The sequence below is a fragment of the Haemaphysalis longicornis genome, unplaced genomic scaffold (genome assembly GCF_048455015.1).
Source record: "Haemaphysalis longicornis isolate Haplotype H1 unplaced genomic scaffold, Haemaphysalis longicornis Haplotype H1 scaffold_9, whole genome shotgun sequence".
NCBI lineage: Eukaryota > Metazoa > Arthropoda > Arachnida > Ixodida > Ixodidae > Haemaphysalis > Haemaphysalis longicornis.
Genome location: NW_027526460.1, coordinates 42,651,415 through 42,722,850, shown reverse-complemented (window position 1 = coordinate 42,722,850; position 71,436 = coordinate 42,651,415). Strand labels below are relative to the sequence as shown.

General features: G+C 48.4%; 1 protein-coding gene across 4 annotated transcripts; it reads left to right on the top strand.

Annotated features, from left to right (window-relative positions):
- The first annotated feature begins 41,888 nt into the window (after window positions 1-41,888).
- Window positions 41,889-61,186, top strand: How (protein held out wings). 4 transcript variants are annotated; one of them, XM_077683097.1, is made up of 10 exons: window positions 41,889-42,170; window positions 44,027-44,160; window positions 45,269-45,385; window positions 48,854-48,997; window positions 49,121-49,211; window positions 51,418-51,489; window positions 53,264-53,314; window positions 53,404-53,721; window positions 55,992-56,085; window positions 57,968-61,186. In XM_077683097.1, the coding sequence occupies exons 1-9, from the start codon at window positions 42,044-42,046 to the stop codon at window positions 56,060-56,062; spliced, it is 1,125 nt and encodes a 374-aa protein (XP_077539223.1). In that variant the 5' UTR covers window positions 41,889-42,043; the 3' UTR covers window positions 56,063-56,085; window positions 57,968-61,186. The 4 variants fall into 4 exon arrangements, with proteins under 4 accessions (XP_077539223.1, XP_077539222.1, XP_077539226.1 ...); XM_077683096.1 differs by lacking the exon at window positions 57,968-61,186 and having other exon boundaries at window positions 41,890-42,170; window positions 55,992-56,809; XM_077683099.1 differs by lacking the exons at window positions 51,418-51,489; window positions 57,968-61,186 and having other exon boundaries at window positions 41,898-42,170; window positions 55,992-56,809.
- The last annotated feature ends 10,250 nt before the right edge of the window (window positions 61,187-71,436 follow it).

Below are 71,436 nucleotides of genomic sequence, written 5' to 3'. Positions count from 1 at the left end.
AGCAGACGCGAGGGTGGTCTCTAATTGTCCGGAACTCGCCGCAGCCTTGCTCTGACTCCGCTTCTCTGTGCGCCTGTTCGCCCTCCGAGCGCTGCGGTGTTGTCGCTCGGGGGCGGAATCGGGTATATAGACGGCAGCAGCGTTACCAGATTGAAAAAAGGCTTCGACGCCAGCTTCCTGCCAAAATTTCACCAGATTTCACCAGCACTAAAAAAATTCCGTATATGACGTATTTCCGGCTACTTCAATTTTTTAATAGTCGGCAGCAAATCACGTCTTCTTACTGTTTTTTTTTATTTTCACAGCCCTCCTACAGGAGAAAAATAGGTGAATAAAGATGTGAAACAACGATGACATTTTTAAGCATGCAGTCGTAAAGAATAGCCATCAAGACAGTGTTTTCGTTTCTTATAACAGTGCCTGCTATTTCGGAGGAGGTATATTTTAATTCCCTTTTAAACTGCATTTGCGAAATAGATTTGAGAGAACTGAAATAAAATCACTTAATTATATTCGCCCAGTGCCTAGTTGTCAAAACACAGAATAATCAAATTACCACGTGGTCAAATTAACGCAGCAGTGACTGCTCCTCTTTTTATGATATACTTTCTGCGCGCTGCATGAGACACTAGTAGCCATAAACACTTAATAGACAGCGAGTCAAGGATACGGTGTTTTTTTATTTATTTGCTTCTGTTGTAAAGCGGCAGTGCAACCTCGAAAACAACATTTCGTTTGCTGGTACATTGAACTAGAATTAAGTGAACTAGAAATTTAAATAGTTTAGGGGACGCGCCATGTCACAAAATAATAATAAACAATAATAAAAAAATAATAATGTCACAAATAATAAAGCTACTTTCCGCCTTAACTGCCTATTTCTAAAAAAAAGCGGCGATTTTTGTTTTCCCTTTCGTTTTGGCAGCGTCAACCAGCACAGCATTCTTTACACGAGACATTGTTTGCACCAGTTCAAGTCCGTCTCCTTCAATATCGAAGAAATATTGGCGGAGGACATGGACTGCCGAGAGCACTTTATTAAGGGCACAGGGTAGGCCCTATACTTCCCATGCATTTTTGACCATTTTGAGGTACATTTTGCTCGGCATCTAATAAAGGTATCTACATAACGTATATATCATTTTCTTTCAAATTTTGTGCTCTTTTAACTGTACTAGAATTATGAACCTCCTTAAAAAATTCATTTTTGTAAAATTTTTTGTCCGTTAGTACCTAAATTTTGGCTATATTTTAGTACTAAAAGTTGTGTAACAAAAAAACTGTTGGGTGCATATTTTCAATTCTAGTACAGAAGGTGTGCCAAGTTATGTAGATGACAAGGGAAAAAAATCAGCTCGTTGCTGTGGAAGATGTAAAAAATAATGGTACCTATGTAATAAAACACATGGTTTTAAGATAATCGAGTTTAAAGTAAAAAAAGAGGTGAAAAACAATACTTTTTTGCCAAAAACACCACTAGAGGAATTTATTTAGAAAGCACCTGCTTCGTAATCACCGTCGAAGTCATTTTTTTGCTTTTCAGCCGGTCGTCTGTCCTTCCTTGACTATTATTGTGCACCATCGCACAGATCTGTTCACTAAGTATATCGCTTGTGGTCAACCTCTTTAAGCCAATTGATGGTGGTGTTGCACCCTGGTTTTGGTCTGAATGATTTCAAACGCTGGCTCATGCGTTGCTATCATCATTTAATGAAAGAACAGCAACCAATGTTGCAATCATGACAGTGTGAAGCCCAGAAAATATGTTTTTTCGTGCGCGGCTTCGAAGGGCAAATGTGTAAAAAACGTGCAACAGGGTCTTTGGATTGCCCTGGCTGAAAAATCAGCTATGCAATGGTTGCTAAGCAATTTTTTAATACAGCTGGTTCCACAAAAGCATTTTGATCTGGAACTGGAAGTTCTTTGATGAAAAAAAAATGACAATAAACACTGAGAACATTCTTAAAGAGGATGTGGGCACTTACTACTTGAATACGGGGAAACTGTTTTTTAGCGAGAAATATGACTTTTTAAAGGCAAGTATGAATATGGAAAATGTGAACAAGGAACTGAACTTTCCTAATTGCGAAGAAAAACAAAAAGTCATTTTTTCAAGATTTCGCCTTACCCTGTGCCCTTAAGCGTCTTACGGCTTTAACTCGCGACATCCTCTGCCTGTTCGGTGCTTTTTATCGGCATTACGACGGTGCTGCTGACGGTGTCCGCGTCCGAGGGGCTTACAGTTACGGCAACGTCGTCGTCGACACTCAGGAAATCTTCGAAGGACACTCCTTTCGGCACTGCATCGCGAAGGTTGGCGAGCTGCCGTCTCGGCCCGGACTCCTCGTTGACTGGGCAGGTTCCGTCGTGAGTTCCGCACGTCGGAAACAGTTACGGAAAGTGTCGGGCGTCATGCCGCTCCATACGAGGCGCAATGTCTCAGTCGCGGCCTTTGCTCAGTGGTCGCGGCCAATCAACATCTCAATCGCAGTTCCGAGGCAGTGCATTTTGGCGTCCATTCTAGGCACGCCGAGTCTCGATATATCAGATGTGAACTTCGTTATAAGGAATATGTTTCGCGCGTATTTCCATAACTGATTCATTTTTGTTCGATATATAACATACTTCGCTCTATCCGCGTTCGTAATAGTCGGGTTTGACTGTATACGTGCATGCTCATTGTTTACCGGCATGTTGACGCCTGCCGATTCCCTGTGGATGCTTGATGGCAGCCGAACAATACTTCTTCGGGAGTGAGGAAGGATGCGAGGGTTCGAGATGTCAACGTTTATAAGGCAGCAGGGAGGAATAACGTTAGAAAATCCGGGATTATTCGTAGATACTCGCTTATTAGACGCAGGAACTTATGATACAGTGTGCTGTTGAGTACTAGGTCACAGTTCGTATCTATTTTAACAGCGGAGCTGTTAACCTTGAGCTTGGTCCGGTGGCGTTAGCAAAAAAGTACCCGGAAAAAACTGTGCAGCCTGTAAGGGGTGCACCACCGCAGATAGTGTATTATAACTGTGAAGCCTTCGCGCCTGCTCTAGAGTGAGCACAAGGGGCATATACGCATGCGCGCCCCTTACTACATTAAAAGCAATAGTCTTTCTTGGACTACTAAAACGCGAAAGAAAAAAAATTGGCGCAGCTTCAACCAGTGGTGCAATGCTGGAAAAACAGCAGAGCTTGGGGTCGACCTAGTTCAATTCCTCTCCCCTGGGATCATCTTTCAGTGTGTGGTCCCCACCGGAACGGCCTGGTAAAACCCAGCTTAACTTGGCCTCACCTCTCAACACTCAGCCTATACCCTAGCAAGAACATCGCAAAACGTAACAAATCTCAGCAAAACCTAGCAAAACTTACCAAAACGGGAAGAAGCTATGGTCGACCCCAAGCTCCGCTGTTTCTCTAGCTAATTGTACTACTAGTGCAAGCTTCGCCAAATTTGTTTTACGATGGAGGCGGAACATAAAATGTGTACGTGTGTAGGACGTATCAACGCACGTCGAAGAACTCCCGCTGATCTGAATAGATGCGTTGCCACCCATTGAGGCCCAGGTGTTTTTTTCGACCTGTAAAGTCCCGTTCTGAACTTGTTGTCAGTGGATGGCGCACACAGCATGACATAGAAATACTGAAACAAAGAGGACCCCGGGTGGCGCTCTACCACTTCATTTTTCGTTCAGGAAGGATTGCACGTGCTTATCTACGCACATGAAACTTAAAGGAACCCTGCAACACTTTTTCAACCTTTTTTTTTTAAATCTTAAATGTTTGCAGAACGTAGTCACTCAACACACCTAGTACTTAAATTAAGGGGTCGCAAAGTACAACAGCCAAAAAATTACTGCTCTATGCGCGTCAGATAACTTGGAAACGCGCCCGAAAGAATTTTCTCTCTTTCCCGGTCTTGAAATTCTTCGACCGCTCTAATTACGTCATTAAGGCAGGCCATGTAACGGCTGTTGGCCGGTTTCCCTTCCGTTGCAGCAATGGACGCTTTTCGATAGCAATTTAAAAATAAAGCCATAACAACAAAGTATAAACAGAAGGCGTATCAGTTGCGACGAGCAAATCACGCAGTGCCTCTCCGTGCTGGCGATAACTATAGCTTTCGCAGTGCTTCCAGACGCGAAGGAAAGAGTGAAAGCGTTCATCAAAAGTGTTGCAGGGTCTCTTTAACGTCGCCGTGCTGCGCGATTACTTTACACGCAGCTTTCTGCATAGTCTGTGCATCTTTCAGAATTTGAGCTTCAGTTCTAAATTGCGTGTGCCGTAACGAGTTAATTCCGTTGTGTAACTCTTTCCTATCCCCTACTCGCAATGTTTGAAGCGCTGCAGAAGTACTAATGTAAAACACAAAACTGGCGGAAAGCGCTGTCGCGTGTAAGGTTATTTTTAACTGAAGCCAACTGACTCACTCCACAGCCTGGCGTGGTAAGGAATACGGGTCGCGAAAGAGGGGTGATCATTGCACCTGAGCGAGAAAGCAAGCAAAATGATGAACTGGGCGGGAAGAGTTTCAAGAGCAGAGGAGGAAACAGGAGCGGCGCTAACTCCCTGAAGAAGTCACCCAAAATATGCTAATTCATTGCTTGACGAACTGACAGCACCCCGCGCGCGCCGGCAGTGAAATAGCCAGACAGCATTCGAATTTGTCTTTGAAAAACCTGCTCTGCCGCGCTCCGCTCCCACTCTTCCTCCTCCCCATCTTCATCCACGCCCCTTTGACGCCGCTCTCCAGCGTTCTAGGTCCGGGTGCTATATAAAGCGTGGTCCCTCGCGCCGCCGTCTTACGTCAGGGCGGGATAAACCACAGTTGGCACACAGATTGTGGCGAGAGGAGCGAAGTTTAGCACGTGATCCATGTTTTCACCAACGCCCTCCGAATAAGAGGCCAAGCACCGTTGGCGGTTGCGTCACCGAGAGTGGCGGATAGAGAACTCACACTGAGCGCGCGACGAGCCCGCACAAATACTGGGTGGCATAGATCCAGCTCCTCCTTGATGTGGGTTACCAGGAGGAGGAACTGGTCACGGAGGGTGGTGGCCGTAGTCAGCCGCGTGGAACTCGGGGCGAAGCACTGCTTGCATTGCCTGTGGACCACTGAGACTAAGAGGCTTTGCATTTAACAGCTGTGGAAGAATAAATAGTCCGTGACTACCTGTGTAAAGGTTGTATACTTCAGCATTGGGCCCCAGATGAGCAGACGAGGTGGTGTCTCCTCCCACGACATCTTTAACCCTCATGTTAGCTTCAGCCGGCAGCTGATTTCAGTGCGATGAACGCTTGCTGGGGTTGCTGTGTCAATGGGGCCCGAACTAAGTCTTTCCAATTCACTGCATCAGCCAACATTTCGACGCTGATCGGTACGCCCTTCTAGAAATTTATAAACAGCAGGGCTAGCTGCTTCTTATCGGCAACAATAAGCCAGCCATCAAAAGTTTCCCCTTAACGGGATGCCATGGCAATGACGTTCAATAACGAAATATTGAAGTAGCTCCGCAAATGCACTGGTTTTGGGCCACCCAGACATCTGCTTGAGGTATCATATACGTATATGTACGCTGCGAATGGTCATGGCAGTACCCATAAATGAAACTTTTCCTTCAGTTCCTTGGTTTTCATTGCTGTTCATTTTACAGTGAAGAGATGTCACGGGGCAGAATTGGTTGCGCTTTTCGTAAGTTTTTCATCCTTTAAAACAACCTCGTCACTTTCGCTCAGCAGTGTACATGTCTATAGTGCGTCTGAGGCAGACGAATAAACCGGGCGTCAAGCGCGATCTTAAGTGAACGAAGTATTACAGTGTTGTAAAGTGGTTGTAATTGCAAAAGCACGTTTCTTTGAGCGCAGTGCATAGAGTATGCGGCCAAACTTGGTCCGGCGAGCACAAACCTGCCGAAGAGTTTTTTTCTTCGATTGAGCCTCTGTCGGAATGCCGCTGCTACTTCAGAACCAAAGGGTCCCTTAATGGAGACCGATCAGAAATGGTCTCGAAGCATTCTCCATTCGTTTGAGCATGGAAACGCTGCGAAACCCGGGCTGTCGACAGCCAAAGGCGGTATCGCATGCGATTGGTTTGACTCAGACATGTATATACAATTTTATCACTTTACAATTTGCAGTGGCTATCAAACCTTTTAATAGCCTTATGTGAAACTAGCTGCAAGACGGCTGAGGTGCAATTTAAGAAAATGACGCTTTCGGGGCCCCGAAGAGTAGAAAGGATTTAAGGAGAAAATGCAGCGAACTACAAAAAAAAATCATAATTTTGGTGTTCAACGCGCCGGAGCTATACAGCGATGAGGCGCGCCGTATAGGAGGGCTCCGGATTATTTTTGACCACCTGGGCATCTTTAACGTGCGCCTAAATCTTGACACACGGGCGCTTTCGTTTTGCGCCTCCATCTGAAAAGCAGTCACCGTCGCAGGGATCGAACCCACATCCTTGGGCTCAGCAGCGCAACGCCTCAAAACCACTGAGCCACTGCGGCGGGTGAGGCAGTGAACTACGTCCTGGGCGAGGGTTTAGGGGCCTGTTCGACGTGATGCTTCACCGGCGTGCGCAGAGACAAAATGGCGGCACCTTTTCTAGGGGAGGGTAAAAAATGCGATAAACAAGAACCGTGGGGCACCCGCACCTCTCTTTTTCGCGGTAAGGTGCGCGGAATGCCAGACGGCTCGAACAGCCGGCGAACTCGAGAACGACGCGACGAAAAGACTGACGAAGACTGATCCTCGTCAATGTTTTTTGGCTGCTGTCGCGGCGGCCAAGCACGTAAGCGCTCTTAGCAGTGCGGTGCCAGACATGCACACCTAACGCCCACACAGCAAGGTGGGGGACGCGCGGCCGGGAAAGGTGTGAGCGGGCCTCCTTAAAAATAACGGAGTGCTGAGTAAAGTTCCCGCCACGACGACACGCGCACGTGCGCCGTTGTGTAAACGAGGTCGCAGACGCGCTATAGATAAAACTCGTGGAACGGCAAGACAAAGAAGACGGAGGTAAGACAGCGGTGGGAAAGAGATGCATCTCAATATAGATATTGACTGCAGGGGGTGAAGAAGGGAGTAGAGATCCTCGTACGCCTTTGCGTAAGTGTGCACGTGTGACGTTATAGGCCGCTGCTTGGCCGCAGGGCCCTCCAAGTATACTGTATCAACCCACCGAAATTCCAACCGCGGAGACGCCAAGCTCGGAACTGTGTCAGATGCAAGTGCGATCAGCTGTTCGCGCACGCTCATAGGCGCCCTGGGAGAGGAACGTTCAAGGCTGCGAGGCCGTTCCACTTGCACGCCCACGATTTCCCCTCAAACCGTCTGGTCCGCGCCAAGCCGCCTGGTTTTGTAACAGAGCTGGACACGAAAACAGTAGCAGCAAAGGGTCGTTCGGCACTAGAATAAGCAGCCGCGTGCGCCTCGGCGTGACAGCCTCGTCGAGTGGCAGCAGAAGGCGACAGCTGCGTGGCAGCGCAAGACGAAATAATAAAGCGGCGAACGAGCCGCGGTGAACCACCGGGCGTCGCCGGATGCACTGTGCCCGGCCTTTAAGAATAGTCGCGGCGCGAGTTCTGTTCTGGGCCCGGCGTTCTTGGACCGCTTTCAGTAGAAGAAGACGGGGTTCAAGAAGAAGGAAAAAAGAGGCCAGCACAGGCTGCGGGGGCAGAAGGCCAGCGGTACTGTTACCCGTATTTCTGAAACCTTCGCCAGCGGAAGACGAAGCCCTGTGACGGGTGCAGCTCGAGACAAAGCAGCGCGGCTGTGTCATTCGTCGGCGACGTCGGTGGTGGTTGTGGTGGCGGTGGTGGTGGCACGGTGCCCTCGCCAGGAGACGACGAGGACCACGAAGGAGCGCGGCGGAGGGAACGTGCGCGGGGAGGGGACGGCTCTCGCAGGGCTGTTGCCGCGCTGTCAGCGATGGAATGCGGCGGCCTCTTGCTCCCAGCGGCCGTTCGGAGGCACCTTTCCAGGGGCCCGCACACGCACGCGCTGCTGCTGCTGCTGCTTGCCTCGGCTTTCTGGCTGTTTGGCCCATCTTAATTGGACCCGGTGCGCCGCCACGCCCGGCTCGTCTCTGACCCGGCAGCCAAAACTGCCCTGGAACACACGGAACCATTGTTCATCTGTGCCACTCTTTCCCAATCTTCCTCTCTCAGTCTGGGAACATGCACACTTGGTTCCACGTGCCCGGTGTTCCAGCAGCCGTCTTTCTTTCGAAACAGAGCGGGGATCTCTTTTTGGACTGGCGGGGCCCCCGACTTGCGTTACTAACAAGGTTTCATTTATTCGAGACTGAGTGGTTTGCCCGTTGGCTGCATTGGTGACGCCTAGCTCACGGCTTTGTTCTCGGCAGACGTTTCCGTCGCGCTCTTTGGAAACGCTGCAAATCGGGCAAAGATAGATGGCCCAACTCACTCGTTTTTCACCCTTCGCGTTCACAAAGAGCGGAAAGGGTGAGGGGGCTGGCGAGGGAAGCAACGGCGAAGGCCAGCCGCGGTGAACCCGTCTCGTTTTGAGCACTATACTATTACTAGCACGTCACTGGTCTCTTAAGTTCATGAATGCTGCTTTTACTTAGCGGCCAGTTAGCTTCAGAAGGTTGCTGTAGCGGGCCTGACGTCAAACCCTTCTTGTGAAACGCTCGCTGTAGCGTAGTAGACCGACGGAGAGAGTAGTGTGACAAAACACTCCACTCGTGTGGTGGCCGCCAAACGGACTGCTTTACATGACTGTTCATCATCGCTATGTGCGGCGTGTCCGACACGCCCCAGCCAATCGTTCCACACTGCTGCTGCTTGCACACGATGCGAATCGATGCGAATAAAGTGCTGGCGGCTAATCCTGCTTACGTGGGATGTAATACGATCTCAAATTTTAAGAAATTCCTATGAAGTAAATGTGACGAACTTTTGCCGCACTTGTAGGCGTGCAATGCAGCCTTGAGCGACTGCAAAAGTTAAGAAAATAATTTACCCGATTCCCATAAGCTTGAGATAAACGAGTTATAGTTGACATTTTAAGGTGAGTTTAGATGGTAGTTGCGCAATATTCTTGTCCAGAAAGTCGCTAAAACGTTAATATTCCTCTGTTATTACTTCATTTATTCAGTTTTCTATTTACGCGTCTCCGTCCCCCTTCTAGCTCGCTCCACGAAGGCCAAGGCATAGTTTAAGCCACCTATCCTGTACGGCAATCATTTAGCCCATATGTATGAATGTATGTATGTATGTATGTATGTATGTATGTATATATATATATATATATATATATATATATATATATATATATATTGTCGCGAAGCGGAGGTCTGATGATGTTTTCTAGTTGTTTTTAGTTCTGTGCCGCCGCCGGGGCTCTTCCTCCAAAGTGTTGTGTGTAAAAGCGCTTCGGACGCGGCTCGGCCACCGAGGCCCCGCTTTTCTAAGAAACGTGTTGCCGAGTGTGTCTGCCCGTCGGCCTACCGGGAGACGACGGCTGCTGGGGGAAGCGAACCCTCGCCTCGGCTTGTATTACCGCGGCCGCGGCGTTCCATTCCCCCTGTGGCGTGTGCACTGCTCGCCCTCGGGCTCCGTGTTCTTCAGACGACCTTCCCTTTTCCCCTGTCTACTTTAGTGCGTTTTGTCTAACTACTTGCTCTACGCCCGTAATTCTCCAAGCGCGCGTTTTCGAGTCGGAACCTTGTGTCTGTGTTTTTGGTCCTTTTCACTTTGGCGGGGACATGTCTGATTGGAGCTAAGAAGCGTCTTCCTGATTGGCTGCGGGTGTGCCTTAGCCTTTTCCCACCCGGTCCGCACACGCTAGGATGCGCTTTTTCCCCCAATGCGTCCCCCCAAAGCAAATATAACGCGGCCCCTCTGGCGAGCGAGAGGGGGAGCAACACCAGGAGAGCCGCACTCTGCCGCTCGTCGTCGTGCCCTCCCGCCGGGAGCCATTCGCCCGCCAACTATGTCCCGCTAAGTACTCTGAATCTTTGACTGTCTTTCTAATCTATGTAACAAGTGTATTCATTCTAATTCATATGTGCTAAATGTCACCAATGTCATCTGTAAAGTAAACAAGTTATCCTTTAAAACCTCTTCGACGTCTCGACTTTTTCCTTCCGATCTTCATGCTACAGTAGCGGCAGTATGTAACCAAAATACTACGTTACAAAAGTGGTGATAGGTGCGGGGTAGCGAACACCCCCTCTGCCATCATGGGCTCCCCCCTCTCCTCGTTCATCTTCCTGCTGCTCATCTTCGAGTTCTCCTTCTTGACCGGGCAAGAATCTTCAGTTTTCACATCATCCGTCCGCACTCCGCGGGCGGCAAGAAGCGACGACATGCGCGACAGTGGCAAAGACTTTCCTACTCCACGGCCATCGCCGCGCTACCAGCCCGGGGCAAGCTGGGCCCGCCATCGCCTCCGGCGAAGAGAAGCCTCCGGCCCAGGCGTCAACGGAACGTCGCCGCGCCGGCCACTCTCCATCGCGGCGGCAAGCTTCCCGCGCAAGCAGTAAGGTGAGGGATTTTTGCCTCTCGGCGCACCGCATGATTGTGGGCCTGTAGGCTTTTCTTCTCCGTGTGTCCGGGGCGCCCACTGACTGGTTGTCTTTGGTTCATTTCCTTTGCCAGCACCAGCCTGCTTATGTAACTAGCCGCTGTGGATGCTGAAGCAATAATTTATGTGCGTGCAGCCGTTTTTTCGTGGGGTATGTGGGCTCTTCGCGCGGGAGTTGGACAGCTTTGTAGTAAGAATCTTAACGGCACAAGCGTTCGGCTCTCCCGGCGAAGGAGCCCCGAAGAAGACCCCCACGCGCCTATGAAAAGGCTGATTTTTGCGCAGATCTCGCTATATTAGAGACTGCTGATATCCGTTTCCTCGGCTCCTTTCCACCGAAGTTAGGTTTTGTCTTGAAGCAAATACGGCAGCCACTTCGGGGTTGGGGGTCTGAGGGAAACGAGGAGTTGAGAGATGTTTCCGCTGCACGACGCTACTCGAACTACAAACAGACACCAGCAGGGGTGCCCGGGATGCCGCGGACGGGGAGAGCTCGCGGGCGTGCAGTTTTGCGAATGCGTCGGGTTGGCGGAAGTTTCTCACCACTGCTGAGATTTGACTCTTTTCTTTCTTTGTAAGCATGTACGATAGCGAATATGTAGTTTTGAAGTCTTCTTTGTTAATTTATCGTGTTTTACCTGTATCATTTCCGCTCGTGTTCATGAACAAGTATGAATGTTTTTTTGTCGATTTTATTGTTTGTATCTGAGTATTGAGCGGTTAGGAGCGTCTGAACTGTTCTGAAAGGCTTCGTCAGGCGCCAATGTTTATTTTGTATCACACTTCATATGCGCGACCGCCAAGTTTTGATTTTCGTAGCTTTTATGTTGAGATGGTCGGAAGTTTTTCTCGGAAGTCATTTTCTTAGTCGTTTTGTTGTGTTGGCGTCTAGTATTCTTGTAACCCGTTTTCGTAGCCGTTCCTTTCTGTTAGTTTCGAGTGTTGGAACGAATGTGCGGGTCTTCTTTAAGTACGTGAGACGAGTTGGGCTGTTTTTGAAAGAGTACAGTTGAATATAGAAATGTGTCGAGACTAATGCCCAAGAATTGCTGGTGTGCGTAGATTTCCACTTGCCGGTGAGATACAACATCGATACAGTGAGCCCTAGTATATAATTTTGTTTCTGCCTTGTAGTGCCTTCTTATGAACCGTTTGTAATCGTATCTGTAAGGCACTGAGTATTTCCTTGAGTGGGAGTTGCTGAGACTGCACTCATGTTTTGATTTGCAGATTATTTTGAGTTAGATAGGAGGTTACTTTATCTTGTGCGATGTGTTGTTCAAACACAGACTGTATTTCTTTCGCGTCTTACTGCTCGGTATAGCCTGAATAGTGGAGTTGTTTTTGCACTTTCTCCAAGATGAGACTTTTAGACCGCGCCTGCTATTCCGATGTTATTCACGGTGTTCTTGTTATTTTCTTGTTATGTGTAAATGAAATGTTTTCGTCTGTGCTGGACAAGAGACTGTGCGTGTGTGAACTGAAAGCGGAACTCCATTAAGTGCCCGCGTGTGCGTTGACTGATTCCGAGGAGATAGTTGTCGACTCCTGTGTTTGAGTCTGTGTTTCTTCTTATTGAGTTCGTATGCCATGTCATTTGAGTATCACCGTCAATTTGTGAAACTGTGTTTTTATGGTTTAGACTTTGTGCAAGAGTGAGGGCACTCTTTTTTCCGTCGGGGAAGGTGTCGCGAAGCGGAGGTCTGATGATGTTTTCTAGTTGTTTTTAGTTCTGTGCCGCCGCCGGGGCTCTTCCTCCAAAGTGTTGTGTGTAAAAGCGCTTCGGACGCGGCTCGGCCACCGAGGCCCCGCTTTTCTAAGAAACGTGTTGCCGAGTGTGTCTGCCCGTCGGCCTACCGGGAGACGACGGCTGCTGGGGGAAGCGAACCCTCGCCTCGGCTTGTATTACCGCGGCCGCGGCGTTCCATTCCCCCTGTGGCGTGTGCACTGCTCGCCTTCGGGCTCCGTGTTCTTCAGACGACCTTCCCTTTTCCCCTGTCTACTTTAGTGCGTTTTGTCTAACTACTTGCTCTACGCCCGTAATTCTCCAAGCGCGCGTTTTCGAGTCGGAACCTTGTGTCTGTGTTTTTGGTCCTTTTCACTTTGGCGGGGACATGTCTGATTGGAGCTAAGAAGCGTCTTCCTGATTGGCTGCGGGTGTGCCTTAGCCTTTTCCCACCCGGTCCGCACACGCTAGGATGCGCTTTTTCCCCCAATGCGTCCCCCCAAAGCAAATATAACGCGGCCCCTCTGGCGAGCGAGAGGGGGAGCAACACCAGGAGAGCCGCACTCTGCCGCTCGTCGTCGTGCCCTCCCGCCGGGAGCCATTCGCCCGCCAACTATGTCCCGCTAAGTACTCTGAATCTTTGACTGTCTTTCTAATCTATGTAACAAGTGTATTCATTCTAATTCATATGTGCTAAATGTCACCAATGTCATCTGTAAAGTAAACAAGTTAACCTTTAAAACCTCTTCGACGTCTCGACTTTTTCCTTCCGATCTTCATGCTACAGTAGCGGCAGTATGTGACCAAAATACTACGTTACAATATATATATATATATATATATATATATATATATATATATATATATATATATATATATATATATATATATATATATGTATATATATATATATGTATATATATATATATATATATATATATATATATATATATATATATATATATGTATATATATATATGTATATATATATATATATATATATATATATATATATATATATATATATATATATATATATATATATATATATATATATATATATATATATATATATATATTGTGAGCGCTTACTTGTGCACCTGTGAACTGCCCACACTGTGCCCGTCCACCGTCCATCGGTGTGGTCAACCTCTCGCCTGTCCATAACCATTACAATCATCATCTGTACATAATCATCATCACAAGTCTCTTGGTTGTGGAATCGCGATCTGGACATTAAAGGACGGAACCATTCGCTCTGCTTTCTCTCTGAGAGAAGCGTCCCAAGCTTCTTACAAGTGGTAGTGGTTGCGCTTGATCCCGACCTCTACCTAGTCCGGCTGCACCACTGGAGCTGCGTTCCGGCCGCCTTTTGTCGGCGCGAATCCCTCCGATGGAGCGAGAAAGCGCGCCGAATGCACCCGCTTCTGCCTCGTCACCATTCCTGGTGACCTGCCGCCAGGTCGACCCCCCGTCTTTCCGTGGCCTTCGTGGCGAAGATGTCGAGGACTGGCTGGAACAGTACAACAGGGTCAGTCAGTTTAACAGCTGCGACGACGGTTTCAAGCTTCAAAATGTCGGGTTCTACCCGTTTCAAGTAACCGAAACATGGTATTTAAATAACAAGGAAAGGCTGACTGATTGGGCTACCTTCACCGAAAAGCTTCGCAAGATTTTTGGCGTTTATTCCGCTCGCTCGGATGTAGCAAAGAAGAAACTTGAAACACGCATGCAGCATCCCGATGAGACGTAGGCGTCGTATATCGACGATGTCCTCGCTCTTTGCCGTCGGGTTAGCCCGGGTATGCCAGAAGCGGACAAAGTCAAGCATGTCCTCAAGGGAATCACCGAGTTTGCCTTCACTGCCCTAGCGCTGCGAAATCCATCCAGCGTCGATGACATAAGGGCCACATGTCAGCGCTTTGACCAGCTTCACGCGATTCGCCTACAGCCAAGTACGGGACTCGCTCGTCTTCCGCCAGAACCAGAGTTGCGAACTTTAATACTTTGCATCATCCGCGAGGAGCTCCAGCAGCAAGGCTACCTAAGCTCCTGCGCTCAAGATGACCGCTGCTCCCAGCCAGCAACTGACTTGCGAGAAGTCATAAAAGAAGAGTTGGCGTCAATGACTGGCAGTCCTCGCAACGGTCACCCAGTTGCTCGCATCGGCTCTTCTTATGCGGACGCACCGCAACGACCACCAGTTGCGCCGGTTTAACTTTCGTCACCGCCGCCCATGCTCGGCCAGTTAGCAGCCGTCTCGCCCCGACGTCCCGTTCAGACTGCGTATCCGAACTGGCGGCCACGTCTCGACGTTCGTTCCAACGAAGGCCCTGTCGGCTTCTACTGCGGCATAAGAGGCCACATCACGCGCTTCTGCCGACGCCACCTGCAAGATGAACGACGAGGTTACGCTCCTTACGAACGTGATGTCCGCTTTAACTACGCGCCTCGAGGACCTTCCCACTCTCCTGGACAACGTTATTTGTCTCCTCAGGACTCATTCGACCATTCGCGCAGTGGCCGTGACTCGAGGCGTCGTTCCCCCTCGCCTTACCGTCGTATCGTGTCACTCATTCACCCCGTCTCTCGTGACCCCGACCTCCAACCGGAAAACTAGGCGCTGCAGTTTGTGGAGGGGAAACTGCATCGTTCGGACTGATTGAAACTCCTCCAGAGCGCCCTTCAAATGTATTATCTGTTGAAGTGGAAGGTATTAGCGTGCAAGCTTTAGTTGACACCGGAGCCAGCCTTTCTGTTATGGATTCTAATCATCATCGGCTTGCTTCAAGGCGGCACCGATACCGTTGCTGGACGCATCACAGTAGAGCACACAAGGTCTGGAGGCATCTTAAATCGCGAGGATCGGCTCTTCTGTTACACATTTTTTAAGCTTTGTGAAGGCCAGCTCGCAGTGAGGGTCCCATTTCCAACTGGCATCATTGCTGAGAAGGCGTGTCAATGGGTGAGCAATTTCACTGAACTGGGCGATGTACCGACGGTAGACATTGACGGTGCCAAGAAAACGCTGTAGCTCTTTTGAGCGTGAGGGCCTGGGAAACCGCAGAATCGCCTCCACGTTGCTCTCTTTTTGGGCTGACTGTGCCATTTGAGACCCTGTGTCCCAGACTCCCAGGTACTCAATGGATGTCTGGGCGAACTGACATTTCTTCAGCTTCAGCCTAACGCATTCGCTTTTGAAAGCGTTGAGGATAGCGTCGAGATGCTTCAGATGGTCAGAAAACGTATCCGAATACACCACAATATCATCGAAATAGTTCGTCACGTGCGTTAATCGATGTTTTGCCAAGATGGACTTGACAGCCCGCTCGAAAGTAGCTGGAGCGTTCCGCAGACCAAAAGGCATTACAAGCCATTCGTGTGTGACAAAGGCTGTTTTAAGGATGTCTTCTGGGTGCATCTTGACGTGCCAGTAACCCGAAGTTATGTCTAACGTTGAGAAGAACGTCGATTTCCCTAGAAAGTCAAGAACGTCCTCAATGCGATGGATAGGATGGTAGTCGGGCACCGTCACGGCGTTAAGCTTGCGGTAGTCTATGCAAAAACGTGTTCGCCCTTTTCCTTTCTTTTCGGCCAGAGGTACCGGACCAGCGTACGAAGACGTAGACAGCCATATTACGCCTTGCGCGAGAAGGTCGTTGACTTGTCTGTCCATTTCGACGGTATCGGCTTCTGAGCATCGATAGGGGGCCCTGCGGATGGGGACGTTGTTGGTAACAGGAATGTGATGCATTTCAGTAGCGATACATCCAATGTCAGTGCGATTTTGAAAAAATGTCCTCGTACTTGTGGAGAAGCTACTTAAGTGCAGACCTCTGAGTTTCATTTAGGTGGCCCAAATCGGCAGCTTGAACTTCCTGTAAACAAGCGTTTTTGTCAGCCGCGTAGCGGACTTGTGGGTGTTGAGAGTGGAAGACATAATTTCCTTGGCGTAGGGTCAGGGTGTCGAGATCTCGAAACAAGTTGAAGAGACAGGTGCTGTCCAAGCCAAGAAGTACATTGCTCTTCATTCCTTGCAGAGCGTGCGCTTCTATTTCCTTTGTGATTTTTCCGATTTGTATTTTTAGATTGACGCGACCCAAAGTTTTCGTAGATGATGTTACTTGTTCTACAGTGATGCATGAATCTCTCATTATTTGCAGGCAAAGGGTTGTCAGCAATGCTTCGCTGATGCAGGGAATTGTGGTTCTCTTATCAAGAGTAGCGCTTACTGGACTCCCGTATAATGAGTGCATCAAAGTGAATTAACATAGCTTTGGGTCGCCCTCCTCGTTTCCCTGGTTGGTAGCGAGGGCGGAAATGCTTGCGCGTCGTGGGCATTCATTGTGCCAGTGCATCTGTCGTGGCAAGCCAGCCATGGCGCAATGCCTGCATTCGGACATGGGTGCTCGAACCGGCGTATTAGGCGGACGCTGATGGGAATTGCCGCTCGGTGCATTGATCTGTGCGTGTCGACCTGGTGTAACGCGCTGCGACTTAGCTCGGTGCATAGCAGCCTCTGCTCTAAGCGCAGCTGAAAGCCACGCTGCTAGGGTGGATGAAGCAAGCCCAGAAAGAGCTATTTCCATTTCAGCAGGGAGACCGTCCATGAGCCCTGATATAAGGTGAGCATCTTTTAGGTCACCAAGGCGTCCCAGACACAATTTTTCGTCGTAATGCTCTTTGAGGGTCCGGCCCGATTTCAGACGGCAATGAATGAGCTGACGGAATGGATCCGCGATGGCCCTTGCGAACCGTTCGGTCATGCATGCAACGAGGTCCTCCCAAGCTGTGCCAATGTAAAACACCTCGGTAAGGTACCAGCGGAAGACCTCACCTTCGAGGTAATCGGAGAAATGGCACAGCTTGTCTCGCTCGGTCCATGCAGCGGCCGCGGTCTTCATCTCGAAGAGTCGGAGCCACTTGTCAATGGGAACATCGTCGCTTGCTCCCGAGTACTTGCGGATGATTATGGCTTTCTTAGATGCTGTCATGATGCAGGGTTGCACGGTAAATCCTGTCGGCTAGTGCAACGCAGGAGACAAGGCGTTCGTCGAACAAACACCTTTATTGGCAACTTCTTCTTCTTTTTCGTCCATCACTTTTGCACCGCACCGTCTCTTGGTGGCTAATCTCTCAGTCCGGCCGACTCCATCCACTGCACCTTCCATCTGCGGGACGTCATATATATATATATATATATATATATATATATATATATATATATATATATATATATATATATATATATATATATATATATATATATAAGCAGTAAAAGAAAACTTCTCGAGGAGCCAGAAAAAAATACTTGAGAAAATGGTAGACACACGATTAAAAACAAAAACAGTGGTTTACTGACGTTTCGACTGCGGGACCAGTCTACCATTTTCTCAAGTATATATATATATATATATATATATATATATATATATATGTGTGTGTGTGTGTGTGTGTGTGTGTGTGTGTGTGTGTGTGTGTGTGTGTGTGTGTGTGTGTGTGTGTGTGTGTGTGTGTGTGTGTATAGTAAGTTCATTCAAACAATTTACGATCACAGGGCAAGCAAGTGTATTTGCCAAAATTTGGCAAGCCCACTTTGGTGGAAACTCCTGCATTAAATATAATGTCCGGCTTTCGATCTTGTTACCGAATCGTGTAGCTTCATCGACTTTCTTTTTGGTAGATAGAATAAGACTTCTTGAAACTTAACGAGTTATTAAGCATGTTATGCGAAGTGCCTGCTGCTCGCTTCAAAATGTTCGCTCGTTTCGTTATGCGTTACCACGTACCCTCCAGCCCCCGACCTTCTGAGTTCATGCTCAGCAGTGCGTAGATATTACGTCCACCGCCCCATGATGTCGTCGCCTCTTCCCATAATCAGCCGGCACACACAAACGCACAGTAGCGTGGGAAGCGTCCAATAGGGGCTGCAGTGCCTCTGGGGACACGTCTTAGACCCCACACCTGCAGGCTTGGGATCATGCGACCCGCCCCCAGGCGCCCACTTCAACTCTCACAGGTCCCTACATGGGAAGACCGGGCCGAAGAAGATGAAAGCGCCGTGTCGCACGTCCACGCACGACTCGGGCGGCCATGACGGCACGCGCGCGCTCGTGGGTCGAGCCGCGTTTCTTCGGTGCGGGCGGACCGCATCGCACGGACGCGGAGGAGGGATCTCTCTTTGTTCTTACTCGCCCCCGTCTACGGTGGCATCGCGCTTTCGTCGCACGTGGGAGCTCACCGTCGTGAGCGTAGAAGCTTTACAAGAGCCCGGGCTACGCCATGTGTGGGGCTGCGCCTGGCTCGTACCGCCTCGAGGAATTACACCAGACGCACACGCACATGTACGGAGTTTTCATCCGGGAGAAATGGGCACCTGTTTCGCGGGTTCCGTGATCGCGGTGGCTGCCGCCCCACTGGCGACGTCCTGCATGCGGGCGGGATTCATTAGTCAACCGGGCGCTGCAGAACGCGTCGGCTGCCTGTGGGTGACGGGTTCTAATGAGGATGTATTGAGCAAGTCGTCTGGGCCGGCTGAGCTAATCGGGTGGCGGTTGTATACGAGGGTCAGTCTCACCTGACGATCGGACATGCACTACAGTCGTCCACAGGTTTAGCTGGTACATCAGATTTGAATTTAGCGTGGAATATGTCCGAAGTTCCTAAGAAAAGCTGTTCAAATGAATGTGGAGGACTTACGTGCCCCTTAAACTTAAAAGAAATGCAACGGTTGAAACCAAATTAAGTTGCACCAAGCAGGACGAGACGATAAGTGGGTAAATTGTTGCTCCAGTCAAGACAGTGGACGACTGTGCAATAACACGTGGCTCTGATGAAACGCTGTGAAAGACTAAACGAAGAATCCACAAAGGGCGCGTTTTTCCGCGGTAAGAGCTTACCCGATGCGTGATAGAGAAACCTGTCACTTTTTTATGGTTAGGCGATCTGCACTGATACTGATGCAACAACGAAAACTCCTAGCTAGTTTCTCCTAGTCTCGTGTCTCCTAGTGTCTCCTAGAAAACTCCTAGTTTCGCTAGGCGGTTTTCTGTCTCGTGTGGACGAGAATATACCTCATATGAGCGAAGACACGTTGACGAATTGTTTCACGCCAAGTGAGACTGATGCGAGCTGGAAGTAACGCATGCAAAACGAGCCACAACGGTGTAGGAGTTAGCAGGCAAGTTTCACAGAGCCACTTGAACGCCAGCGAAGAGCGGCGCAATCAATGCGGTTTCATACGCGAGGCGTAAAAATGACCGCTAAGCGGCCCATATATCTTGCGGTTCGGGCACTGCAAGCGGCTCCTCAGATCACGTGTGCGTGATGTGTGAACGAGCGGAACGCGCTCCGAGCACCGCACGCGGTGCGGAATTTCACGAGCGTTCCGGTGGCAATCTTTTTTTTATTTTCCTGCCGACGCCTTGAACGCCAGCCGACACGTTTGGCGCCCAACGCGGAGGTGGCGAGAGGAGCCCAGTGGCTGGCCGCGGCCATTCTGGTGCTCAAAGGCGAGCGTGTATGCGAGCAACGGCCACATAATAATAGAGCAGCAGGGCGCTTATCGATGGCTTATCGGCGCGGCTCCCGCCGTGTCATTACGGATGCGAGGACGCGCAGCTTCAGACGTGCCGGCGCGCGCGCACGCGCGAACACGTTCGATGCGCCCCGGCCTCTCTCGGGTTCTCAGATGTTACCAATGCTCGTCTCATTGATTCCATGCACTACAAGTCCGAGCTTACTGTGGGATATCCGGTGGGCCATCTCTGAAGCCAAATAGTCTATCGCTACACCTCCCTTAACCTGTCGTTTGGTCGAGTGGCTTGTTGCTGTGTGCGAGGTTCTGGGTTCGAATCCGGAGTTGGTGATGGGTGTATTGGTTATGCTAAGGCATAGTTTTCTCCTAGGCCGGGCGTTCCTTCGGGGTTTAAAACTCCGACTTGGTTTTGAATTTTCGAATTCACTGGCATACGGGACGTGCACCCTCAGCGGCCAGCAAAAGAACCGGTGTACTCGGGATTGTAGCAGCACAGCGCCTTCCAAGACGTTCGAGGGTTAATACTAATGGGAGAGGCCTTTCCCTGCAGTGGGCGTAGATAGGCTGGTGATGATGATGATGATGATGACGACGATGATGAAGACGACTACGATGATGATGAAATGTAAGGCGCTGAGCCTGAAGGACATTAAGTCATATTTTCCTCATTTTTCGAGCCTCCCTACGGCCTCACAATCTCGCAGCTTTGTTCGATTTCTGAAAAGTTCAACGAAAGGCTCGCTTCCAGTTTTTTAGCTGGCGTTAATTGTTTTAGAATAGAAAATAAGTCACAAACAGGCGCCACTGTTGGTTACTGTTACTGAACTTGAATCAATACTTCTGTCATGCCTTAGGAAAACATCTGATCCAGTCGTGGCGTTAACGAAATAGCAGAGCTGAGAGAAGAGCAGGCTCAGCACTTGTCGCACACCCGAGTCCCCACTCAAAAATCCCGCCTTTTGTTGACTGGAGGAATCAAGGCCACGTCATTCGCTGCGCGCTGCACACAACTTGTGAAGCGCGGCCAAGTGTGAAGCGGCGCAGCCCTTTTCTCGTATACTTCTTACGGGCGTCCTCACCAGAGCGACTTCACTTCTTTCGACGAGCCCGCGATTAAGTCGATTGGTGCTGACGGCCCGCTGCTGCACGCCGGCATTCCACGCCTCATACGCTGCGGTGCGTAGATGGCGTGCGATTAGAAACACGTGTGGTCCAATCGCATTTGGGCACGCTCGGAAGAACTACGCTGTGCCGATAACGTCGGCGTTTTGCGGCCGCGGAAGGGGCCATTTCCACGACTCCCCACTCCAGGCTCGCGGCTACTTCTTGATTCTGTTTTATTTCTTATTATGTGTTCGTTCCTTTTTTTCTGTCGTTGCGTTTGATCGCCCGTTTGCGGAGATCGACATACCGGACGTAGCACAGGGCACCGCGTATACGCTAATTTCCGAAGCACAGCACGTGGCGACGGCGAACGCATTGCGCAGACCGAAGCCTGCGGCGAGGAAGTAGCGATTCAGGCATGACTGCAGCGGGCACGTATATACAACGCGTAATCGAGTTAAACCCGCGTTTCGCGGCTTAGCTCTGTCATTACGCTGGAAGGGTGTTCCATTATCGAGTCTTTAACGTGCCACATTTAGAGGCGCCACAAAATTTCGCTTGAGCGCATGCTCATGAGTTTGGGAACGTTGCGAGATCGACGCCAATCTCAACTCTTGCCGGGTGCTCTGAGGTTGCGTTCAGACCAGCGGCCTGTGAGTGACTGCAGTCGAATGCTTTCGACTTAATCTTATGTTAGTTGGGTTTGGCTGAGGGGAATCGAGGATACATTAAGGTAGAGGGGAGAACAGCTAAGGTTAAAGCGTGGTTAAAGATGAGTACGGCTTACTCTGCCTTTTGGACACTTTTCACCCTTGTCCTGTACAGGAAAGTAAAATGTACTACATCTTTTAAGAGGGCAGATGGGTCTTTGGGGCCGGAAAACGGTAAAAAAAGCTGCGGTTGATTCCTCTATCATAGGAATAGGTAAAACACGAAAGTGAAATGTGCAGAAAATCTGCAGCTGGGCATGATGTGCGGATCGGCAGCTGTCTTGTGGCTCTGCTTGCCGAGCGACGTCGGTCGTTTCGGCAAAGGTGCACTGGCGTCATTTTTGTGGCGGATATGACGTCAGTAAAATCTTGGTGTGTCGCGGCACAAAACAATTTCGTGTTAAAATACAAAACCAGAAAACGAACAACCCAAATTATAACGTACTCTTTAGTACTAGAGGCTGCTTCCCCGCAAGAAGACCCTGTGTGCAGGGGTGCACCCTTTACAGGCTGCCTGCTGCGTTCTACTGTACTGGCGTCAATTCCTTTACGGATATGACGTCAGGGAAATCTTCGTGTATCCATGAATAAAACACTTTCGCGTTGAAATCGTTTGCTGGAAAATGGAATTTGCGGCGTCCACGGCCATTTTTCTATCAGCCTGCAAATTTCCTCATCATAAGGCACCATACTTTATTGCAGATAGCATTTTAAAGTGCACTCTGCAGCTCAGTTCGCGCAGGGTTCGATGGTGAAACGGCACTTTTCTTGCAACGCTAAGCTGGCATTTCGCCTTCGGATATCTCAGCACCCAAATCAGGTGCAACTGTATTTCTTTTTGCTTTTAATGCCTAAATATGTGGAGAATACCATGTTGGAAACATATTTTTCAAAAGTAGGCTTTGGAAAATTATTATTGTGTTCAATTGATACCACCCATGAGCCATTTGTTCAATGTGTTGTAAAATGACCCAAAATAGCTAAATGAAAAAAAAATTCTTTTAACGTTGTATTCTTTAGTCATTTGTCTGCCTAGCCACGGGGGAATCACCATTCTGTGGGGAGTGGTTATTTTGTAATTATGACCCAAAATAATGGCAATTAATCATTAATTACCTAAAAATAATCAGCTTGCAAAAATCTAACTGCAGATTTGAAATCAGCACAAAAAACTCCATAATTCTGTGCAGCTTTATTAAAATTGGTTCGTAAATAAAAAAAAGCATTAAGACCAGTCTGCCCCCCAAACACCCTTTAGAAGAAGGTTTGCAATAAAAATCTTTCGAATGAACTGAACTCGTATTTTCTTTTCGTGGTCACGTTGATGAAACTCATTACCAAAAATCACACAAAAAAAACACGTTTCTTTGTGTTATCATACGTAGCCAACCCTGTGCCTTCTTCGGTGTTCTGTTACCTCCTTCGTGGTGTCTTTCAGTACCGCTACTGGTTGAGTGCGCTCCGTGTTTGCGTTACCCTTGTGCAGTACAACCGCAGCGGGAACGAAAATCGTGAACCAACGAGCGTGTTTCAGGCCCGCTTGTCAAACGCCCCGTTAGTAACTCCCTATTTGCGCCTGCACAGCTGACACAGTACTCAGTGGGGGTAAAAAAGAACAGATAAAGGTAAAGAGGGCGCTAAAAACAAGAACACTCGCGCACGCATCTCAATACGACTTAGGTCGTTGCATGGCTCGAAGGCAAAATGTACATATCTCTTAGGTTTCGGGTCGCTGCCGTGAGCTGTGTGGACTCTTGAAGCACTACCTGCAAATCGAGCCTCGCGCGGTGTATACGACAGAAATGGTATATACGCCGCCCCTTTCCTAGCTTCTTCCAGATCCTGAACCTTCCATCAAGTCATACTTCTCGCGTTACGCTATTCGGGTTGACCCGCGCGCAAGCTGCTGCAGTGTCGCCGTACGGGATTTTTCTTTCTCTTTTGCTCTTCGGCGTATATGCGCGCGGCGGGGCCTGCGAGCAGCGCACATAATTCCACAATTCCACGGTCCGTTTGCGAGCGCCCGACGGAGGAAATAGAAGGAAGATGTGCAGCGTATATACGCGTTGGTGGGGCGTGAACCCGATTCCGGAAGAATCCGCCGGCGAACTGCGCGCCCCACTCAGCGTGCCGCACTGTCAAAGGAGGGACGTACGAGGCGCATCGGCGCGCTTCACTGGAAGAGCTAACCTCGAACGCACGTAAGCGAAGCAGGCGCATACGACACCACTCAAACGAGCGAACGAAGAGAACGAAAAAGAAGAAGGGGTGGTGTAAGGAGACGACAAGCGGCGTATACGGTAAATATCCCGATCCCGGTCACGCCTTTCGTGCGCGCAAAGTGGCCGCGAGGTTGCTTGCAATCCGGGTGAACACGCTATAACCTCGTAGGTGCCTCGCTTCCATTCTCAATCCCTCTATTTCCGCCTACATTTCTGTAGCAAAATAGAGGGCGAAGGCTGACGCGCAAAGGAGCCGCAGAAAGACCATGAACGAGCGCAGAATGTACGCCGGCGGCGCCGAAGCATCGGAAAATGTACGCGGCATCCGGTCCGGCTCTTCCGTAACGCCCGTTATACACTCAAAAGATGCGAGTCGGCTGTGAGGAGGAGACTGGGATTTTTAGTTATTTATGAACACTCTTGGGGGGAAGGGAGGGGGGAAACGCGAAGATGCATAAAACACGGAAAAAAGAAAGAGAATCTCTCACGAGAGCCATTCACGGGCGGCGGCAGCCCCCAAAGCCCACATCTCCGCACACGCGCGGGGCTGTGCCGTAATGATGCTCGGACCTCCCTTATTTCTTCTTTTGTTGCTGCCCTGCGTGTCCGCGGCGCAGACTCATACGGCACGAACGTGTTGCTCAGTAATGGAGCGTCTCGAAAGTGTACGGGAGCGTGTTGAGACGGCCGGTGGTGGCGCGGAGCCGCGAGCCACGAGTCCGCGAGGCCGGCTTCCCCGTGAAGCCACTCCCCGTGTTCCCTGATTTGCGAGTCCGCAACAAACAAACAAGACGGAGAACCTTCAAGGTGCACCCCCGTGCGGTCTTCGCATCGAGCATTGCCCCCTGGCGCAGGGGGCGAACTTGAGAACCTTCGCGTCTTCTGCATCCTTGGAGGTGATCTAGGAGGTGGCGACGTACGTAAGCTGCGCTTCTCCAGTTCAACGGCCGCCCGTTTTAGAAACACATGGAACGGCGGCCAAAGCTTGTGTGTAGTACACTACTACACATGGACGCCATTCTCTCGAGGAGGGAGCTCCGGCGTCCGCCATTCTCTCCGGTCTTGTTCATTTTTTTTACCTTAGCTGCTTGCTTCGCGCGCCACTGCTCGTGTCCTTTGTCTTCTGCAAATGTTGCTTTAACGTCGTTTTCCGCCTGTCGCGCACAACGCCGGATTTCTGTACGTGTAGCGTATGCGCGCGACAGTGTGACGCATGCAGTGTAGAGTGTCACAGTGTGTTCAGGGGCGTTGCTTTCGACGCCGCGGCACTCGCCTCGCAAAAATGTACGGCCCCACGGGGCCGTATACACTTCGCACGAAGAAAATTCATGGACATTTCCACTTCTCACATTAACTATTTCCCTTTCCCGTAAGCTGCATTTGCTGTTCTTGGTGAAAGGCTGTAACCCGCCGCGGTGGCTCAGTGGCTAAGGCGTTGGGCTGCTGAGCACGAGGTCGCGGGTTCGACTCCCGGCCGCGGCGGCCGCTTTTCTGGTGGAGGCGAAAAGCGAAAACGCCCGTGTGTACGAGATTTCGGCGCACGTTAAAGATCCCCGGGTGGTCAAAATTCATCCGGAGCCCTCCACTACGGCGCGCCTCATCGCCTGCGTTGCGTCGGCGCGTTAAACCCTACAATCAATCAGGTAAAAGGCTGTACTTTTCCGGGATACCCAAATTCATTTCAACGCGCAATTCTTACGCACAACCACAACCGCGCTGCCAGCGCAGACCCAAAGCACCAAACGCAATTATGACGCTGGCGAACGGCTAGGGCAACACGTCGATTCCCGGACTAAAGTTCCACTTCCACTATCGAGCTCATTAAGACGTTTTTTTCTCTCTCTCTCGCCTGTCAATTTCCCTTTTCTTGTGATAAAGCCTTCTTGTAGACCTGTTTTTGAATGGCGCATTGAGCGAAAGTGTCGGCGTCAGGTGGCGTCCGGCGCTTGCGTCACGGAGCCGATGACATGGCCTTGCTACTCTAGACCGGAGTGGTTGTAGTTAGTAATCTCAAGAGGAGAGGAGGAGTAACCATCTCAGGTTCAGTCTCGGTTGATGTGCTCGATGTAGGTGGCATGTTCAGGGCACGTGCATTCTTGCCTCGGGATCTTGAGAGTTATTTAGGATCATACTATTCTCACAGGAGATCATGCAGTTGAAAGTCACGAGAAAAAAAAATTCCTAACATTTTTTGCCCCTATAGAGGAGAAAGGCGTGATTTCAATCCAATTATCGTATAATCTTGATTGTGTAAAACACGTTTCAAAGGGGACAGAAATGTCATTAAAAAACACCTTACCAGTGTATTCGCATTTTACACCACGTGCTACGCCCATCCACACACAAAGTTTCAAGATGGGTTTGGTACCGCTAAGGCATTTTATGTCTAAGATATGCCCCGTAGCAAAGCAAATAAGAGGATGAAGGCGACGAAGAGGAGGAAGAAGAAAGAGAATTAGACAAAAAATGCCGACTTCGACGCCTAATTTGAATCCTTATCCATACCACGCACGCATAGCGCCGTCAGCCATGTGCGGCGTCTGTCAAGAGGAGGAAACAATTGAACATTTCCTGTTGACTTCCCGGCGGTTCTCCTCCCTCCGAAATTGTTATCTGGAGGTTCCCCTCGGGCGCCTGGGTCTCACCTTGTCGGTGCCTAATTTATTGTCATTTGGGGAAGTCGGGCTTGGCTGGTGCAACGGGGATGTTTGTCGCGCTCTTCACTCTTTTATTGACGAATCAGGTCGCTTGCCTTGTTAGTCAATCGCATCAACCAATTTTTAAACGTTTATTAAAATACCTGTTGTTACAGCAGTATTGAATTTCTTGTTTTTTTTATTCTCAAATTGTTAGCATCACTTTACCCACTATTATCCCACTTCTATTTTTCTTTATAGTTTGAATTCGTTAGCTTCTTCAACAATGAAACCACAATCCGACTTGGCCAATCCCCCAGAGTGGGTACGCGCCATTCTTGTTATGGCTCCGACCAACCAACCAACCAACGTCGGTTGGTCATCAAACGTCCTCAATCGGCATTCCTTCGTGCGCGGTCATGTCCTTCAATGGGCCGATAGAAACGGTACACGCAGTTGCCTCCGGAATGATCGGTATGGGCACGGTCGACGGCAATTGAAGCCGCGCGCAAGCTTTACATACAGGGCGCGTAGGACACACCGGCTACTGCTCTGAGATAGATCACATGCAAATCCGCTAGAGCGGTTGCAGAGAGAGATATATAAAAGGAGGGGGGAGAGAACTTGAGAGGGAGGGGGAAAGAAAAAAAGACTACCTGTTGGCCGGGAGCTGCGCGACCAAACGGTGCCGCGCATCTGGACAAACTCCCTAGAAAGAGGTCCTGCTTTCAACCTCCGTTCTGCTTCGACACGTTTCCTTTTGTTGGTAGTTGGTCGTTTTAGTTTCCCGAAGATAATCCTACCGGTTGCGTTTGGAGAGCACTCGTTGTCCGAGCGGGTTTACTTTGTAGCCAGCGCTATACGTGCTGCACGTGCTAAGTTAGCTCTGGGGGTAGTACTCCTGTCGACCATTTTCCTTGGGAGTGGTTACTCAGGCGTTAAGCTCTGAACTTCAAGCGCATTGGCGGCGGCGGCTGGTCCGATTGAGCCTTTTGGGACGTAATCGGCTCTTCGTTTTGCTCGGCGGGCACGCGTGCGCTACTCGCGGCAGAGATAACGCGTCCGGCTTTGCGTGCCTCAAAGCACCGTGCTGTTTTTAGGCAGATTTACACATAACAAAGGGTCTCTTGGAATGATTTTGAGACAAAGAATAAACTCCTCCTTCAAGTCTGTGCTTGCAAAAAGACGTATACGCGGAAGTTCAGATGCTGCAGATACTTTATATTAGCAACGTGATACAGGTGTGCTTAAAAGAGCATGCGGTTCTGAGCAACTTTTTTTTTTTGATAATGCGCTCCTTGATTTTACCTGTAAGAGGATATATACTCGGACGGATCTCTCTCTGCCCGCATTTTTTCTCTGTCTGTCTGTCTGTCTGTCTGTCTGTCTGTCTGTCTGTCTGTCTGTCTGTCTGTCTGTCTGTCTGTCTGTCTGTCTGTCTGTCTGTCTGTCTGTTGGTCCGTCCGTCCATTCGTCCATCTGTCCGTTCGTCCATCTGTCCGTCTGTCCTTCCCTCCATCTGTCTGTCTGTCTGTCTGTCTGTCTGTCTGTCTGTCTGTCTGTCTGTCTGTCTGTCTGTCTGTCTGTCTGTCTGTCTGTCTGCCTGTCTGTCTGAAACTTGGTTGAAAGCGCTGAACCAATACTCTGGCTGCAAAAGGGTCGATGTATTCCTAAGCCCGGAGCTGTGGGCTTTGTAGGCCACATCCTATAAAGTGATCCACAGTGGAAGTATACTACTACTGGTTTTTCGCGTCGTGCCCGGGGCTACGAAACGAGATGCCTGCGGGAGAGGGCGTGATAAAGATGAGGAGCAGGAGAAGGAAGGAAGCCTGAACGATGAGGGATTCCTCGAGGACACACACAAGCCCACACGCGGCGCGCAATTCCGGGTCCTGACGTCAGTGACAAAGCAGCCGCAATGCAGCGGAGGTCCTTGCTGCGCTCTCCGGCTGTCCAAGGAGCTTCGCAAGACCCAGCGACGTCATGAATATGCAAGCCACGCGGCGGCAGCGGCGGCGTCTCTGTGCGCGTATGCTATGTACACCAGTGAGTGATACAGACACGCTCGCACATTCAAGCGCCACCCGCGAGAAGCTTTAAAAATACCTCGCGCACTCGCCGCGCGTCCTCTCTCTTGCCAGCGTGGTTCCTCTCCAGATTACGCGTTTGGACGCTTGGCGCAATTTTTAGTCCGGGCCTTCGTTGGCTTCATCTTGGGAGACGTCTGTTTAGCTCGACGCGGAATCCTTACTTCGGCCTAGTCCCTCCTGCTGAGTTGTGCCCTCAGAAACTCAAATGCCCTTTTGAGAACTACTTGAATTTTAAATGCAGAGCATTTAAGTAACTCACGATGTCACCCGCGTTGGCGTCCGTAGTCCGCACGCTCACTGCGCATGCGCGTCGAGTCGAGGCGAAAGCGAACACTCTCTCGCGAGGGGCATTGGATTGGATTCGAACACTCTCTCGCGAGGGCATTAGATTGAATTCGATTGGATTGGATTGGCTTGGATTGGCTTGGATTGGCTTGGCTTGGATTGGATTTGGATTGGATTGGATTGGATTAAAGTGGATTGTGTTGGATTGTGTTGCGTCATAGCCGCGGCACGTTGCGTCATAGCCGCGGCAGACGAGCTGGGGCCGGCGCATGTGCAGTACTCTCTCTTCCGCGGTTTCCTCTCCTTCGGGCGCGCTGCGCATATAACCGGTGTGCCGTTCTCCGGCGAAGCAACATCCGCGCTTGGCTCAAACACCTAGGGTCCTCGCCGCTTTACAAGTACGCCAACGTCGTCGACTGGGACCGGCTTACGGAGTCCCTTCAACGTATATAAGCGGCTGAGCGCCCGTTCGGAATTCAGTCAAGGGCGTCTTTGCTTGGCTTTCGCTTGACGGGATGCTTTGCTTGCCTCGAGTAGATGCGACGCATTTACTCGAGTTCCCCCCGTGGGAAGATGCGGGCGGCTTTTGTTTTGTTGTTGTTTAAGTTCTAACGCTTGGAAAATAAATTCGTCGACCTGTCCCCTTGATGGGTTGCGATTGCACTGGAGTACAACGTACCTTTGTATGGTTATACACGTGTGAGTAGCTGAGCGCAAAAACACATCGATGGCTTATTTGCGACGGTTTTCGATAATGGATGCGCGGGCATTCATACTGCTGTGCGGGTATTGAATGTAGCACATTTACATGGCGTCGAGGGATTTGTAGCAATATATATCTACAGTCGATATGTGGTTATAAAGAAGGGATCGATGGATAGTGTTCGACAGGATAATCGAGTGCTGAAATATAGATATACACAATCGCTGCAGTCAACTTCATCAAACCTCACTATATGTACGGATTAATCGAACATGCACTAACCAAAACGTAAGTGTATGTTTGCCTGACTCGCCTACGTCAGAAGTACCGCCGTCGCAGCGCAGAAGCCTCAGGTTCAGCAGCAAGACGCCTCACCCAGTGAGCAGCCCTATCGTCACAAATTTTATGATTAATACGGGCTGTACTGGTTGTACGGCTGTATTGGTTATACGGGCTGATGTCAAATCGAGACCGTCAGTTACTCATTTGTTATATTCTATATGTTACTCCCCCCCATGTAATACCCTCCTGCAAGAAGGCCTTTAGAGGTATTCTGAATAAATAAAAAAAAAAATATCTTCCACAATCACAGGCAAGTTATGAACCATTGTAATTTTCGTTCTTTTTGAGGGTTTATCATATTTATGGAAAGTTCATCATCAGCATCCTCGTCATCGTCGTGTGTTAGAGGGTTTAGTGTAGATGCCTTATGAACATCCTCCTCAACAGCGCAGTAAGGGCGACATTGAGGTCGGAAGGAGGTGGTGGGGTAAGAAATGCCTCTTCATAGACTAAGGAAGAGGCCAGAGGACAGCACAGCCAGTGGTGGTTCGCCTTCCAACACCACAGCTGTGACTCGCGACCGGCACACGAGCGATGACTTGCCGGCACTGCAGCAGCGCAACGACCAGCGGGCAAATGCAGCCATCGTGAGCTATTGGATTCTAACCTACAGTCAATGTGCACACGAAGCTGGCTTCTTCCCTACGCCGCCGCTGTTTTGATACTGGAATTGTCATGGGGCTCGGCGTAGCTGGTGTTACGGAGGACTACGTCGACCGAGTGTGGGTCTGCACATGTGGCGTTCGGGATGGCGATGCTCGTTTACGCATCAAATTGCTTTCTTTTGGGGTTAGACTTCGCCTGCAGAGCTGCCGTTGCCTTGAGAGCCTTATAGTCTAGCGCACTGCCCCGAGTCGACCTGGCGTGAACGTGGACTGAAGCAGTTTTCTTATCACCGATGATCCACTCATCGCTCGTCGTGGTAATCTTGTTGCTAGTAGCCAGGATAGCTAATGTACCGAGAAGCAAACTTGTGCTGGCAGAAAAGGTCATGCTTATGCTGCCACAAACCTGAACCACTACCCTTTGTCGCACGCGGCCTGCACCAGTACGCATGGCAGAGACCGCCAAGAACGACGAGCTTCTTTGGGGCAGCTGTATACAGACGTATAACCGACTCTTATTCCAATGTATGGTGATTGCTCGCGTCACTGCTGGGTTACTTAATTCGTCTCGTTGCCCCCCGCCTACACCATGATTTGCTCTCTTTTACCTCGGACCCTTCTCTCGTTCAATATATCTAGGGTTGTTCGTTTTCGGGTAAAACCCGATTTTACCCTATTCGGGTTAAACCCGATTTCTCTCCGAATGAACATTTTCAAAGTAGCAATCTGCACAATCGTGCGCTGACGACTTGCTGGAAGCAAGCGCCACAAACACAGCTTTTTGGCACGACTTTACCACTCGCTACCTCAGACTTGCAAACGCTGCGCTGACATTGTTAGGCCTGTCCAATGGAAGCTGTGTTGTCGAAAGAACTTTCTCTCAGTTGAGATACGTGCAGCGATCATACAGGTCTCGAATGAAGGCAGGCATATTGCGCGAGCAGATGATAATGTATGCAGAGAAGGATTAGTTAAAAATCGATGACGAGCTTTTTGTGAATAAAATGTTTCATTTCTTGGGAATTATCAATGCTCTTTACTGTCATCATTATTGAATCATTTACAAACAAATGACGTATTTCGGAGAGCATTTTCTAGAAAACTCTGATGACCCCCCGATTACTAGCTTGAAATAAACACCAATTTTAACGCTTAATAGTTAAGAAGCTCGTGATACTGTCTAAAAAAACTGACTGTATTACTTAGTGCGTCCGTAGGTTTAATCCGAAAAAAACCCAAAAACGAACAACCTTAAGTATATCTCGTCGACCACAACAAACATCACATCACCACGTAGGTAACCTTCAGCTAAGGTGTCTGCAAGCCTGCCGGTCCAGCTCCGGCTAGTGGAGCGGGCTGTAGAAGCTGCCAAGGCATAAGGGCTCCTGGACTGAAGACTCCACCCCCGCAGAAGACTCCGCTGAAACTTTGCGAAAATAAACATGTTTATCCTCCTCCTCCTCTTACGCTGCGCTGGTCTGGCATTGGAGTGTATACGCTAGAGTCGCAGTTGGTGCGACCGTGCCGCCCGTATTCGAGGCGTTGGTCATGCTGGCAGGAGCGTTGTTCATTGTGGTACCCTGCTGTGCTAGCGGAGTACCACAATGGTATTTGGCACAGCAGGGTACCACTGTAGTACCCTGCTGTGCAGGAGCCTAACGCCCAGCTGGGCATTAGATTTCGGCTGTGTCAGTGCCAGTTTGTCCTCCATCTTGTTTTGGCCCCAGCAGCCGGCCTAGATGACTCCTAATTCTCAATTGCCGGATCCCTGCGGTTCGCGGATCTTTTAGAGCGCGCGACGTAGACGGAGCGTGCCAAGATCACAGAGAGAAGAGGCCCCAATTTCAAACAAAGAAAGCTTGGTACACACGAATAAGACATTGATGCACGAGCCCGGTATATAAGCTCAAGGAAAGCTCTGAGCGCGGGAAGTCTACAAGCGCCAACTTCCGACCGGTGACTATCGCAGCACACGTGACTGATGTGTGTCTCTCCTGTCGGTCGATTCTCCAGACAAGGACAACCACGTCAGGACTCTTGAAGCTCGTTTGGCTTACAGCTGAACGTCGCTCGAAGTGTTTTTGCAAACAGGTGTAAAGCAGACGTCTAATAGAGGTTTTCGAATTGATAGAACAGCTAACCAAGCGGATTAAAAACATCATCCAGGTAACTATAACTTCAATTGGCGCTGAAATTCTGAACACCTCAGTGTACTCGGAGGACAGCATACTCAGACGGGGGAGTGGCTAAGCTTGACGAAAAAACAGGCAGTGAAGTAAAAGTTCACTTCATTTATATTTATAGCTTTGTGTTAATCTGCGAAGTAAACCCTCGTAAACGAACTTAAACGAAGTCCTCGGTGTACAGGAATCTGACTTGGTTATAAGCAGCTCTTCGTTAAAACCGTTGATGATTAGCTTTCCTGCACTGATGGTGGGAGCGTGAAAAACTTCGAGTAAAGCGATTTCGTTTTAAAAACAATAATTTCAAAAGTTTCAACGTTTATTTCAATAATACGGTGATATGCGATTACATAATGCAGGTATACAAGAGGAGGTCCCAAGGTGAGAAACCACCGGGGGAACGAGGTATACTGTAGTTTCCGAATTTCAGCCAGTTCGGAGTCGTCTTAGAAATTATTCGTGCCGAGAAACGGAAGCATAAAGCCTACATCGGCAGCCAGCGGAGAGGACGACCCCGAAGCATGTGACGCCACCACTACTACACCTGCGGCAAGCGCAGAAAAGGATTGTGTGCACGTAAATAAGCGCCAACTGTCATCCTGAGGAGCCCCGAGCAGTCCCGAGCCCCCTAGGCCCCGAGGAGTGTATGGGGTTCAAACTGCCGATTCGGTGACGTTGTGCATGAAATTTGGGCCATGAAGTCGACCTACGCCCGTGCACCGTGACGGAAAGGTTTCTCAGGCGCTCTCTGTTGCATCCTGAGATTGTGCAACCAGTGTAGTCAAGTTTCACAGCAAAGTTGTCTATGGATGGGATCCAGCAGATCGTCTCCGGCCACCCAGCGATGTAGACAAGAATCGCACGCGAGCGTAGCGCCACGTTGCGACGCCCACTCAAATCTCCAGGATTCTGGGTGGTGGTGGTGGTGGTGATTAAGAAATCAGGGAAGAGAAAAGGACTGGGGATATTGTTGAACCTTCAGCGTATGAAAATAAAAAGAGTCTTAGGGCCTTCATGTTTAAGACAGCTTAGATTTCCCCTGAAAAAGTTTTTTTTTTTTCTCAGCAATGCATTCCTGTTTAGAGGTGAAGCAGGATTTAGGGAGGCTGTTGTAAGCTTGGTCTTTATAAGATGGCTTTCCCACATTGATTGTTGCGCAGTGAAGCACGTCCATTTTTGGAGGGAGTATCATTACAGAAAGTTGCTCTAACTCTTGTTTTATTGAAACTATGTCGAAAAAAAGTACGGCAATTAACCAGTAAGGCGACACTAACATTACGCCGAGTTTTATTTGCTTTTCAAGAAACAGTCCACAGTGAAGTTGTCAATATCGCGAAATTGTCGTCTGCTGTCAATACATAGGCTTCCACGGGAAAGAAACGGACAGCCCCATGTTTGTGCACCAGAATAAAACTCTAGTTCTTCAAAGTTTCGCTCAGGTAATTAACCAGGAAGCATGATCATTCGCAATTTACAAATAAACGTATTTTGCTTCATGCACCCCTTGAACTACAACCCGGTCAAATCATATTGTCCCTCACGTTGAGGCTCGGTACCGCAGCTTTGCATCCTTCTTCGCAGAGTGGGAGGGCCCTGCATTTTTTCCCAGTAATTGAAAATTTTTAAATTTCCCAAAACGTAGTCACCCCCAATTTCATCCTAATATGAGCCGCGACGCTAACCCCAACTGTCCTCGTAACAGCCATCGCCTGGCCGTCACACGTCGTCATCAAGACCAGTAAGGTCATCCATCCTTCCCCCTCTTGAAGCATTCGTTGCCAGTCGCCGGCCGCTAAGCCTATTCGTCGAGGCTTCGCTCGGGCGACCGCCATCTCCGCGTGCTGTGTAAACGGCAGCGAGCGACCATGCATCGAAATCGCGGCGGCGGAGGCGCTCTCCCCTCGTTTGCGCGGCTCACTCCCATCTGCGGGCCTCCCTTCAAGCGTGGCCCACGGTCTTGCGCGTGCGAAGATTGTTTTTCAGCTTTGCTTGGGGGCCTGCCTTCGCCTGTGCGTGCGTCTCGAAGCCAGGCCCTCCCGCGTTGCTTTGCGCTTTCCGTCCGCGTGAGTTTGCCTATACAAGCGCGCGCGCACAGGCGTTGGTTAAGGCTGCCCGCGGAAGCATTTATTTTCCACTGCGCGCCGGGCTCGAAGTGCTGCTGCTCACATGTACTATCGCTGAGCCAGTGTTTTTCGTCACAGTCCGGCGTTTTTTCGCTGAGCCTTCGCGCGCCACTTATGACGGTGTTGCCGCTTTCGTCACCGAGGAAAACCCTAACGAAGGACTCGTTAGTTGGTCCTGCTGTTGCGTCGAACTCTTTTTCCCTGACAGCTGCCCCGACTCCACGCTCCGCCGCTTGCCGCAGCAACGTGGAAAGAGTCCACGAGGAAGGGAGCAGCTTTATTCGCTGCGCTGAAGTAAGGTTGCCTGATTGCGCGCTGCATCGTAGAAAGAACGGAACGAAAAGATACGGTGGATGGACTGTTGGAGCGAAAGAGGGGTTGGTTGACCTTCGATCAATTTGAGTATCAATTAAGGCCCTGCGATAAGCCATGACACTGCCCAAGGTGTTCCTCTTTGCGTCACCAAATATTTTCGGTTCCTTCTCTCTCACTTTCTGCATCTGTATTTTATTAATCGTGAGGTCCATGTTTTTGGGCTTTCTTGCAACCGTGACCACATGGGGATAAAAAGTGTCGGATTCGTAAAGTCTCAAGGAAACATCTTGTGTTCTGACTGATTATCATCGCCATCATCATCAAAAACAATTTATTTGTGTCCCCTACAGAACCTGTGTGTTCTGACTACAGGTTATACGTACTGGGTGTTACATCGATAGATGAAACACTTTAAAAGTTTTTTCTGGGTGAACCGCTGTTCCATTTGCGCTTGAACTTCAGGCGAAGGTCGCATTTTGTGGTTCATTGGTGTTTGACACCGGGAACAACGACGGTACTAGTTGCTTTGTGATCTAGCGCATGATCTAGCTCATGACGCCATGTCACAAGCTCAGACACGCACGCACAGTATAATAAAAGTAAAACGAGAACAAGGCAACAAATGAGAACAAAGAATCGAGAGCCTTATTTCGGAAAGCGGGGTAACCTGGCACAGCAGACGACAGGCGATCTGAAACTTAGATGACTTGTATTGACAGCGATCGGAACCGCGAGAATACTTTACTGTGATACGTATGAGCTCTTATGTAAGTATTCGTGGCCATCATAAACTATCGGCCAAAGGAGTTTTCGTGTGTGTTGCATATACGTTAATGTTGACCTTCTCTCCTATCCCTTTATTCCTATGTACTCTTTCCTCCGTATCCCACCTCCCCTACACGAGCAGGCGTTCCTGTGTCCGCCCCTAGGCGAGACAATTTACGCCTGCTGGTGGATCTTCCCATTCCGTTTGTCAATACATACATACATACATACATACATACATACATACATACATACATACATACATACATACATACATACATACATACATACATACATACATACATACATACATACATACATACATACATTGTCTGCTAGCTCATATGACTCCTTCTTACCGTGAATCGCCATCTCGCGTTTCGTTTGGCATATCCCAGGTGGCGCCGCCGTTCCAAGATCAACTTGCACGCCCAAATTGGCCGCAATTTTCCCACAGGCGAAAATCGTGTTTGTTTATTTTCAGAATAAACAGGCAAGTACCGTCGTTGTTCCCGGTGTCAAACAAAATAGACCACAAAATGAAACCTTTGCGTGAAGTTTGAGCGCGAACGAAGCCGTGGTTCGCTCATAAAAAGATTTTTAGGTGTTTTATTTATCGATGCAACACCCTGTATATTCCGAAAATGTTTACTTCAAGAGCGAGACAGAGGGGATAGTCTTTTTTAAGGAAAAAAAAAACACATTTCGAGGCAAAAAAAAATTCTCTCCCCAACATAAAAAACGTCGCTGCGCGACCCCTACCTCTTTTTCTCCTCTGTCGATTTCTTTTTATTGTTTTTTTTTGTCTATAGAAAGTCGGCAGTGTAGCAGTGTGTGGCAGGATGTATCAGAATGCAACACGCTTCTCGTATACAGGATACAGGGGAGCACGGCACCGCCCGGCTCCCTCTATTGGGCTTCCGGCACATCCCATTCGTCTCGACGCAGCTTGGCTTCCTTCCTCTGAGAACATCGTCACGATGTGCGCGCCGAATTTGCACCTTGACTTGGTCGAAGCCCTCGAAGCGGGCAGTTCTCGCAGCCGAACCTAATTTATAACTTTCATCACGGAATGGGGCGTAGCTCTGGTTCCAAGCAAGCCTTTGTCAGGACTCAAAGCGTACACACACGCACGCACATTAATGTTCGCAGCCTGGGAGCAGATTGTATTTTCTGCTCTTGAACACGGTTACACGGATGCACTTGCACTTTGGCAGCTGCAAATCTTCTGTGAAATGATGCGTGAACATCGGTGAAAGAATTAGCGGGTGTGTTTACAACGCTACAAATGAGCCCAGTACAACGAGTTGAAGGGGTTCTGCAACGCTTCCGATAAACGCTTTAGCACTTCCTTCGCGTCTGGAAGCACTGCGAAAGTTGTAGTTATGGCCGGCGCAGGGCGGCACTGCGTGATTTGCTCGTCGCACCAGACGCGTCTTCCGTTCCTGCTTTGATTTTGATTGATTGTAGGGTTTAACGCACCGACGCAACGCAGGCGATGAGGCGCGCCGTAGTGGAGGGCTCCGGATTAATTTTGACCACCTGGGTATCTTTAACGTGCGCCGAAATCTCGTACACACGGGCGTTTTTGCTTTTCGCCTCCATCAGAAAAGCGGCCGCCGCGGCCGGGAATCGAACCCGCGACCTCGTGCTCAGCAGCGCAACGCCTTAGCCACTGAGCCACCGCGGCGGGTTTCCGTTCCTGCTTTGCTTTTGTGGCTTCATTCTAAAGTGGCTATCGAATGCGTTCGTTGCTGCAACTGAAGGACAACCGGCCAATAGCCGCTACACCGCTGTAATGACGTAATTCCAGCAGTCTAAGAACGCCAAGACCGAGAAAGAGAGAAAATATTTTGAGCAACTTTCAAAGTTATCTGATGGGCATAAAGCAGTAATTTTTGGTTGAGGCACTTTGCGACCCCTAATCTGAGTACTAGACGTGTTGGTTTACTACGATCTGCAAGCATTTAGGATTTTGAAAAAAAGTTGGAAAAAAAGTGTTGCAGGGTCCTTTTAACAGCTTCGTAGGAGCTTCTCCTCTCCCTCACCGCCTTTCTTCGTTCGTGCGGGCACGCAATCTTACCTTTAGTCCATAGCCGCTGAGTCTAACGAAACACAAGGATATGCGAGCACGCCTAGTATATCAGCCAGCAATCTTTTTACGGCCGAACAGACCTTCCGTCCAGCTCAAACTTTACAATTCCACTCGTAGCACAATGTAGCAGCCTTCGGCAGGCCGTAAAGCTGAGAGAAAAATGTGTGGATATTTCTGACTTACGAGCCTCCGAACGGCGAGGGAAAGAAAATAAAGACAGGAGGAGTCCTAGCCGAGAAGAGACGCAAACGGGGGCGCATGCCGCACACGTGTAGGTTACGTCACATCTTCGAACGGTTGAAGCAAGGTTGCGGGAGGGTCGGGGGTGGAGTTGAGGAGGAGACGTGCTTTAAGGCCTTTCTGAGTTCTAGTTCGCCTCTTGCTGTAATCCGCGGCGCATGTCGGAGTCTGGCAACCGGTTCGGCCTCGAAAGGTCATGTTTGATCGTTTGCCTAACATTTTTCTTGCTCGCTTCTCTGCTCTTCGGTCCGTTCTTCTTTTCCTCGCGAGAACGCCGGGCATGCTTCCGCGACACATTCCTCCCAGAGCGCGGGAGAGGAGGTGTGGTTTAGTACCCCTGGCAGGGTCACGGAGGTTAAACCACCCGACCAGAACGCAAACCGACACCCCCACCCCTCGCGTACTTGAAAGCAAAAAAAAAAAGAAAACGTGGTTTTACGTGCCGTATATGCCCGTCACTGACGATGTGCTCGGTATGATCCCGGTTTATCGCAGAAAAGGGCGTTCTTGGTCAGGCATCTGTCTAACCAGCAATATAATAAGCGGCGAAGCGCCTTGGTTATGCATTGTACCGTCACTGGGCGGGGTTTTTCTTCTTTGGTATGGTATTGCGGAGAACCATACTCAGTGCACGCGTCTGTGCCAGATAACGCGCCGTATCTTACCCATGGTTGAACATCGTCACGCCATGGCTCTGTACCAGCGTTGTTCAGAACTTAACTTCAGATACAAGCACCAGTTGCATACCATGTACTTCACTGGCACGATTCTATATTACGCATGCTAGCCCCCTCTTTTTCTACCGTCCTAAAAAAGGGCCGCGGCTTACTTTACTTGATGCCTGAGCGAGAGGCTTAGATAGCGTTCTCTGGGTGTGTAAATTTTTGTTTACGTGCGAAGCCTATCTCTTCGTACTCTGAGAGGGTTATCAGGATCTATCGTTATTTTATTTTTATTTTTTTGCTTCTTTGTCACTTTTATAAGAAAAGCATGTCCTGGCGAACCCGGGCTAATTCCTTGACGTCGATTTGTTGGTGTAACAATGGTTTTGCTGCTGTCTTATTTAAAGATTTGGCTTGTGGGGATTCCATCTCTGGAAAGGAATACTCCTGCTCAAAGTGTCCTGCAACAAGCACTTTAGCACGAAGGAAAAACTGTTGGCACCACCACCACCACCACCGTCATCATCATCATCATCATCATCACCGCCATCATCATCATCATCATCATCATCATTCTTAAGCCCACTGCATGGCACAGGTCTAATCGGTCTAATACACGTGATGTAGGTTGTAGTCCTTAATTTATGGGGCGCCCATCTTAGGTGGTTCTAAGAAGCAACACTAACGAGATCGAGACTCAGTAAAGCGCGATCAGTGGAACACGGGAAAATTTAATTTACTTGAGCAAACGTCCACCGTGTTGACCCTGGTAATGAATTTGTTATCAATGCGCACCTAAAGCGCCGATTAATGGCGAAGCCAACCTGTGTGGCAGAGTATGTGAAGAAGTACGAAGTGAAAACATGGTTCGACGCACTCGGTGAGAGTACTTTATACCGACACCGCAGCATTGCTTTCAACGGGTCTGAATTCGATACCATCCCTGAAGACGGCCCATCAGTGTCGTTTCGCTTCACTGTACATTTGGTTCGTACATTTGGTCATCGATTTTTATGACGGAGGTGGTACGGAAAAGGCCAGTGTGCGGAGATTCCGGCTCACGTGAAAGACTAACCTAAATTAATCCGTAGCCCTCTCCTGCGGTGCGGTGACGCTTCGCTGTGTGAATGAGTAAAAGTTGGTTTTTTTTTTTTTTTTTCATTTCGAATACGGGAGGCGACATCAGTCGCTGAGCAAAGAGATGTAAGAAACTGTGCTGTCCTACCCGTGAAGCATACAGGGCCCTCCGTTCACTGCCTGCGCTTCACGTTTTGTCAGTAGTCGTCTTTAGCTAATGTATACGCACATTCTCCAATGCTACATGCCATACGCATTTTCGCCCATGCAGGACTATTTTGTGTCGTATGCGCCTGAGTATGGTGCCTTCAGTGTGCTGTCATGTGCGCAGAGGGTTTTCAGTTGTTTTTGGGGACAAGTTGTTCCACCGCCGAGCCACACCGCCTCAAAGCGCGCTGCCTTCGCTGAACGAGTACACCGCTTATCAGACTTTTTGTGGAGCACAAACCGAATTACCTCCGCAAGTGGTAATGACAATGCTACATTTATCAAAGAACAGATAAGCCACCTTCTGGAAGCGTATACATATTACAAATGAAGTATAATTGCACATAGCAAAGAAAAATATATGTGCATCCCATAACTCGCATTCTACCCACTCATCCATCAAGTTTCGTTCTCCTTCAACCACTGTGCGCTTAGGAACCAAGCCCATCTCATACGAGTATACAAGGGAGTAAAAAATATACATGCGCTATGTTAAGTTTTCAAAAGTGAAAACCAGTGGTAAGAGAGGCTGCACAAAGAGAATAAGCACACTGTTACAGCTGTTTATTAAAGCAAAACTTCCTAACTAAATACAGTTTTCTTCAGCGGCGCTAGCGCAGATGCAGCCCCACACTTTCGCCTACACAAAAGCATTGCAAAGCACAAACCAACCTCGTAAGAAAGCTACCACGGGGGTTCCCTAACGCATTTTTGACAGTGTTTAACGCATAAGTGTCTATGTTAACAACCAAACACTACGTTCATGGCCATTGACGGGCGTTTGCAGAGCTGTTGAGAGAAAAAACACGTGCCCCCCATTCTTCGCGGTAGAATCTGTGAAGAGCTTACTTTCACCATTACTAACATCGTTACGGTGCGAAGGCTAATTGAATACTTGTCTCAAATATCTGCAAAGTCTTGCTTATTCATACACAATTCATTGCCTGTTTTTACTTGTTCAATGTTTCAAAGGCAATAATTAGCTTTCCGGTGTCTTAGTACCCGCAACGGTCTGCCACCCCTTGGCAAGATTTGTGGCCGCCCTGCATATACAATGCGAAATTTATTTTGCTCCAGTACGAGTACTTTTCAGTATTTAAATCATCGATAAGGGTAGTATCAGAGGAAAAGCATTGACGGACTGTGGTAGTATCTACGAGAAGGACGAGTGTGCCTACGGCTTGCCAAGACCTACGACCCTTGCCGCGCGCTACAATTGTTCGCAAAGAACGTAACAGCGTTGCGCGAAAGCGCGTTGGACGAGCACCAAGTAGCTGCGCCAACGTATGCGTGCTGGCCGAGGCGCTAGAAGGTTCGCTTTCATTCTCCGGTGTCTTCCTTTCTCGCCGGCTCGCCCCCGTGAATGAAAAGTCGTCATCACCAACACGATTGCGCGGCTGCGGGGACTTCTCCGCAAGCCACGACAACCTGCCACTTCGGGGCCCCGACGCAGTACCGCAGTTAACCTCTGTCAACTTTTCCAATCACTCCGGAACTTATTACTGGTTAACGGAAGATGTGGCCCCTGCCGCGTGCTCAAGTCGCATGACGCAGCCGCTGGCGGGCGTTATTTTCGAGCCATGTGCCGCATGGGCCAAGGAAGAAGGGCGCTGCCGCGAGACACGACGAGTCATGCGTGCCGCCGGCAGCGCTGCCAGGGCCGAAAAGGGCGAGGAGGAAGGGGGCGTCTCTCCTCCTCGGATGGGGGCCTCCCCCCGCGCGCGGAATGGACCTTCCCCCGCGCGCCTGCGCGTTGGGTTCCTTGGAAGGTCAATCGACGAGTTTGGCTAGTAGATTAAGCGCAGGGCAGAAAGGCTGGAGGCTCGTCGGCGCAGCACCCTTCTTTCGCAGTCCTCGGCCAGCCACACAGCGCCATGGGTGAAAACTCCAACAACAACACGCAGAGCATAGCCGACTACCTCGCACAGCTGCTCAAGGACAAGAAGCAACTTGCAGCGTTCCCCAACGTTTTCATCCACTTGGAGAGGCTTTTGGACGAAGGTGAGTTTGACCCGCTGCACCGACCATGGTCCCGTGGTGTGCGGCCGGCCTTAGGCTTAGGCGACGAGTACGGCTCGAGCGTCGCAGTCCGTGCCCATTCGTTCACGTCCGCTGCTGCACCCAGAAGAAGCCGTCGAGTGAAGATTTCTGGAAGTCGTGTGGAGATTGTTCGGCTAGGTGTGTGAAGGAATGCCGTTCCGCCCCTTGTCAGTTCGGACTCAATGCCGCTGGTCTGCTATGCGCTGGTGCTCCCCTGTGGTTTCGGTGGCGGCGACTGGTAGCCGCGGCCTTGTGTGGTTAGTTCCCTGCTTCGCGAGGCTGGTGCTCGTCGTACCGACACAGAAATGAAGCGCATTCCGACGCCTGTAAGCCTACTGACAAGTGACGCCATGTTGGATTTCTCTGCTGCACCGTAGTCTGCCCGCCGGGCGCATCCCGGAATGTGTCGGATGCCTTGTGGATTTCCCGGTTTTGTTGGACTCGTAGGTAAGAGAGAACTCCAGATACGACGCGAACGACGTCTCTCTGTTCTGTGGCTCTTGCAGTAGCGTAGAAAGCATCTCGTGCTGCACCGAGCGGGTATGTGATTGTCAATGCACCTGTTGCGGAGAAGCCCGTTTCACGGGCTTTGGTTGTGCTGTGAAGCGCCGAGAACAGGTTGCGTCGCCGTCAGTTTGCCTTGAGGGTCTCGTGTTTCTGTACCGTGGAGGATTGAAACTAGGGAAATCGGCTTATCAGCAAGTTCTCTGCTCCGTTCGAGTAGCTTGGTGTAAGCTTTCACGCCTATCGCGACGTCGGAGCCGGCTAAAATTAGCCGCCGGCCCAGCATCCAAAGACAGTATTTCCGTCGATGATACGAACGGCTTGCAGGTTTTGTGGATTCTTTTCATTATTCCGACTTCACCGTTTTATCTTCTACTGACAGATCGAGCGGAAGCTAGGGTCCATTTCCGCGTCTGACGGCGCGCCGATGGTGCGGACAGTCAGGTACTCCGCTGACAGGTGCGCGTGCTTGTCTTTTCAAGCGTGACCGTCCAGGCGCAGGCTTGCAGCAGATGCAGCCGGGGTTCGCCCGACGCAAAACCCCGTGGGACGCGGCGCATATGAACGTCTGAATGAATGAAAGCGTTTTTCCTTCTACGCGTACTGTTTAGAGCCGCCTTTTTTGGTCGTGTGGTTTGGATGGAAGCTATCGGCGTAGCTGGCTGCTTACTTTTCGTTAGTTGCTCGATCGAATCTGCCGAGCTTGAGATACTAACCTGCGTCGGCGCTTTCTCACTTTAGTTTGTGCTGAAAATTGTCCACAAGTTTGAGTTTCCTTCATTATGTTAGCAGATTTGCGCGGGACTTAGCGTTAGCGCTTTGATAACCGCTGTTCAAACGCAATTACAAAATGGACCCCCTTGGAATAGTATTAGCACTACACTACCTTAATTAAGCAACGTCACAGGGCTTGCATGAACGACGGACACGTCAAGTCTGGATTGAAGCTGGAAGTCGTGAACAGTTATTCCATCGTAGCGACCGTCGTTTTTTCTTTACTTCTGATCATCTTCAGCGTTTTGGCTAGCTACCCGCAAATTTTACCTCCAGTCTGTCATGGCTGGAACTTCACTACTGCGATCTACTTTGCGTTGCGCGTTTCTTTTATTCCCAAGCTGGCCATTTATGCTTGCATGAACTTGCTTCCGATTCTGATCAGGCAATAAAAACTTGCAGCCACACACATTGCGAGAGAATGGCCATATTTCCTGTTATTAGCGTCAGTACAGCCCACTGTAATAAGCAGCTTATGTTAAACAGCTTTTCGTTTTGAAAAAAGCAGTTGCAAGCCGATTGCTTTGTATTCAATGCAGAGATCAGCAAGGTCCGGTCATCGCTGTTCCAAATAAATGGCATGAAAAAAGAGCCCTTGGTGCTTCCCGATGGCATAGGACCGCCTGTAAGCCGGTCTGAAAAAGTCTACGTGCCTGTAAAGGAACACCCAGATGTGAGTGGCCTTCCCTCCTCATGATTTTTCACACTTCGATGTGCTGTGGTCCTTGTGCCAGTGTTCTTCCTGCAATACAGTGATTGTAATGCTAACCTCCTTGACATTTCCTGTCAATTTAGGTATACAAAACAAACCCAATGTACTCCGTACAGCAGTAGTTTTGTTGTGGTAAACTTCACCCACTAAACATCTGTTTGAGCCAAATTTGCTTACAATAGGAATCTTGTTAGCTTGTTCACCTGCTTTCAGATAGATACCCTTGGTAGAAAGCAAAACCAGGTGTCCCAGAGTGTATACATAAGACCTGATAAGATAATATGAAGTGCTTTCTGAAGTGGCTTGTCAAGAGTACATAAGAGGGAGTGATTCTGTGGTGCCAAGGTCATTGTCAAGGATTGAGCCTTTGGTTTACCAGCATTTTTTTCTCCCACACCTTAAATTGGGCACTTTCCTCACTCTTCGAAACATCATAGTCTGAAGCTATTTGCCATGTCTGCTTGCATAATTCTGAGGAACTGAAGCCCTAGCCTGGCTTGCATTTCTGGCAGTATTGTGGTATCTGCATACGAGCTGCTGTCAAATGGAATTTAAGCCGATAGATGGCTTGCACTGACGTTACCATAGCTACCACGTTTGTGTACCACAAACACGGTGAAAGGCTGCTCGGTTATCTCGTGCTTTTATCTCTGGGAAGTTTAAAAAAAGCTGGAAGTGGGTCACAAGAAAGGGCTGTAGTGTCATGTGCAAGCTATGTATAATACTCACCTGTAGAACGGAGTATAGTGGATCTGTTCATTTGTACTGGTAGTTTCACTGGTAACGCAGATTTGAACAGAGGCTTACTGTAGTTGTCCAGTTCAACCCATACATATCAAACTTGTTGGGCTAGGAACGTAGGTTGATATGATTGATAGGCTATGTACGAAATACACAATGTATGGAAGAAATTTCAAAGATGTCAAAACTGCGCAGTGGAAGCAGTCAGTCTGAATATCTGTGTTTGGCTGTTTCTCTACAGAGTGCTCTGCATTCCACACTAGAGTTTAGTGCTATGACTGTGGTCTTCATTTGGATGGCTGCTCCCTCCCCCTCTCTCTCCTTACAGTACAATTTTGTAGGCAGAATCTTGGGCCCTCGGGGCATGACTGCAAAGCAGCTTGAACAGGAGACTGGCTGCAAGATTATGGTCCGGGGCAAGGGCTCCATGAGGGATAAAAAAAAGGTAAGCGCTCGGTCTCTCTTCACTTGCGAGAGGAGACCGATTTTCCTCAATTTTAGAGCACAGCTGCGTATAGCTACCCTTCAGCAGTGTCTACGCTTCGCATCATGAAAGATCGTTCACCTCCAGTTTCTCGCGAATGCTCTGTGGCTCTCAATTTAATGTAGGCATCGCGAAAAAAATCGTACTAAAATTGGCCCCTAACATGACTCTGTAACGATTGGCCCCTAACATGACTCTGTCGTTACATGGAGTTTCATTTACAGCTGTAAACATCCCATCAGCTGTCAATACATGACCCATCTACATAGAGAGTATGGTTACAGGAAATGCTGTAACCCTTGTTTTACTGAACTATCCCCCCCCAAAATTATGGCAACGAGCCGCTAAGACTGCTTTCATGTGCCGAGTTTCATCTGCTTTTCTTGATTGTGTAGTCCACAGTGAAGTTCTAAATATTGTGGAATTCCAGTGTAATGGGAATATGTGGGCTTCTGTGGAACTGAAACGGACAGCCCCATGTTTGTCCACTAGAATAACTCTAGTCCTTGCAAGTATCGTTCAGCTGGTTAACTAGGAAGTATGCTCAATCGCAAATTACAAGCAGACGTGCTTTGTATGTCGTGCACTTCCGTGTCTGTGCTCCGATTAATGCTTATCGTTGCTTGATCTTCGCTGCTCATCCTTCACACAGTGAAGGGCAGATGAGTTTTTTTTTTTTTTTTTTTTAATTTTTTCCAACAGTCTTAAACCACTGTCCTGACCATTGACAGGCTGCCAGTTATGAAAAGCCCTTGTTTAGTGTTGGATATACTAAGCTTCACTCATTGCGCTGAATACGTAGATGGAGCACTTCTGTTTACAATTTTGGCCCCTTGATGCCTTTCGATATCCGCATAACATCTTGCTCAACCTAATGTGCTCTAACTGCAGTGTTTGTATGCGAGAAATACTAAGCAGTACCGCTGCAGGTATTGTGAAAACGTGCTTGATTGACTGATTACTTCAAATAGTGTTGAGTAAGTCCTCATGTCTTGCCCAGCTTGCACCATACTGTGCTTACCCTCTCTGCCATTGTGTGATGCGAAGTGGCAGCTTTGCCTGTGCTAGCGGCTAACGGTCGTGTGCTCTCCTTCCATGCTTTCATGTACAGGGGTGAAGTGAGTATTCCTCGTTCCTTATACCAGGGTGCTCTTCCTCTAACACTGCAGCCTGTCTAACAACAGATGGTGTTCTGTGATGTTTGCATGGGACTTCCTGACAGATTGGGGAACATGTGGACAAATCTGTGTGCAGTGTCCATGCGTTACTACTTTGAATCCTGCTGCTAACACTGGGGGCTACTGGCACTCGTGGCTTGTGCACGCAAAATCAAAACCTACTGCTGCATGCGCTGTTATTAACACACTGTACAAGCAGCATGCTGTTTGGTGTATGGGATGCAATAGCATAAAAGGCGTTCTCTTGACTGCTTTGTTATCCTACACTGCTGGCACAATTGCAGCTGTATCTCCTAAGTGGTCACCACGGCCGCACAGTAAAGTGCGTTGGTTTATCTGATAAGCGAGGGGTCTTTTTGTGTAGTGCCTATATGTAAACTCGAGAACATTGATGGGTTTGATATTGATACCCCTGCCACGTGGCAAATTTAATGTCATCCCACCAAATGTCGCTACAGTCGAACACGGATATATCGAACTCCAAGGGGATCGCGAAATAGTTCGATATATAAAAAATTCGATATAAAAAATATGGGCTCTGAGACCTCACCTATGGCGGACGATCACTTACCGATCGGCGCATTCATGAATGACAACTAATTCCGCACTCACGACGCAACAGGACGCTTTATTTCCGTGAAAAAAAAATCGCTGATCTTGGCCTGCTTCTTCGTCCTGGAGATGAAATTAAAGACGCTGATCTCGATCTTCTCGAGCCTGTCCAGGTGCGACAGCCCAGTTCCTTCCATGTCGTCGCAACAACGGCGAATCAAGCTGAACGCAGCGGCCACTTCACCCACGGAGTACGATCGTGTAGCCGCCTCCTCGTCCGGACGATCTTCGCCACTCGAGCTATCGGCCTGGGCTCCTGCGACCGCAGCCACGATATCCTCGTCACCGAGGCTCGCAACAGCCTGAACATTGGTGTCAGCGTTCACGAAGTCGTCGGCAGACACTCCGGCTGGAACAGCAGCCGGGAAAAGGGATGACAACTCACGAAACGTGTCGCCCATGCACTCGTCGTCGTCGTCACCGTCTACGCAAGCTTCGGAAAGTTCGGCCGTCACAAAGCCTGCTTTCCGGAAGCAGTTGGCCACGGTCTCCTTCTTCATGCCGTTCCAAGCGCCTGTCATCATATGTATGGCCCCTAGTCAGGGCATCCCTATACCTCGCACTGCCACATTTTTCCCAGCGTTCGGGCTTGTGTGCCTAGAGAGATTTAGCATACCGGGCTCCGTCCGCTAACGCTACGGCGGCCGGTAGGGGGGCCCGACTGGGCAACGCAAATTCGTTCCGGTAGGGGGGATTAGTATTCCTTACATCCTCCTCAACCTTAATCGGGGGTGCAGCGACCGCCGAAGCGCACCTTCCAGCTCGCGCGGCGTTCGATATACCCAATGTAGGGAAAAATACGGTTCGATATAAACGTACGAATTCCTATACTTTTACACAGACTTTTCAAGGGGATAATTTATGAGTTCGATATAGACAATAATTCGATATAACCGTGTTCGATATATCCGTGTTCGACTGTACTTCAAAATGACATTTGTTTGCTGCCACACGAGAAAATGTAATGACATTCGATCAAAATGACCTTAGGGCCTGAATGAGTTAGCGGAACCAATTTGACTGCATTCTGCCAGCAAATATATTATCTCGACACGAGAGACTCGATGGGAATGCCCACCCAAAACAGATTACTAAAGCATCAGTAGCATTATATTTTTACATGGGTATAATTTTCAGTCGCTTTATTCATACGAAACAAGCCGAATAGAGTTGTAAAAAATAAAACTGCTAGTCTCGCTACTGGCCCAGCCTCAGCCGCCGTGGTGGGCACCAGCTTATTAAAGTGCATTCAAAAGTGCATTAAAGGTGCTTAAGTTCTTTTCGCTCAGTTTTCGCAAATATTGAAGTGCTTACTAAAATATATCGCATCTGCCATCACTTGCAAATTACATTAATTTTGGCCGTGTAGCAGCGCGTCAGGGAAATGGCAATAAGTCGAACGAATGACAGTCAATGGGAATGACATTAAATTTACCGTGTGGCAGGGGTATCGGTGATGGTTGCTGGACGGAGTGTACAGTTAAGGACCTCTGCAAAGCGGCTGTTTCTGCAGGCTTAATAATCTAACGAAGTTGCCAAGATGCAGTGGCATTGAAGTATCGAGTGCCTGCGGGCTCATACTGGAAGTGGGTCTGTGGTAGACGGGGACGTGTCTAATCGCGCCCTTGCTGCCCCATAGGAGGACATGAACAGGGGCAAGCCCAACTGGGAGCACCTCAACGACGACCTCCACGTCCTCATCACCGTCGAGGACTCCAACAACAGGGCTGAGGTGAAGCTGCAGAAGGCAGTGGACGAGGTCCGCAAGCTGCTCGTGCCCGTTGTGAGTGCTTCGAGCCTAGTGCGCTCTTCCCCCACCCTCTTCCTCTCAAGGGGGTGCAGGGGTGGCTTCTCTTTTTTCTCTCTCGCGGGAGAGTAGTGTTTTTGAGCGTTTCCCCTTTGCCAGACGGAGGGAGAAGATGAACTCAAGAAGAGGCAGCTGATGGAACTGGCCATCATAAATGGCACCTACAGGGACAGCAGTGCCAAGGGAGCCAGTGAGTGAAAACCCTGCCTTTTTCCTCCTCCACTCTACTCTTTTTTTTTTCCGTCTAGCCTGCCTCTTGTGCACTTTGAGTGTTGTGTGTGTGGCTTTGCTGCATTCGCATTCTTGTATGAAGTTGGGAACAGTGCATGCATTATTGAGCGGACTGTGGTGCTTCTTCAGAGACATTCGAATACCTTGGGCTGCCCAAAAATTGTGCCTGGCTTTTGTGTCGCGCTGTTGGAGCACCTTTGGGGGGAAAGTTTGCTGTTCGCTGGAGCCGTTCGGACTGTGTGGCCATGTTCTGGCACTTCTTGATAGCCTGCCTTTCTGAAATGGCTTTGAGCATTTACTTATTTGCGTGCATGTCTGTTTTAGAAACCTTAAAGGGGCCGTGCAGACAAAAGTACAAGTTCGTATTATTTGAAAGATTTGGTGTTTTATAGAGCCCTCAGCGCTTTTCCAGGAGCAAATGGTGCTTTATTCACTGAGGAATTAATTCGTGTGCACGACAATTTGTAATTCGCCAAATCGTGTGTTTCGTGACGTCTGCCATGACGCAACAAGGAAGGGTCTTCAAGCGTACTTCAAGTGCGCTGTACTCCGGCAGCGTACTCCGGAACGCCTTGTTTACCGTCAGTCCTCCTAGATGGCGCCACCATAGTGTGTAGGACCACCCTCCGCCTTTGCTTTGTTTTCGACCATATTAGCACCTTGTTTTTTGTTAGGGAAGCTAGTAATCATTTCCCCGCCGCGATGGCTCAGTGGCTAAGGCATTGTGCTGCTGAGCCAAAGGACGCGGGCTTGATTTCTGGCCGTGGCAGCCGCTTTTCTGATGGAGGCGAAAAGCACAAAACGCCTGTGTTCGAGATTTCGGCACGCGTTACAGATCCGCAGGTGGTCGGCATTAATCCGGAGCCCTCCACTACGGTGCGCTTCATCACCTGCGTGGCCTCTGTGCGTTAAAACCTTGCAATAAATCAATCAATCGGGTAGTAATCGTTTCGTAAAACATGGGATATGTTGAACAAACAGGGTCACATAAGACAGTTGCTTACGCCAATCTGCCAGTGTTGTGCGAGACAACCCCAATGCGCCGCACTGCTGTGAAGCGAGAACATGCATAGTGCGCACAGTACTGGCAGCAGTACGCATCGGTACTTCGTAACTTCCATTGTTTAGCCCACCATTCTTACTGCTATGAATTGAATATGCATTACATTTAAGCGAAAATAGCCCGTTCTGCAAGCTGATAAGCCCTGCCTAACTTGGGTTTGCTTTTTGCCAGCCTCAGCCAATCGCACAGCTGTGCATATTACGTTAAGTGGTGTCGGTATGATTCTAACGAGGCAATCTTTCGAATGAACCAAACTTGTTTTGTCTGCATGGCCCCTTTCAATCGACTCAGAAGTCTGGAGGCTGTCGGTGCCCTTGCTGTGTGATGTGCCGTATCTATTCAAATGCAGTGCAGACGAGTAAAATTTCTGCTAGGCAGCAGCAGCTATGGGCAGATACATAATCGGGTGAGCTGAGCCGTGGGAAACGGAGGCACAGTCTCGGCTCAGGTATGCTGCTTGTGTGCAGAGTTGTGAACTCTGCACACAAGCAGCACGCAAGCAGCGTACTGTGGAGCTCTTACTTCAAAGTGACTGCATATATCGCACTCATTTCATTACTTCAAACAAAATAGTGAACCACATGTTAAACGCATTTGTCACTGCTTTTGCAAGTTTTGGCACTTGTTGTTTATCCAGAAACCAGGTCTGAAAAACTATGAAGAGGCGTGTAATAGTGACGCGTGGCGCACACCTGGGCAAATTTCTGCCAATTCGTGGAGCACTTAGTCGCGTTCCAGCATTTCGCACCCTTGTGAATTTTTTTGCACAGCAGGCTTGAATGGAGCGTGTTTCAGAATCGGCATTCAGAAGGCTACCGCACTGCTCCTATTTCTGTGGCGATCATTTTTGGGGCGTAGGCGAAAAAAAAATGGCGGTGTCGAGATTTTGGGTGGTTTTAATTGCATCGCTCCTCATTGCATAGTTGTAGCTTCAGTGTGTAGGCCCACTCCCCCAGATTTAAAACATTTAGATCCAAAGCTGGTGCCAGTTGCTATGTTTGGTTGACTTTCCTTAAAGATCAACTGAAGTAGACGAAAGGGATGATGATGATGATGATGATCAGATTTGTGAGACGTTGTTTAAGCTGGCGCTTGTTGACAGTGACGACATATGGGAACTCAATGACAAGTTTGCTGGCTATTGGGACTGCGGAAGGCTACAGGCTCTGCAATGGTCAGTTCTCTCCCACTGCGCGTTCGCTTTGAGCCCTCCCATTCTTCGGTGCTAATGTTGGGAGGGAATCGTCTTTGCTATTAATCTGGGTAGGTAGCAGTGCTAAACGTTGGCTGTGCATGTGTTTATTACAAAAGCTTTTACGCATGTTAGGAGCCAACATTTTATAGTCGACAGTTTTCATACTGCAAGTGCTTTCAGCTGACGTTGGTTATCTTCACCAATGCGCTAACTTGTTTCCTTTATTGTATTGTATAGTCAGTAACTTATTAACATTTCATTGCTTTTTCTATTGCTGCACTAGCCTATTTTGTATTTGTTTTCTCCCTAGTTCTCTCTGCAATGCCTCTGGCCTTAGAGGAGTCATTTATTGCCTCATTTCAGAGTGGACATCTTTGCGCTAACATTTATGCAGTCTTGTATTGCAAGTATTTTGTTAAGGCTGACCTCCATGCAGCGAAATGTCAGCGAACATGCGGCGAACGACGCCTGAAAACTTGTTCGCTGGCGATCTGCGTGGGATAGATATCAGACGCGCGGCGGCGAACGTGACCGGAAGCGTCAAACTGTATTTTGAAGCTGCAGCCAATCACAGCTTTCTACTTCTTGTCTGCGCAGAGCGCCTGCGCACTGAGCAGCCAAAAAGCACTCTCCTTTCGAGTCTCCCTTTTCCCCCCCCCCCCCCCCGTGTAGGACTCTTGCGACTCTTTTCTCGTGAACACCGCGCCCAGGAAACTGCCAGAAAAGTGCCACAGTAACACGATGGGTAAAAGTGTAGCTGAAATGGAACAATTGGTGGTCTATGCAGTGAAGTTCAGAGCACAAAACTTAAAAGTAGCTGCAAAGCTAACAAGCAAACGCCCAACACAGTTTTACTCATTGTTGGGAGTTGGTAATGTCTTTGTGCTAACTACGACGCCAATTTCAAAGGAACACCACCCTCACAATAGACAAATATTAGTTAGGTCGTTCATATGAAGTTTTATTAGTCCATAGCCTCTTTTTTTAAGACAACTTAAAAGTAGGGATAGGTTCACGTGCATCTCGTTTTGGATTTGCCATCTGGCAACCTGGATGCAAGCAGCTCGCTGGTCTGCGGCGTTCACCGCTTGTTCGCTGGCGTTCACCGCTTGTTCACCACTTGTTCACCGCTTCCCATCGCATGAAGGTTGGGTCGACGAAAACTGTGCGTCGCGTAGATTCTCGGTGGCCGCCGCACGAACTCCGCCGTCGGATTTCCCTGCATGGAGGTTGGCCTTTATCGTTAAAATTGATTGCTGTGTTTAGGGTGCATTTATGTTTGAGCACTTCTTTAAAATTAGACTTAAAATTTAAATTAAAATTCAGTGCAAATATTCCGATTTGGGAAAATAAACTCCGATAAATGCCGAATATTTGGCAAATTTCAGCGGGCTTTTCTGTTTCTGCCAAGCTCAGAAAATGCTGAATGCTTGGTGGCATAGTTCAGTCTCTTCAAAGTGAGCAGAGGGAAGTTATTGGCAACCCCAGTGAATCCTTGAGTGCTTTCAAAAGAAACCAGGGTTTGGAAAAGGGTCCGTGTCTGCTTGTGTCTGGGTAGATACGGTACGTGTCTGCATTGTTTGAAGCGCATTGAGTGGCTCCCTGCCGTTCCGCAGCCCCGGGGCTTTTTCTCCAGTGCTCTCTTCTCCCTGACAGTGCTTGCTGCATGCGCCAGTGCCCTGCCGTGTCTGTGTAGTGCCGCCTAGCCTCTATGCAAGTGCCTAAGGAAGGGCCTGGTGCCTCTCTCACCCAGGTCTCGCTTTTGAGAACAGCCCCTTTGCTAAGGCCACATTCAGTCTTGCAGGTAAATGCCCGCCAACCTCGGTCGCCCCGTGCACCTCGCGGTTGACACCTTCCTCCTCTCCCTCCCTCTTTCCCCCGCCGTGTGCGCAGCTCCGACGGCCATGGGTCTGGCCCTGTCAGCGGCCGACGCTCAGCGGCTGATGGCGGCCGGTGGCCCCCCGCCGCCTGTGGCGCTGGCCTCCCCCCTGCGCGGACCCTCGGCACCGCTGGGGGCTCCCCTGATCCTCTCCCCGCGCGGTCTCCCCATGGGGCCCCCCAGTGCCTTGCTGAACGGCTCGGGCCCGCCCCCGCCCCTCATCGCGCCCACCGAGGCCGGCTTACTCTACGCGGCGTACCCCGACTACCACCAGTACGCCGCACTGACCTCGCCGCTGCTCGCCGAGTACGCCCCAGACCACTCCCCGGCCGGTGGGTTGTTTGGACGATGAGTGCGGCTACTCCTCCTCCCCTCCCCCCTTTATATACCCCCGTGTCCCTAGCTGAGGAATGTCTACTGTCTGGACTCCCAGAGCGCCAGCTGGTTGCTTATTTGTGGCGGCCTGCGTTTCTCTTTTGTCTCTGTGTGTGTGTGTGTTATAATGGGGCACTCTTGCTCTGACGTTTTGCGCCCTTTTGGCGAGTGCCAGGTTGCGAGAAAAAAAAAAAAAAAAGCTGCTTGTTGCGGGCCGGCGTCTCCTTGCACATCAGATGTGTGGACGGGCGTAAAGCTTGCTGCTAGTTCGTGGGATATGTAGAGGCTGCTTCATTAGATTCCCCTTCTTCCTTGTTTATTGCTTCTCCCCTTTTGGGTTTATCTTCCTGTTGTTGTTGTTATTTATGCTTTTTTTGAGCATGTGTGTTTTGAGATTCTTGAGTTGGAGAGGACGGATAGGGGTGTACTGAAATGGAGTTAACGGGATCTTAGACGGCGCTGGGTTCACTTGGTCCGGAACCTTTACTGTCCTGCCACTCATGGGGATAAACAGTTAGGTAGCGAAAGTGAACGCACACTTTTTTGTGGATTATGCTGCAATCTAGTTACCCGTTCTGAGGCCTGAAGGTAATTTTGAAAAAGAAAAACCCTTTTTTTTTTTCTTCTTGGGTGCTGAATTTTTATCTGCGAATGCTTGCTGGAGCCAACTGAAAGCAACCATGCAAAAATGATTCACAGCACAACAGAGGCTAATGTATAAAAACTGCTGTAGACAGCGTTACTGTCAAATGCCGGTGCTTTTTATGTGTCTTGGTGCAGCATCGTTGAAAAGTTTGCACATGGTCATCTCGGGAGGGGGGTACCTGGCGCCTTTTTTTAATTTGTCCCGAACCATAGCTTATGTGGGAAAGGGGCTGCAGCGTTGCTGTACGGGAGAACTTGGGGAAAATCCAAATGAAGTGATACTCCCAGAAGGATCATTCCATTTTCTTTGAAGGCTTGTGTGGGAGGGCGTGCGGGAACTTGTTGGCTTTACCTGCCATCTAGAGGTGCTTCAGGGACAGACATTCCAACTAGGTGTCTTTTTTTTTTTTTCAACCGGTTTCGAGCACACATAAAGGGGCATTTCTCGCGTATGTTTACTGTTTCTCTCCTTGTCCCTTGCATCCAGTTTTAAGCGGCGTAAAGTTGTGGGGGTGATTCTGTATCTCCACAGGGGCGCGTGTATATATTTATATACATATACTTCCGAGTTCTTAAGGTGCAGGGACCAGGAACAGTGGTTTGTCTGTTTTGCCAACTTTTGCATTTTTCCTGGATGAATGAATTGCATATTGTTCCCCCTCCCTCTTTCTCTGCACTGGGAGTGGTGATTGCCACGAACTGCTAGCAAGAAACCGAGTTTTTCTTTGCTTGCGGGGCTTTGTAGATACTATACATAAGTGCGTGTGCCGGTGTACAGACAATGGAAATCCTGTTTTTTGTTGCGATAGACGAGCATTGATGTGTACATACACGCGCATGCACTCGGAAGGCCTCCGTCACACTTTAAATTCTTTTTTTCCTTATTTATTATATCTCAAAAGCTTTTTTTTTTTTTTTTCCCTTCAGCACTGCCCCTCTCATGGATGCATTTCAGTCCAGATTTGTGAGCGATATTACAAACTTTTTTTATATATATCGACATGCGTGCATTGCAAAATTGTTGCCTGGTAGGTTCAGTGTATGATGAGCCTGTGAGGAATGACGGGTGAAGTGTGAGTGCTTGACAGAGGAGGCTGATGTTTTTTCCCTTGCCTTTCGTCGTGTTTGTGAGGGCACAAGTGGGGTGTCTCTCAGGAGCTCTTGAATTAGGTCGGGGGTTTTGGAAATCTTGTAGGCGGTAGGGGACGGTCTTGGCTGCATTGGTGGGGCTGTTTGGCCTGCAGTTATTGCGCTCTCATGGCGTTTGCAGTTGTTCTAGTCAAGGCAGAAGACTCGCACGAACAGGCCTTCCAGTTGCGGGTGGACTCCTTTCCGCATACTCGCGCGACCTTTGCGATTAAATCCATAGGAGGAACCTTTCAGGGACACATTTAGGCCTTTGGTGGTTTGAAATTGAGGGTTATGTGTGTTTGCGTAGCTTGGTGCAGTGGACTGCTTGATATCTCGCTCCTGGGCGACACTCCACCGAGTGCCCCGTGGGTACTCCTCGGGGCCGGGTGGGTGAGTGTGGTGTGCTGTGCGCTGTGCCTTAACCTCTTCCCCCCCGACTGCCACTCCTCAGGTGCGGCGGCAAAACAGCGCCGCCATTTGGCGATGCGCGAGCACCCTTACCAGCGGATTGGGTCTCTATAATAAGGGCCTAACCCCTTCCCAAGGTTGGTGACATTGCTACTGTGTACTTTTTTTTCTGTCTGCTTCCGCCCTGTGTCGCGTCTGTATAGTGTTCTCGTTTGGCGTCCCCCTCCTGTCCCCCTTAATGCCAAAATGAGGGGCGGTTGTACCACTCGTGCCGACGGTAGGGGCAAATGGTCGGTGCCAGCGCTTATTGCTGGAACATTTTATCCGAGAGCTTTTCTTTTTGCCATTTAATGGCTGAGTTCTGTCTTTTCGGAAGCAGTCTGGAGCACTTCAAATAGTGTCACATTGCAGTTTTCTTTAGCAGGTTTTTTTTTCTCCCATTCTAGCTATTTTCTTTTTCTGTTTAAAGCAATTGCTATTCTTACAAAGTGGGCCTTGAAAATGCTGTGCCATTTTTTAGGAAGGACGATGACGGCAGTGGTGGTGTAGTTTTTTTTCTTCTAGTAATTCTGTTCATGGCCCTTGCTCTTTTTTTGTTTGACGTGGACACACTTGTAGTAGTGCACATTGCTCAACTTTTTCTGCTGCTCTTGACGTATGCTACTTGCTCAAGGCATCTTGTGAATTTTTTTTTTTTAAACCTCCTTCCATACCGGTGTTGACGGGTGTTGAGCAGTGTCTTTTTTTTTTTTCTTTTGATCGAAAAACTGTACATATGGTTCGTTAAGATATTATTTATATTATATTATACATATTATATATTTGAAAAAAATGAATAAAATAGACTTCTAAAGCTGCAAAGTAAGCTTTTGTGACTTCATTTTTTCCCGCTCTGGGTACACCCAGAGCACTGTTACCTGTCTACAGGCGCGTGCTTCACTTTTTTACCTCCTTTTGTTTTCTAGTATGCGCGCACTGCTTTTTATCACCTCCCAACCCCACACAACATGTAAGGGGGCTGATGAGACTGCCTGAGAGCGCTAGAGGCACTCCTTTACAGCTGCGCTTTCTATCGTACAAGTGAATATGGTGCACTAACTCATTATCGCATAATACTTTCTGAACCCTCATTCTGGCTTGTTGCAGCAAGCACTAATGCACTAGAGCAACCACTTCTTTTTTGTGTATTAATCCTTTTCTTCTCGGAGAAAGTCACCTCTGTTTCTCCGAATCTTACTTGCGGCGCTTGTTTTTTTTTTTTTTACTTTCTTCTTGCTTATTTATACCACAGTTGCTGCTGATTTGGCATAGCAGCATAATCTTGGCATTGTGTGAGAGCGTTTCCATGGCAAGAAAGTTAGGAGCAGGCTTTGGATGGCTTGTCGCTAAAATATACTGGGTGTGCTATGTTCTAACCAGGCTAGCAGGGCAAATCGCTTGGAGGAGTTAAAAGTAGCTCACTGGTTACTCATTATTTCGGCAATACTGAGTGTCATGAACAAGATATTGGAATCGTAAAGGCATAATCTGCCCTTCGAAATTTAAACTGCATAGCCTTTAAGTACTTCAACCTGGGTTGTGAGCGTTCACTTTGAAGTTTGCCGCTGCAAAGAAAGGAATTTCTAACACAATCTTGCCATGCTTTACGAACTTGAAGCAAGCATCTAAAGCCTACTCAACTTTTGCGCTGCAGAAATTTTCTATGCATAAGGTTTTACGATGGCTAGCAGATTTTAGAAATGCAAGGCTAACATTTTAGTAGTATATTCCTTCACGTAAACCTGTAGTGGTGAAAAGACCTCATAACCTCGAAAGTTGCGAGAGCTTACGAAGAAGGGACTAGAGCAACAGTCTGTCAAATTTTAGAACTAATGAGATGTGTGTGTGTGGTTTGTCTCTTCATTTTAATACATGCCATATGAGAACTACCACTAACAGTCTTTTCTTTCTTTTTTTTTCTCTCTCTCCTTCTCTGCTTTCTTTTTTTTTTTTTTTTTTCTTCTTCTTCTGTTAACCCAGACTCCATCCACCACAAACTTCCGTCCGCCAAAACGAAGACCACTAACCCCCCACCCACTGACACCCTTGGAACAAAGCTCGGCTGTGCTCGGACTAACGGCGGCTGCGGTGGTAAACCGACGTCCGGCGCTACCTTCTGTTGATGACGCTTCTTGGCACGTTGTTCATCTTTGTTTAATCCCTTCTAGCACCTGTGTTAGCGCTTTGTTGTTTCTTGCATTCTGTGTTCGGTGAGTGTGACCAGCCATTGCAGGCACAACTGGTTTGTTCTCGCTCGCAACAAATGCGCACCAATTGTTTAAAAAAATGCTGATTCACTTTTATCTCCCACAGTCTATTTAGGAAGAGTAGCTTCAGATGTTGCTGCTGTTGGAACATTCAAATTGCGAAGCTTATTGGAGGGGGAAAAAATTGTCCCCGTTATTCAACTGGACTTAGGCTTGAGTTCAGTTCAAGTACGGGCTGTACCTGCATCTGTTCGTAGCTGAATTAGTAGCAGTTCGCCGCGGTTTTCTTACCAACTGTTAATCTGGCAGCTGAAATGTAGCTCGCAGAATGTACTTGGGAAAGTTTAGAAACAAATGCAGGTACCTGTGATACCAGTTGTGCTTTAAATGGCTGGTTGATGCACATGAGACGAAGCACACCCCTTGCTTTTGCACTTTTTTCTTTGTCCTTGAAGGAAGCCGCTAGACACACATGCACTTTTGCTTCCACAGTCCACAACTCCTGTCTTAAGGTGTGGGGGGGGAGTGCCTTCGGGAATGTTGGCTCAGCTGATGTCTTGCCTTTGGAGCCTTCATATCGGGTACCTGGGCCCTTTATCATTCTTTTTTCCTGAGTTCGCTCAGGTGCAGACATACAACCATCGTTTTTTTTTCTTGGTCTAGGTAGCTGGCCTACACACCACAATACTCCTCAATCTCTCTATGTGATGAGCCGCAGTGGCCACAAAACGCCAGGTGTTGCGCGAGTTTCGCGAAAAGTTCAAACTTTCACACAATGTGCCTTTTCACATTCACGATTTTTTTTTTTCTCTCTTTTTGTGGTCCCACGTTTGCATTTTCAAGCACTAGTTCTGTGTGTGTGCGTGTTTGTGGCAGCTTCAGTTAGATATTTTAGCTCTGATGGATGTACGCGAGATGCTTTGGTAGAAAGCAGTAGAGGCATTGTGCATTTTATTGCTCCTTCTGTAGGATAACTTGCAATGGTAGGGGTTAGCAAAGTTTTTTTCCCCTTGAATGGTTTAGTTTTTTTAGACTTCAAAAGTGGAGCACCTTTTGTTTTGTTTCTTTTATGACTGTAGCGTGATGGAAGTGCGATGCATTTGTCCAGTCATGGCTAGCATTCAAACCTTAGTGCAATAGCTTTGTCAGGCCCTCGTTCTACTTGCGAAGAATCTCAGTGCCTTAAAATGAGCAGCTGCCTTTGACAAATTCATCCCGTCTGGATGAACAGCACCTGCCTTTTTTGTGGATGATGGTCACAAGTTAGTAATCTCTGTTAGCGAGGTTCTTAGTGGGTGATCTTTTATTTCCCTCGTTGGCCCGTGGCAGTTTTGTGTATGTGTGAGCATTGTCCCAGTGTTACTTCAGTTACTCGCTTGTGTTTGTCGAGGGCACACAAAGGTTACTCATCGTACTTCTTTTTTGTTTCTCCGCCACGTCGGGTGAGCTGTCGGCGCAGAGTTAAATATGCCCTACTTGGCGTGTGGATGCCTGCGGAGTCACCCGTATATTTTCATTGAGCTACTTAAGTTATTTCTGTACATAATGTGCCCATTTTTAATTTTACCTTATGTTGCTTTTTTTCTTTTTTTCGTTCTACAACTTGTTTGTGTGCCTCCCCAGAAGCTTTGCTGTCGCGTTTGAGGCAGGAGCAGGGAGTGCAATGGTGCGGAAATTCATTCGAGCTGCTTAAGGCTCCAAGGTTGTGACCAGAAACGTGATGTATCTCAGCAAATTTTTTGTCGAGTCCTGCAGCTACTTATTGGACCGGTCACAATGTGTGGTGCAAAGTGCGAGGCATTGCTTGGCATCTTAAAGTAAAACGACAGCTTGTTTTGTTCAGGTTTGTTTCTTCTGCAGCTACGGCCTTGCCACGTTTCGTTAGGCAATAGGTTAGGGCAGCTCTCATGTTAGTTTGGACTGCTTGCCTGGAAAGGAGAACGACAGATTCTACCTCGTTGGCCGGCCCTGGGAATACCTTTACATGTTCCCTTCTGCTCACATTGTGAGGGAAATGCCTTGTAGGCTGTGTCTTGGACTTTGAAAAACTTTGGCGTGGAATGACTCGAAGGCAGCAATGAGCAGGAGACGGGGACTCGACTGCTTGCCTCTCGCAGCATTCTTGTATGCTGTGGATCTCCGCTTTTTCTGATGCAAGGCTGACTTATTTGTTGTGTGTGTGGTGGTATCATTCGGTCACGCATTTGCCAGCATTTTTTTCTCCTCCTGGATTTTCCCAGCAACACTACTTAATTTGTGCGTGCGAGCGTTTGTTTCGTTCAAGTTGGTAGCAACTTGGAAAGGACACCGATGTTTTTGAGATTGTAGGCTTGTTTTCGTTAGATCCTTACCGTCTAGTACGTAGTTTTTTTTTCGACATGGGGGAAAGAATCTCGTACAACTAATTCGAGCAGCGTATCTTTTCCTTCTTAATCTTCATTAAGTTTTTTGAGGCGTGAAAGAGAATGTGCCAAGTTTCGGAAGTGGAGTGTGCGTGCATTCAGTTTCCGCGTGCGAAAATTACCGCAAGTGCCAAAGTCGCCTTTTTTTTTTCCTCCACATTTTCAGTTTGAGTGGAACCACTCTACACATTGGAGATTTGAACAGTCTCACTTTTTTTTTGTCATGTATGATTGTTCCATGCAATCTGCATTCACTAACTGGCAGCTATGCCCCTAATTAACTAAAATTTTCTGTTTACTTTTCGTGGATTGGACATTACTCTCCGTCGAGACTGGTGTACTTAATAAAGTTGTACACGAAGCCACAACACATCGTGCGGTTGGCCAGACTCTACTGCTGCTGCTGCTCTCGAGTTGCGTGTGAATGGGCAGTGGTCTTCTACTTACAAAGCTGTCTTGTCCTGGTGGTTCTGAGCGCACCCATTTCAGGAGTGAATGTCCACATCTCTCTCCCAAGGTTTTGCGTGTTTTCATAACCGTGTACTTAATTTCATTACTTGTCATAGCAATAAAGCGAGAATTCTCATTTTTTTTCTTCTCCAGTCTCCTGTAACTCATGTAGCAGTGTCATCACTAACGAGCACCATGTCATAAAGTTGTTGTTCTTGCTCTTCTGGTAGGGTGCTTCCTAATCATTAATCACACCCACACTGGTGGCAGTTCTGTCTAGAGTCTGCGACATGCCTGGCTTTATCAAGAACAGTTCTTTTCCAGGGAAAGCATTAACTTTCCCTTGCATTATACTTGTAGCGATGAAAGACCAGAGATTCTAGTCTGAAACCCATTCAACGGGACGGACCTTTAATAGGCTACACTTGCCTTGAAAATGAGATGTTCTGCCCCATTTCCATGTAAAACAAATACAAGGAAATTGCCTAAATGGTGTTCTGCCAGTGCTAGTGCCGGAAAGTACAGTGCAAGTACTACCCACTACTATGCTGACAAGCTGTTGTGGCCATATTGGGAGGAAATGTAAAACTCTTTATTTACAAGAATTACCAGGCTGACAGACTTCAAAACGCATAGGACCATTGCTCCATGAACCTGGGCTCTGCAAGTGCACTTGTCAGCATGTGGAAGAAAAACACGAAGGGTGCTGGGCAGTGGGTGCAGATTCTCCTGCTTTATTTGTTGTCTGCTGGGTCATAGCCTCCTTTATAACGGGAGGCTATGGCTGGGTGCGTGATCATGTTTGCATCAGGGCCAAGGTATAGTTAAAATCCTATAGTGGCCACTGCAAGTGTGCACGGGCTCAGGCCGCTCACGCGACTATCTTTTCACTCGGGGCCCGGGCCGGACTCGGGCCGAAACGTCAATCCGTTGGTCAGGACAGCCCAGCCCAGGTCGGCCCAGTACAGTGAGGCAATACTCAGGTTTTCTATAATAGCACAGAACCTACATGTTGCTAGCACGGGAAAAGCACAGATCCAGTTTCTTCTTTTACATTCCACGGGACTTGTATCTAGGCCCGAGGCACATATGGCGGGCTGGTGAGTCCAAGATCTGCAAGTGCAAGTCTTTGGATGAATTGAGCAATGCATGTGGCTGAGTGACGCAGCATTTGGGGAAGTACAATGAACGCCAGCTCTGCGGGGCTAGTTTCCAGCTCCAAGTTAGCGCAAACAAATTTTCCAACACTGTACACTGCTAGAGAAATCTGCCTCTCCATCTATTTTCTGTAGCAGTGCCCTATTCAGAGTTGCATTTGCTGCCCTGAGCTTACAAAAGTGAGGGTGTGACAGGTGACAATTCAACTTTGGTGTTGCTCCTTGTTTCGGCAGAAAAACATGGCGATTGTAGCTGGTGGTCGTAGGTGGCCGGTGCCCTCTGGCATCGTGATTGGCAGACGGAGACGAAAGGAAAAAGGGGGTGGGGTGGTTTAAATGCGGCAATAGCCACCTAAACAGTAACACTGCGATCACAACATAGATGAGTGGTATACGGTAGAATGGAACGTAGGGAAGCGGTAATGAGAAAATGTGCACGCGAGGGACGGCGTCCGACAGACCTGTACTCATGAGGAAATGGAACATATACGAATAAAACAAGGCAAGTACACATCTACAAAACAACAGCGATTTCAGTTTCAGTGGAAAACAGGCCTGGCAATGTATCAAATCTACGGCCTTTCTAGATAACAGCATGCTTATTTTATGGCTGAGTATGTGTTAGCAATGTGACCCTTGCCTTGAAGCCAAACGTGCACACCGTTCAGCCTGGTGATGATTGGTTGCAACGCATGTTATGTCTGTGCAGTCAGTGATGAGCTGACTTAGGCGCACTTAACAAGTGTTTATTTCAGGGGAGAAAAAAAGCGCTGCTTTTTTAGTACTGTAAACTAGCACTAATTGGTGCAGGGGCCCAGAACAGCCCTCAGAATTCACGTTCCCACGCTGCACAGACAATATTTTTTTCCCTCTTAAAAGAGCATGTGGTAGCGATAGGGGCTGTCGCTGCCACGTGAAACTCCATTTCAAAGTGAAGCCTTTTACCTCTACCCACCAGGGGTTCTGTTGTGACTGTTGGTGTCAACAGAAAACTCCTGCGAACAGATGAAAGAAGTTACTGGCATTGGCGGGAATCGAACCTGGAATGAATGGAGAAACGGAGCGAGAGCTCGTCTTAGATTGAGCTACAAGCCCAGGCAGAGACAGGAGAGGAGACAGACGCACTCGCTGAGCACGTCTGCGGGATTACTCCCTGCGTTCTCACTGAATGCCATGCGATAGTGTCACGCAACCTCTCGCGCGCTGTGCGCTCTGCCCACGGCATGTGTAGCGGCCGTGTGCACTCTGCAGATGTATGAGGAGTTGGTAAACATTAAAGGAAGCTCACACCAATGCATGGCATCACTGCTCTTCTGTCTCTGCCGCCAATTTCAGCGGCAGAGACAGAAGAGCAGTGAAATCTTATAACACCAGGTTTGAGCTTCCTTTAATTTTATAAAAAAAAAAGTTTCTACTTGTGTGCTTCACCAGTACAACTCAACCAACAACCATTTGTGGATCATGCATTGATTTAACCTTGGCAAAGAATATCTCTTCGAAGTAATGAAGGGTGTGGTTAAGTGCACCTCTCTTGTCTCTAGTTTCACTCTTTGTAGAGCCACGTGTGTGAATTCAAGTGATTTCGCATGGGTAATCATTGTGGGTGTAGTTGACAGCTTCGCTTTCCAACCACCTTCACAAACTTGGCGGGTGCGCTTTTTTTTTTTTTTGTGCCTTGGGGGAGGGGGGGCCAAAGCAGATGGGAGAGGGTTCATCAACTCGTGCAGCTGGAGGCATCACTTTCCCCGTCTGTGCTGGGGTGATGTTTTCTGTTGTGAGATGCCAGGCTCTGTCGTAGGGTGGTGACAAACTTCTCTTTGGAGTGGCCTGGTTTGTTTATACTGCTTCAGCTGGTAAAGCTGGTTCAGTTGTCAGTGAGTTGTTTTGGCAGTTGTTTTGGCACGGTTTGATTAGTTCTTTTCGTGGTCGCTGGGGCCACACTGGCCTTCGTTAAAACTGCGAGGGAGTATATGCCTTTTCCCTTTTGTATCCACGGACTGCATCCTGTGCTGCCTTTGAAGTTTGCCTTGGAAGAGCAGCCTTGGGTTTTTTCTATAGTTCACCCTAAAACATTAGCTTTGCCAGGGTCAAGTTGTTGGTGTTTTGCACAGTTGTGTTCTGCTTGGAAAGAGCTATGCATCGCGAGAGGGCATGCCTTCTCACAGGGAACACTGATTGGCATGGGCTCTGGAAGGCTCCCTCAAAAGCCTCGTTCCCACAACACATCCCTGAAGGCCCCCCAACACGCTTCAGGAGTACGTTGCAGCCACAGTGATCTTCCCGTTAGCTCATCAGTCGAGTAATTTTTCAGTCTGAGCTTCGCCATCGATGTTTGCGAACTGAATGCTTGACGGCAGCCATGGACACGCAAATCTCCGAAGTGTTGAAGGTGGGTAGTATTTCAACCGGTCGCTACAAGACAACACAAAAAGTCGGCAGAAAAAGAGCAGTGTGGGACTAGTTTACTATTGTAGTGGAAAATGAGACTTTGAAACCTTTTGACGAGTGCAGTGCGAGTCGTTCCTTGCGTGTGGATCTTCAAAGACCGTCTCATCAAACCTGCAGTGACTCTAATGCAAGCATAGTTCTAGAAACGCAAGCGTAACATCTTTATTGAAGCCGGCAAGAGTCGAACTTCCTGCCGCTGCGGAAAGTAAGGTGACTCTTTCTAAGGTGCATCTTTATGCTAAGGATATGCGACCTTACGACATTGCTAGTGGCGCTGGGTTTGCAAAAGTAGTAGAGTGGCTAATTAGTATCGGCGTGTTGTGTCAACCTCAAAGCAGAAGATGTATTTCCTCATCACGCCACAATTGCCAGGAAGGTAGCAGAGATGGCATTGCAGATTTGGAGCACCCTCATGCCTGAAATAGCGAAGGCAATAAGTGAGAGCCGCTGTGCCCATTACAACAGACAAGTGGACTGATGACATTTGGAAAATCACTTGCTCGACGCTGTGCACTATATTGCCGACGAGTGGTCCCTACACTCGCACGTCCTGTTTACTTACAATTTTCCTAATGAGCGGAAAACTGGCAAGAACATCCAGAAGGAGCTGCAGTGCCATTTTGCAAAACTCTGCTTTGACACCAACTCTTTGCTGAAAGCAACTTTTGTGGCCGACTAGGGCGCAAATATTTGTTTTGCAGCCTTGTAACAGGCTAAACTGTAGTGCACATCTCTTGACCACAGTTCTTCGGAACGCCTTCTCGGTTCCTAAAGGTAGAGGCCCCAGCAATTTGTGAGAACTTGCAGGGCGCAAAGTCGCTTGTAAGATTCAAACGAAGTGGGCTAGCTAGCCAGCTCAGCCGCATCATTTACCAGGAGGTCGCAACAAGATGTAATTCCAAACCTGCAATGCTAGAATCTGTATTGTGCCAACTTGAAGAGATTGATACACTGCTTGAGTCAAACCTTGCATCCCTCGAGAACGTCAATTAGTGCCCTGGTTGCTTTTTGGAGCCCTTCAAAGAAGCCACATCTGCCCATGAGGAGGAAAAAAGACCAACATTGCTGATTTAATTGCATGTTGCGAAGCGTGCAAAACATCTTCAGGTACCACTTCAAGCTGTACATCAGAAAACTGAAATGGAAAAAAATCAACGAACGTGCACGGCACGTCTTGAAGACAAAGATGACCATTGCTCTTGAACATCGCGTAGCAACATTTCTTGCCCTCACCTCTGACACTTACGAATGCTGGAACCCGAATAACGTGAGGGAACATACCAGCACACAAAGCGTTTCCTGTCACTGCTACAGGATGGGCCAATGGAACCGGTTGACTGAGCCTGCAGCGAAGAAGCCATCCATGGGACTATTCAGTGAATGGAGCGATGTTCTGTCCACTGTGGATGCCCAAGACGAGTTCCACAAGTACTTAAGCTCAAGGACTTTGCCACTATGCTCTCCATCAGAACTCCTGTCATTCTGGAAAAGCGAGCAAATCAAGTAACCGAAACTCTCCCTCCTCATAAAAAAGTTGGCGATTCCCGCCACGAGTGCCAGCAGTGAACGAAATTTCAGCGGTGCCGGTTTCACCATGCAAAAATGACGGACTTGCCTGAAGCCTGGAGCGATGGACAATCTTCTCTTCCTTCACGACAATTTGTAGACTGACTTGTGTGTAATCCGTCTGCATGCACCGCTTCTGCAAAAATTTTTAAATATTTTTTGTGCACATAGTTGATTTTTATTGTACTGTTTCCGCCAACAACCTGTAAATATTTTAAGTTCATATTCAGAGCCTGCTGATCATAGATGAGTGAACGTTTTTTATGAAAGAAAAGAATGTTGCAATGTTTATTGTAGTGGCACGCCGGGCCACACATTCACATTCAATTTATCCATTGTCCTGTAGTGTCCCATGATAGGTGGCACCATCTAAGGGCACGTTTAAACAAATCTCCTGTTTAAACAGACATGGGCATACTGTTCTCATGGCATACATGTTCCATTGCTGGATAGCATTAGCAAGAATCAGGTTCAAATTCCACAGGTGCTATTCTTTTTTTAATTGCTTGTTTTCTTCAGGTGCGATGGCTCCCCTTTCATCCTTGTTGCAGAAAGTCAAGGTCTGTCGTTTTGTACACATGCAGAAAGTTGCGAACACGTGCTTAATTCATTGCATTGAAGCTTGGCATGTGTGAGCCACGTTTTTTTTTTTTTTTTTATTTGGCCATTACTGCCAGCAGCCTTTTGGCTGCCAAGGCAGGATTGTACAAAAGTGAAATGATGCATGTTGCAAACTTCGTGCATAGGAGAGGAGCAAGGGATAAATTAGACATATAACACAAATTTACAGAGTATTCGTAACAGTATGAATGAGCATGTATGACAGAATACCCGCTGGAAAAAAGAAAAAATGAGAGAAGCTCACACTAACGCTTGAAAGTAGCGAAGCTGTACGCAACCTTCACGACCATCACGATGGGTTCAGTCCAAGCTTGCAGCCGATTTGCTTCTTCGCTTCCGGAACGACCCTTACTCCATCATTGTTGCTATAAGTGTGAGCTGCCTTCGTTTTTTTTGGAAGTGATAATCATTGGACATCACCCTGGAGGGGTGTACGCTATGACGTGTCTTTCTTGTTCCGAGCCAGTGTTGCATGGCAAATGCTGAAGTCTTTCTCGTTTTGAGCAAGTTTTTCCACGATTACAATTAACGCTGGAGATTTTTTTTGGCCAATCCAAATAAGAAGTCATTTTAAACAATGAAGTGGGTTAGCATTATTACTGTGGCAACAGATACCATCAAATCGCACCGCAAAACTGTGACATCACTGCTGTAAGTTCATGTGGCATATGCAAACAGCGGTGTGCGTGTATTCTCTTCCGAGCATTACAAACAAACTGCATGAGGCTCCGTACTTTCACCAAATGGTGAAATAGGGGATTACAACAAATAACTGTAGGATGCAGCCACAAGTTGGGGTTTGACAATTTTCTTGCCATGCTGCACTAATTTGCTGCCATCATTTGCCACCTAACCTTGGTTCGGACCATGCTGCATTTACAGTCTGTGCATATTCTGATACAGCAAATAAAATTTTTCATCGTGGTCTCAGAGTGTCTTCGCCACTTCAACCATCTATATAGGCGTAATCAGACATTACGTGCTTAGGGGAACGCTCTAAGTGCAGTGAAAAAGCGTCATATGAACCACCTTCCCCTACCCTTATTCCCATATCCCACAACAGGGCCTCTTGGCCTTCTCTTTCCAATAAAGCCATCCATCCATTCATCATAGAGTGCATATGACAATAGAAAATAATTTCTAACCACTTGTCCGTTGGGTGTTGTCGCTTCAGAATGTGGTTTGCCGCGATGCAGGCTAAGCTGCTGAGATTTTGTCGTTGTCTGCCCCTGTGACGTCTTGCACTTAATTTCCCATACTTGTATAATTAGCAACCCCTCACCCTGCCCACCTCACTCCCATACACACTTTCACAGGGACCCTGAAATCCCTTTTTGAATACCTGAATAGCTCTAAAATCTGGTAAATAAGCACGTCATAGACTAGGTAAGCATGGCATATCAGAGCCAGCTATTAAAGCTGTAGACAACAAACAACATAAAAACACGCCTAAGGGATTTGTTTCTCTTCGGAGTGTTGCTAAATATCTAGAAATATGTTTTCCGTATCGTTTCTATCGGCCAGCCGTTTCAAAGGATTTCATGTGTGCACAGACAATGCAGAAAAGATGGCAACATAAATCGGTAGCGTGCACTTGGTAATTTTTAAATATCACGTGGCTGAGTTCTCTTTGCGAGCGTTGGAAAGGTCTATAGTTTCTACAATGCCAGCCACAGAGGCAAGAATGAAAACACCTTTTCGTAGGGCTCATTACAACATTTCAGCATTTTCTTTCTTGCATACTTGCTGGTTTTTGATATGTCCATCCATTGCAGAGTAATATATGCTAAGAAAATGGTGCTGAAAACTCGTCACACAGAGCATGTTACAAATGTATTCACGTCATACCTGGCCGGGTTGCATGTTATATGTCTAGGGTTGTCGTTACCCAAACATGTTGCAGGAAATTCGAATTAAATTTGATTTTTCCCCCGAATGGACCTTTTCAAAGGAGCGATCTGCACAATTGTGTTCTGACATTCCACCGTTCTCAGCCAGTACTTGCTGGAAGCTAGCACAAAAACACACCTTCAGCACTCATTGAGTATTGGAATGACTCTACCACCCGCAACCTCATGGCTGGCAAATGCTACCCTGACATTGTTGTGCCTAGCTAATGGAAGCTGTTTTGTCGAGAGAACCTCCCCCCAGTTGAGATATGTTCAGCAAAACCCCAAAGTCCCCCCCGATTACCAGCATGAAATAAACACCAATTTTAATGCATTTGAGTCAAAAGGCTCGTCATACCCTCTAGAATAAACTGAGTGTATTAAATTAAACTTAGTACATCTATCGATTTAACCGGAAAAACCCACATTTTGGAATGGTTTCACAAAAACACCCGATTTCTCCCCGAATATCAGTTGGAAAATTAGCACCCAATTTTTACCCCCGATTTTGAAAAAATATAAAAGCCAAAAACGAACAACCCTATATATGACATACATATACAAACACCATGCTTGGCAGAGCAGGATACCTGCAGCAGTACTATCACGTTCTGATTTAGTACCAACACAAAACATATTTGAAAAAAAGAAAAAGAAAACCTTCTGGACCCACCCTTGGTAGCGCAGAGGAAAGCTGTCCTGAAGGCTTTGGTTTGAGTCTGGGCAGATTTAAGTTTAATGTAGCAGCCACGAGCAGTAGGGGGCACTTTTTGGGGCATGCAGGTGGATATTGTGATGACGGCCGTTTGTTCTCGAACAACGTAAGACATTGGCCAAGTCAGCACTTAGCTGGGCCTTGTGATTTTGATGACCTGGCAGAAACAGCTGACTCATTGCACAGAAATTACGCGCCTCTATTTATGTACATTTGGCGCACGAATGGTACCGAATCAGTTGTCTCTGTGCTTCAGGACGCTTCTACGTACTGCTGCCAGAGAGGGCACTTTGCAAGAACTCCAAGTGTTGGTTCGCCAAACCGTTCAACCCAGTACTAACACATGATGGGTCACAGTTCAAGAACTATGGCCTAAGAAAATATCAAAGAAGACATCGACGCATGTTGTAAAACATGTTGATAAATTTGTTGTATATTTTTTAAGCTTTGGCTGTTATCCCAGGGATTATCTCCCGCATGTCACCATTCAACGTATACCCGCAATGGTATGCCCCTTGAAGTACACAAAAAAAAATCGGAGTGGTCGCATCATTTTCTGGATTTCCCACGACTAGCCCATTACACCGACACATTTTTGAATGAAGGTGAGGTGACAGTGGTTCCCGTAGGAGCAGGTATATACTTTTATTAAAGGGGTTCATCCTGGGGTTCTTGCAGGCCTTGTTCGCTAAAGTCATCAGCTTTTGCTGACCCTCCGTGTCTGAGGCCCTGTTAGCCATCTCCCAGGGTTGGGGTGGTCTTGTAACCGTGCTGCGTCTTGTGTCGGAGGATTTGGACAGGCCAGGACCATACGGTAGATGCTGCCTCACGCTTGCTGACAGTTGGCGCATGTGGATGAGGGGTAGAGATCGCTTACAGCAGGCTCAGTCTGGATGGTGCGGCGTAGCTGTTTGTCTGGAGCAGGCACCACCTTACCTCTCCCCCTTGTCAATTAAGCGTATGATTGTTACATGAGGAACTAACAGACGGCACCACGCAGTCAAGCCGAGTGTGTAGACGGCGGGACTCAACCCACGGTGTATGAAAGCCGACGCTGGGAACGGCCCCCAACACGAGGCCACGCGGTGAACCTTGAACAGACGACGGTATCGAGTTACGTCCATGCCCTGTCGGCCACTTCACGACTTCTCTTCTGTGCTGCAGCAATGTAGTCAGTTGTATTCGCTATGTCTTTCTACGTTATACTAAACCCGTACCGAAGTCCAGTGTTCTATATTAGAACCCACAATGAAACAATGATGATGGGGTGGGATGGGAGGAACACCATGCACTGTCATTTTCCATCAGAAAGACAGTCAAAATACACAAGCTGGGCCACTCGCAACCCACAAATTACTTGTCGGCAAGCGTAAGCATTCACAGTCTACGCTATTTGGCCAGTGCGACAGGCCACTCAGACTACAGCAGCTCGGAAAAAGTTTGTTTATTTTTTTATCTTGTCAAGACGGGTTTTCCACACTGCGAAACGCAGCAGCTACATTCGTGGTACATTATGCAATTGCGCTGCGCTATTGGTCCTCTCTAGATCTCATCTGGGCATGTGCACCCACTGTCTTAGACGCAGAAGGCCGAAGGCATTCGTGTGTTTAACGCGAAGTTTACATGGATAGGTTAAAGGAAAATCCGGCTGTCACGCGTACACTGAAAACTCCTACTGCACATCTCCATGCACATGCGTGACAAAACCAGGTTGGAGAGGAGCTAGGGGAGGGAAATTAGCTGGTAGCGACAAAACGCAGCACTTGTTGAATTCACCATGCCGAACAAGTGCTGAGGGACGCAGCACTTGTTCGGCATGGTGAATTTAAGAGGGTGTTGCTTTGTGTTACAGCCATCGTCACAGCATGGCTCATATTCACAATTAAAAATGTCATTCACCCTGCCATGGTAGTTCGACTGTCAGGCACTAGTGCAGGCAGAGACATTCTGGTCACTCTGGGCATCTTTACCTAACAGGATAAGGAGAGTGTCAG

Excerpts from the sequence above, each read along its gene's own strand:
- How (XM_077683097.1), top strand. The coding sequence starts at position 42,044 with ATGGGTGAAAACTCCAACAACAACACGCAGAGCATAGCCGACTACCTC. Across the intron at positions 42,171-44,026 it reads GGAGAGGCTTTTGGACGAAG|AGATCAGCAAGGTCCGGTCA; the intron begins GTGAGTTTGACC and ends TATTCAATGCAG. Across the intron at positions 45,386-48,853 it reads CCATGAGGGATAAAAAAAAG|GAGGACATGAACAGGGGCAA; the intron begins GTAAGCGCTCGG and ends GCTGCCCCATAG.